The 72089-nt window shown below is 45.3% G+C and overlaps 2 protein-coding genes and 1 pseudogene across 25 annotated transcripts; 2 read left to right on the top strand and 1 right to left on the bottom strand.

Annotated features, from left to right (window-relative positions):
* Window positions 1–9029: 9029 nt before the first annotated feature.
* On the bottom strand, window positions 9030–11449 carry LOC123131663 (uncharacterized). 24 transcript variants are annotated; one of them, XR_006464310.1, is made up of 6 exons: window positions 11067–11449; window positions 10884–10984; window positions 10127–10270; window positions 9979–10036; window positions 9739–9886; window positions 9030–9297 (listed from the first exon to the last, which is right to left on the bottom strand). XR_006464310.1 is itself a non-coding variant. In XM_044551337.1 (4 exons), the coding sequence occupies exons 1-4, from the start codon at window positions 11148–11150 to the stop codon at window positions 9215–9217; spliced, it is 363 nt and encodes a 120-aa protein (XP_044407272.1). In that variant the 5' UTR covers window positions 11151–11444; the 3' UTR covers window positions 9030–9214. The 24 variants fall into 24 exon arrangements, 5 of the variants coding, with proteins under 5 accessions (XP_044407272.1, XP_044407288.1, XP_044407297.1 ...); XR_006464312.1 differs by having other exon boundaries at window positions 9792–9886; XR_006464317.1 differs by lacking the exon at window positions 9030–9297 and adding an exon at window positions 9444–9634 and having other exon boundaries at window positions 9792–9886.
* A 7509-nt stretch (window positions 11450–18958) lies between these two features.
* LOC123131656 (peptide-N4-(N-acetyl-beta-glucosaminyl)asparagine amidase A-like) lies at window positions 18959–24302 on the top strand. Its single transcript, XM_044551327.1, has 2 exons — window positions 18959–21128; window positions 24173–24302. Exon 1 carries the CDS (start codon window positions 19054–19056, stop codon window positions 20932–20934), a length of 1881 nt encoding a protein of 626 aa, XP_044407262.1. The 5' UTR covers window positions 18959–19053; the 3' UTR covers window positions 20935–21128; window positions 24173–24302.
* A 20616-nt stretch (window positions 24303–44918) lies between these two features.
* On the top strand, window positions 44919–49443 carry LOC123131646 (uncharacterized; annotated as a pseudogene).
* The last annotated feature ends 22646 nt before the right edge of the window (window positions 49444–72089 follow it).

Below are 72089 nucleotides of genomic sequence, written 5' to 3'. Positions count from 1 at the left end.
TATGACCATAGAAGGTTTTATTCATGTAAACAGAACAACAATTATTCTTTGTCTTAAATGAATAACCGTATTGCAATAAACATGATCCTATCTTGTTCATGCTCAATGAAAACACCAAATAACATTTATTTAGGTTCAACACTAATCTCGAAAGTATAGAGAGTGTGCGATGATGATCATATCAATCTTGGAACCACTTCCAACACACATCGTCACTTCACCCTCAACTAGTCTCCATTTATTCTGCAACTCCTATTTTGAGTTACAAATCTTAGTAACCAAATAGGTACCAAAATACCCAGGGGCTACTACGAGCACTAGTAAGGTACACATCAATAACATGTATATCAAATATACATTTGTTCACTTTGCCATCCTTCTTATCCGCCAAATATTTTGGGTAGTACCGCTTCCAGTGACCATTTCCTTTGCAGTAGAAGCACTCAGTTTCAGGCTTTGGTCCAGCTTTGGGATTCTTCATGGGAGTGAAAAATTGCTTGCCATTCTTCTTGAAGTTCCCTTTCTTTCCCTTGTCATTTTTCTTGAAACTAGTGGTCTTGTTAACCAGCAACACTTGATGCTCTTTCTTGATTTCTACCTTCGTTGATTTCAGCATCACAAAAAGCTCGGGAATCATTTTCGCCATCCCTTGCATATTATAGTTCATCACGAAGTTCTAGTAGCTTGGTGATAGTGACTAGAGAACATTGTCAATCACTACCTTATCTGGAAGATTAACTCCCACTTGATTCAAGCAATTGTAGTACCCAGACATTCTGAGCACATGCTCACTAGCTGATCTATTCTCATCCATCTTGTAGGCAAAGTACTTGTCAAAGGTCTCATACCTCTCGACATGGGCATGAGTCTGAAATACCAATTTCAGCTCTTGGAACATCTTATATGCTCTGTGGTGTTCAAAACATTTTTTAAGTACCGGTTCTAAGTTGTAAATCATGGTGCCCTAAACTATCAAGTAGTCATCATATCGAGTTTGCCAAATGTTCATAATGTCTGCATCTGCTCCTGCAATAGGTCTGTCACCTAGCGGTGCATTAAGGACATAATTCTTCCGTGCATCAATGAGGATAATCCTCAGATCATGGACCCAGTCCGCATCATTGCTACTATCATCTTTCAATTTTTCTCTAGGAACATATCGAAAAACATAGGGGAGTTGCAACGCGAGCTATTGATCTACAACATAATTTGCAAGTACTATCAGGACTAAGTTCATGATAAATTAAAGTTCAATTAATCAAATTACTTAAGAACTCCCACTTAAACTGACATCCCTTAAGTTATCTAAGTGTAATGTGATCCAAATCAACTAACCCATGTCCGATCATCACGTGAGATGGGGTAGTCATCAATGGTGAACATCTCTATGTTGATCATATCTATATGATTCACGTTCGACCTTTTGGTCTCCAGTGTTCCGAGGCCATGTCTGTACATGCTAGGCTCGTCAAGTTTAACCTGAGTACTCCACATGTGCAAAACTGTCTTGCACCCATTGTATGTGAACGTAGAGCTTATCACACCCGATCATCACGTGATGTCTCAGCATGAAGAGACTGTCGCAACGGTGCATACTCGGAGAGAACACTTATACCTTGAAATTTTAGTTAAGGGATCATCTTATAATGCTACCGCCGTACTAAGAAAAATAAGATGCATAAAAGATAAACATCACATGCAATCAAAATATGTGACATGATATGGCCATCATCATCTTGTGCTTTTGATCTCCATCTCCAAAGCATCATCATGATCTCCATCATCACTGGCTCGACACCTTTATCTCCATCGTAGCATTGTGGTCGTCTCACCAACTTTCTACAACTATCACTACCGCTTAGTGATAAAGTAAAGCAATTACATGGTGTTTGAATTTCATGCAATAAAGCGACAACCATAAGGCTCCTGCTAGTTGTCGATAACTTTTACAAAACATGATTATTTCATACAACAACGTATATCCCATCATGTCTTGACCATATCACATCACAACATGCCCTGCAAAAATAAGTTAGACGTCCTCTACTTTGTTGTTGCAAATTTTACGTGACTGTTACGGGCTTCTAGCAAGAACTGTTCTTACCGACGGCACAAAACCACAACGGTGATTTATCAAGTTTGTTGTTTTAACCTTCAACAAGGACCGGCCGCAGTCAAATTCAATTCAACTAAAGTTGGAGAAACAGACGCCCACCAGCCACCTTTATGCAAAACTAGTTGCATGTCTGTCGGTGGAACCGGTCTCATGAATGTGGCCGTGTAAGGTTGGTCCGGGCCGCTTCATCCAACAATACTGCCGAATCAAAATAATACATTGGTGGTAAGCAGTATGATGATCACCGCACACAACTCTTTGTGTTATACTCGTGCATATCATGTACGCATAGACCTGGCTCAGATGCCACCATTGGGGAACGTTGCATGGAATTTCAAAAAATTCCTATGCACACGCAATGATCTATCCATGGAGATGCATAGCAACGAGAAGGCGAGATTGTATGTCTACATACCCTCATAGACCGAAAGCGGAGGCATTTGCCAACGCGATTGATGTAGTCATACTATTCGCGATCCGATCACGATCCAACCGATCTAGGGCCAAACGTACGGCACCTCCGAGTTTAGCACACGTGCGGCTTGATGACGTCTCCTCCTTCTTGATCCAGCAAGCAGGAGAGGAGAAGTAGATGGATCACAATCAATACGATGGTGTGGTGGTGATGGTGGTGGTGGAGCACCGACAGCTTGGGTAATTTGATATGTGGGTGGACCGGTGCTTGTGTACCGCCCTGCCTTGGACAAGCATCCCACTTATGATTAACCCCCCTCGCAAGCATCCATGATACGTCTCCAACATATCTATAATTTTTTATTGTTCCATGCTATTATATTACCTGTTTTGGATGTTTAATGGGCTTTACTAAGCACTTCTATATTATTTTTAGTACTAACCTATTAACCGGAGGCCCAGCCCAAATTGTTAATTTTTGCCTATTTCAGTGTTTCGCAGAAAAGGAATATCAAACGGAGTGCAAATGGAATGAAACCTTCGAGAGAGTTATTTTTGGAACAAACGCAATCCATGAGACTTGGAGTGGACGTCAAGAAAAAAAAGAGGCGGGCACGAGGCAAGGAGGCGCGCCCCCACCCTCGTGGGCCCCTCGTGGCTCCCCTGACCGACTTCCTTCGCCTATATATACTCATATACCCTGAAAACATCCGGGAGCACCATGAAACCCTATTTCCACCGCCGCAACCTTCTGTACCTATGAGATCCCATCTTGGGGCCTTTTTCGGTGCTCCGTTGGAGGGAGAATCGATCATGGAGGGCTTCTACATCAACACCATAGCCTCTCCGATGAAGTGTTAGTAGTTTACCACAGACCTTCGGGTCCATAGTTATTAGCTAGATGACTTCTTCTCTCTCTTTGGATCTCAATACAAAGTTCTCCTCGATCTTCTTGGAGATCTATTCGATGTAATTCTTTTTGCGGTGTGTTTGTCGAGATCCGATGAATTGTGGGTTTATGATCAAGATTATCTATGAACAATATTTAAATCTCCTCTGAATTCTTTTATGTATGGTTGGTTATCTTTGCAAGTCTCTTCGAATTATCAGTTTGGTTTGGCCTACTAGATTGATCTTTCTTGCAATGGGAGAAGTGTTTAGCTTTGGGTTCAATCTTGCGGTGTCCTTTCCCAGTGACAGCAGGGGCAGCAAGGCACGTATTGTATTGTTGCCATCGAGGATAAAAAGATGGGGTTTATATCATATTGCTTGAGTTTATCCCTCTAAATCATGTCATCTTGCCTAATCCGTTACTCTGTCTTATGAACTTAATACTCTAGATGCATGCTGGATAGCGGTCGATGTGTGGAGTAATAGTAGTAGATGTAGAATTGTTTCGATCTACTTGTCACGGACGTGATGCCTATATACATGATCATGCCTAGATATTCTCATAACTATGCACTTTTCTATCAATTGCTCGATAGGAATTTGTTCACCCACCGTAATACTTATGCTATCTTGAGAGAAGCCACTAGTGAAACCTATGGCCCCCGGGTCTATTTTCCATCATATAAGTTTCCGATCTATTTTATTTTGCAATCTTTACTTTCCCATCTATATCATAAAAATACCAAAAAAATTATCTTATTATCTCTATCAGATCTCACTTTTGCAAGTGGCCGTGAAGGGATTGACAACCCCTTTATTGCATTGGTTGCAAGGTTCTTATTTGTTTGTGCAGGTACGAGGGATTTGCGTGTAGCCTCCTACTGGATTGATACCTTGGTTCTCAAAAACTAAGGGAAATACTTGCGCTACTTTACTGCATCACCCTTTCCCCTTCAAGGGAAAACCAACGCATGCTCAAGAGGTAGCAAGAAGGATTTCTGGCGCCGTTGCTGGGGAGTCTACGCACAAGTCAAGACATACCAAGTATCCATCACAAAATCTTATCCCTCGCATTACATTATTTGTCATTTGCCTCTCGTTTTCCTCTCCCCCACTTCACCCTTGCCGTTTTATTCGCCCTATTTTTCCCGGTTCACCTCTTTTCTGCTTGCCTCTTGTTTGCTTGTGTGTTGGATTGTTTGTCACGATGGCTCAAGATAATACTAAATTGTGTGATTTCTCCAATACCAACAACAATGATTTTCTTAGCACTCTGGTTGCTCCTCTTACCGATGCTGAGTCTTGTGAAATTAATGTTGCTTTGTTGAATCTTGTCATGAAAGATCAATTCTCTGGCCTTCCTAGTGAAGATGCCGCTACTCATCTAAACAACTTTGTTGATTTGTGTGATATGCAAAAGAAGAAAGACGTGGATAATGATATTGTTAAATTGAAGCTATTTCCGTTTTCACTTAGAGATCGTGCTAAAACTTGGTATTCGTCTTTGCCTAAAAATAGTATTGATTCATGGAATAAGTGCAAATATGCTCTCTAAGTATTTTCCTCCCGCTAAGATCATCTCTTAGAAATGATATTATCAATTTTAAGCAACTTGATCATGAGCATTTTGCACAATATTGGGAGAGGATGAAATTAATGATTCGCAATTGCCCTACACATGGACTGAATTTATAGATGATTATACAAAAATTTTATGTTGGATTGAATTTTGCTTCTAGAAATCTTTTCGATTCGGCCGCGGGAGGCACTTTTATGGAAATCACTTTAGGAGAAGCTACTAAACTCCTAGATAATATTATGGTTAATTATTCTCAATGGCACACCGAAAGATCTACTAGTAAAAAGGTTCATGCAATAGAAGAGATTAATGTTTTGAGTGGAAAGATGGATGAACTTATGAAATTGTTTGCTAATAAGAGTGCTCCTATTGATCCTAGTGATATGCCTTTGTCTACTTTGATTGAGAATAATAATGAATCTATGGATGTAAATTTGTTGGTAGGAATAATTTTGGTAACAATGCTTATAGAGGAAACTTCAATCCTAGGCCGTTCCCTAGTAATTCCTCTAATAATTATGGTAATTCCTGCAACAACTCTTATAGAAATTTTAATAAGATGCCCTCTGATTTTGAGATTAGTGTTAAAGAGTTTATGATTTCTCAAAAGAATTTCAATGCTTTGCTTGAAGAAAAATTGCCTAAGATTGATGAATTGGCTAGGAACGTGGATAGAATTTCTCTTGATGTTGATTCTTTGAAACTTAGATCTATTCCACCTAAGCATAATATCAATGAGTCTCTCAAATCTATGAGAATTTCCATTCATGAGTGCAAGGAAAGAACCGCAAGGATGCGTGCTAAGAAAGATTGCTTTGTAAAAGCGTGTTCTTCTAGTTTTCATGATAATAGGGATGAAGATCTAAACGTGATTGATGTGTATCCTATTAAATCTTTGTTTTGCAATATGAATCTTGATAATGATGGGACTGGAGATGAGTCAACTTTAGTTAAAAGGTGTCCCAAGGATTAAGAGTTTTTAGATCTTGATGCAAAAATTGGTAAAAGTGGGATTGAAGAGGTCAAAACTTTACATAGGAATGAACCCACTATTTTGGATTTCAAGGAATTTAATTATGATAATTGTTCTTTAATAGATTGATTTCCTTGTTGCAATCCGTGTTAAATTCTCCTCATGCTTATAGTCAAAATAAAGCCTTTACTAAACATATCGTTGATGCTCTAATGCAATCTTAGGAAGAAAAACTTGAATTAGAAGTTTCTATCCCTAGAAAACTTTATGATGAGTGGGAACCTACTATTAAATTAAAATTAAAGATCATGAATGTTATGCTTTGTGTGATTTGGCTGCTAGTGTTTTCACGATTCCAAAAACTTTGTGTGATGCGTTAGGTTTCCATGAATTTGATGATTGCTCTTTAAACTTGCACCTTGTAGATTCCACCATCAAAAAACCTATGGGAAGGATTAATGATGTTCTTATTGTTGCAAATAGGAATTATGTGCCCGTAGATTTTATTGTTCTTGATATAGATTGCAATCTTTCATGTCCTATTATTCTTGGTAGACCTTTCTTAGAACGATTGGTGCAATTATTGATATGAAAGAAGGAAATATTAGATTCTAATTTCCATTAAGGAAATAAGGAAAGGCATGGAACACTTTCCTAGGAAGAAAATTAAATTACCTTATGAATCTATTATGAGAGCCACCTATGAATTGAATACCAAAGATGCCAATACTTAGATCTATTCTCGCTTTTATGCCTAGCTATGGGCGTTAAACAATAGCGCTTGTTGGGAGGCAACCCAATTTTATTTTTGTTCCTTGCTTTTTGTTCCTGTTTAGTAATAAATAATTCATCTAGCCTCTGGTTAGATGTGGTTTTATGTTTTAATTAGTGTTTTTGTGCCAAGTAGAACCTATAGGATCATCTTGGGTGATAGTTAATTTGATCTTGCTGAAAAACAGAAACTTTTGCGCGCAAGAGAATAATTTTAATAAATCACATAAACGTGTTTTCAGTTGATTATTTTTGCAGAAGATTAATAGACAAATTTCCTAGGACTTCTTATTTTGGTAGAATTTTTAGGGTTCCAGAAGTATTCGAAAGTTACATATTACTACAGACTGTTTTGTTTTTGATAGATTCTGTTTTTCGTGTGTTGTTTGCTTATTTTGATGAATCTATGGCTAGTATCGGGGGGTATGAACCATAGAGAAGTTGGAATACAGTAGGTTTAACACCACTATAAATAAAGAATGAGTTCATTACAGTACCTTAAAGTGGTGGTTTGCTTTCTTGCACTAACGAAGCTCATGAGATTTTCTGTTGAGTTTTGTGTTGTGAAGTTTTTAAGTTTTGGGTAAAGATTTGATGGATTATGGAATATGGAGTGGCAAGAGCCTAAGCTTGGGGATGCCCAAGGCACCCCAAGGTAAAATTCAAATAAATATGATTCTAACCTGTTAAGTATTTTTAAATATTATTTTAGAAGATATTAAAGTCAAACAAATGTTTTTCTAAATTATCTGTATCTTTTAAAGCGTAACTTCGATTTTAACATGTTATATATGCAATTTGATTAGAAAAATGTGTGAAATCTGAATATGATGTTAATTTTACCTGTTGATTATTTTTTAAATATTATTTTGGAAGCAAACTTTTAATCTATAGCGCACAATCCATTTTCTTTCGTACCCGCGGTGATTCGAATTGCAAATAAACACCCACTATAACCATATAGGGAAAAGAAAACATAGACAACTACACATGCATACCTCTAAAAACGTCGTGGGAGAAAACAACAGATTTATCATGGCGAGTGTGTGTGTGTGTGTGTGTGTGTGTGTGTGTGTGTGTGTGAGAGAGAGAGAGAGGGGTGAGAGCGACGCCTTAGGATTAACCACATTCAAACATGTTTTGGTTTGTGTGAACACTGAGTCCACCGCCGGATAGGGTGAGAAGAAGGATAAGCGGCAACACAAATATGATGCCTAGCTAAAATAAAGGAGATGAATCTATGTGTGGTCTTGAGTGATGGTTGTTGGATTAAGAATGTGTTGTGCCTTTGCTCCCGTTGCAACTCACGGGCTCTTTTGCTAGTGTAATACTCATATTTTGCCCTAGTTTAATTTGGTAGCAAGATGTCTACAAAACAAGTTATGTAGCAAGATGTCTGCCTAACAGAATGTTCAACTTACAAGTTTGTCTTACTATGTATAATCTGGAAGCACGTACCCGTGAAGTTCTATAGGCAGTTGTTTTATAAGTTGTTAAAGTTGCAAAGATTGGATCTTTTTACCATCTCAGTTTGTATAACAAATCCTGTCCACCAAACAAGTTTTTTTTAGGGGACACAAAACAAGTTTTTATGAAAAGGGATTGGAGACTTAAGATGTGACGGGAATTGAAGGGGTTGGTGAAAAGAAGGGATTCACCAAATCCCATGAAATACCAAACAAATCATCCAGAGAGAGAATCCGGAGTGCCGACGAACACCGCTGACATCTGAAGTGCCGAGGAACAGCAGGTGAACTGGAAGGGAACATTATCTGGCGACATCCTGATGGAGACCTGATTGCCGTACATCTGTGTGTGTATGCTTCCAACCACAGCCACAGGCACGGCGCATGGGACATTTGGACGTTGTCCCTACTCCCTAGCCATGGAAGCTCCAAAAGGCTTCGGCCCCAGTCGTGCCCCGACGCTCCAAAGCTTTCGTTCTCCAGATCCCATCTCAGGCACATGAACCAGTGGCCTGCGCGGGAGCACGGATCCACTTCATCGTCAGAAACAAAAAAGAAAAAGAAAAAACACGGGGCCGAACGTCCTTAGGGCACCAACGCCACCAAGCGGCATGTAAGGAGGCGCCACCAACGCCTCAGTTATTATTTACACATGCCCCCTTTGTACATTTGCATGTGCCCCCCTCAAAAACAGCCCATCTTCGTGAAACAACAACAGAGCTATGCATGTGTTCCCTACATCCACATCGTCAGTTTCTACCAAGAAGGTACGAACACTATACCAGCTGATCTTATCTGAATCAAAACAAGACGCTTGAGTTAACCAAACTTAAAGCACATCATTTAGGCCTTGTTCTGTTACTTTACATGTGATCAATCAACACAATAGTGAATGTTGCCCAGCTGAACAAATAAAGCGTAGTACATGCTAAAATTCAGTACATTTAAAGTAAGCTCTCATCAGTACAGCAAGCAACAAGTTGAAACATTCATATCTTGCGCCTTCAGGTTGGCATCAATTTTATTTCATAATGATTATATTGGCATGTGATCAGCGTGAACCCATTTTCCATTCCTGTATTCACATCTGAAATTTTTGATGATCAAAATATTTAGCAGAAATCTTGACAAAAAATCCATCTCAATAAACAATAGTACAAGCTAGCAAATTGTGAGGGATGGCAAATTGCCAAAAATCATTCATAGCATCAAAAGATCGCTGATCAGAAGCAGTTCACCAAATAAAGGTGCATCATATGCTGCCATCTTGGTATAGGAATTAACATGACCTTAATATACATATATTTACAAGCGTATTATTTAGTTCACTAATTTATATAATTAAACCAAACAGCTTCACTACAGATCACTTGGTGACTTCATATTCTCCTTGTACGCCATCCTATGCTGGCAGAAATGCACATCTACATGATAACATCAAGAATTACAACAACCTAATAAACCCTCTCAAAAGATCGTACAACATTAAATATGTGAAACCATAAACACTTCTGTGATGCCAAATAACCTGCATGTCTGTTGCGCCATCTAATTCTCCTGATCATGTGTAGAACATCTCACCGTGTGTAGAACATCTCGCCAGTCTCCCATTTATCAACGACCATGCCAATAGCCGGCTCCAAGCTTTTGTCACACTCAGCCACGTATACTGAACCCTGCAAAATTACATTAGAACTATCATTTGTAAGTTAAATTTGGCACTTCTATACTGAAAATCAAACAATACTTGCACGGATCGGTATGCTACTTGTTTTCCTTGGTGTACTTTAACTATCTCCACCACATGAAGCCGACTGATTTGCATCCTTCCAAATAAGAAAAATAAATAGGAAGGATAAATAAATAAATGATATGGTAAAAAAAGACACAATTATTTGATTCACCAAATTATGTACCATGAAACTGCTATTGGCGTCATCTTCAAGTGCAATTGGAGTAGTCGATCCTACACTCTGACCAGTGCTCTCCGTCGGCTCCATTAATGACTTTTTGGTGCATATGAAATTGGTAAACATTTGTTTTGATTCCTAGTAACACTACTGGAACATGCAAAAAAGTGAAGCTTAACTATGCCGCCAATTGTCTATAACAAGCATCTGACGCTACATACAGCAGCGGCATACACATTTGAAATGGTAAGAACGTGCAACCAAGTGTTACACTTTTGCTATGTAGTTAATCAAGAAAGTAGCAGTCGACAATCGCACATGTACTGAGTTCAGAGTGCCGAGTACGAAAGGTCTGTTACTCGCCCTCCATGTCATTGTTCTCTTGTTAGAGAACTAAACAATGCTTACATCTTATTTTACCCATAATATTTGTGGATAGTCAAAGAAGACACTATTTTGATTAGCAGGCCAGTTTATTTGGCCAGCAAGTCAGCTTATTACACTGTGATAAAGTAATTTTGATCCATGAAACTTTCCTAATTCCAGCTGCTGCAAAGTGAGAACAAGTACATAGATTTTCAATACTGGGAGGTCCCAGCCTGACCTAGAGTTCTACTGGGATTTTCTGTTAGTCAAGCATTATTGAGCCTCATTTGGCATGAATTTTAGTCAATTACTCTAAATGCTCACTTATGCTAGGCTGTAGAGGTTTTCAACTACTGTATGTAGGAGACATTCTATGACACTTTGTAAGAAAGATTACGTGTATATGTCCATCTGAATTGAACAGATAATAAGGCCAGTTTCGACATCCAGTTCAATTAGAGAATTGATTTTCCTCTCCCGCAGCGCCGACATCCAGTTCTAAAACCAAAGAATCAAAATCGGGAAAGCGGGCACTAGAAAACGACCAGGTACTGAGACAAAAGGAGGCGCTGCCTCTTACCTGATCGTCGTTGAGTAGGGTCACCGACTCCCGCGACTTGGTCGGATCTAGCTGCGGCGACGAGAGGTTCGTCTCCGCTCCCATGGGGATGCCAACAGCTTCTGCCGGCTCTGAGCAAACTATTCGGCGCACGCGCAATAGCCCTCTAGGTTGCTCTTGATTGGGGCGTCCAGCAGCGGATGGGGCATGCTCCGTGGTGGCCGGCGGCGGTAGGATATGACCTAGGCGGCGGCGGTGGGGAAAATTTCGTATTGAAGAAGAGGAAAACAGAACAGAGCGGTGTGCACTTCAGCTGAATCACGGAATAACCCAGGGTGTCTTTTGCATAAATTGCAATGCAAACTGAGCCTGCCCATCCTGTGCCTTCACTCCAGATCGAACGGCCAACAAGGTCTCGTATCAGGGGATCATGCCACACACGGTATCACCAGATATGCACTCCCGGCTCACGGCCTCATCTGTTTTTCCACTGGACAGTTGACGCGGTATAAACGGAGTAGTAGTAGCACATGCGTACAGTGTGATTTCTTCTAGAGAGAGACGTGCCCTATATTGTGGGATCTGGCTTTGATTCAGGTGGCTGGCTGTTCGTGCTCGCTCGTGCGGATTCCTCACGCCGATGTCTTAACTTTTTTATCTTTATCTTTACCTCTTTACCTAATAATAAAGAGAATTAGATTTCTGCCGTCCGTCATAAGAATTACCCTCGTAGTTGCTAATAATTACCCCCTTGCCACCGGTAAGTGAAAAAAAATGATTTGTTTTTAGTTTATTAAAAGTGGAAGTCCCTTTTATGCTAGAAGTGTTTGTGTAGCATAATGACTTGTGCCTCACGGCTGCAATGGGGAGTTCCAGGTTCAATCCCTGGTTCTTACATTTATTTTTTTGTTTTTATTTCTTTTATCCTTTGCTTCGTTTGGGAGTCAACCTGCATCTCAGAAAAAGAGAGCCGAGAAAATTAGTTGCAACACGCTAGATGTTTGCAAATGCATAAATTGGCATCATTTTGTTAGCCATTTTGATTGATCTCACATTTAACTGATAGCTTCAGTTTAGTTTGTACACAACTGGAAAAAATCACAGTGCATGATGAACACAAAAGGTGGTATCATGCATCAAAAGAAGATTCACTTACTTTCTCAAGTGAAATCGAAAAACTGGCCCTGTAGTTAATCAAACAAGCAAGTAGTAGCAGTATTATGCTATTTTAAGAATAATACAAGTCAGCTAGCACCGTTATGGAATTGTGTTTTTAGTACTTATCTTCAATGTATATATTGTAATTTACGTTCTTTTGCATATTTTGGTTTCAACATTAGCATATTTCTTATCTAGATTATCAGATTAGCACATGTACTCTTAAAAAAGGGTGTTAAGGCAATCATGTAGTGCTGCATATAACATGGAATTCAAGTTCTGACCAAATCACTAGAAACATATAGCAGTCTTTCTTCCAGATGATCGATAGAAAAGTAAGATTAGGAGGAAATACTCAAATCACATAGCAATCGAATTTCAACCCTAATAACAGTTCGTCAATTATCATTCATTTGCAGAATTTTTGTTTTGCCACGTTGAGTAAAAATCGAGCACAATTCCATATATGTGTGTGTGTTAATTGATGGTGGTCTGATCTATTTTTATTGACGTTCGTATCAGATACCGGTAAAATATCCTTTGTTTTTATTTCGGTTGTTTTACTGAGATTATTTTCCTAGGAAACTACCATTGCATGTGTAGAAAACATAACATCATAAAATACAACATCTCGTCTTTATCATGGCGAGTTTGATTATGCATATATTATTTTGAGATTATATGACGAGCAATGGTAGCGCGAACAACTTTATTCGAACCATAATCTTACTTCTTACAGAAGATATATAGATGAAAGATATAGTGTACAATACTCCTAAGGCGGATATGATATTAGGCAATGGTATGTACACTTTCATGTCATTGTACACAATAGTAAAAAAAGGCATCAATCCAGATACGACGAGGAGGTAAAAACACATACTCTATCCGTCCCAAAATAAATGTCTCAACCTTAGTCTAATTTTGTATTAAATTTAGTATAAAGTTGAGACACTTATTTTGGAACGGAGGGAGTATAATCCTTTCATTTTTTTATGCATGTTTTCACACCATGACAATGTTTTAATAGCATGTTCCCCGTTGCAACGCACGGGCAATTTTCCTAGTATTAATAAGTCAGCTAAAACTTAGGCATTATACAATGAGAGGTGCTTAAAAAAATAAACCAAGTTTTTTTGAAGCACCGGTGTCTATTTCTATAGAAGAGACGCTTAGTTAAGCGTGTACCTGTACAAATAAGCATCGATGCTTAAGAAAAGTCTGGTTTATTTCTCTAAGCACCTGCCTTAAGCACCTCCCATTGTACAAGGCCTTAGAGCATCTAGAACTGGACCCCGTACCTGCTCCAAAAGCTACATGTTAAAAGGAATAAAGAGGGATTGGTTGAATCGATGTTTATTGTTTAAACATCATGGGCATATATATAGGAGTACAAGACAAAAACAAACCCTAGTATATCCTATATTTTCTAATAATTATAATATTCAACATCCCCCCGCAGTCACAATGGTAGCGACGCACACGGTGAGACTGAAGAAAAATCCGAAGGTAAGCCGATGGACACCCCCCCCCCCCACACACACACGCAGTCGTAACGGTCGACGCATCGCGGAAGTTGTGGTTGGAGTGGAAACTGACGAGGTTGCTCAAGCAAGGCGGTAGCCCTTTGTGCCATTGTCGAGGTAACCGAGAGCGTAGGGTAGTGGAGCTGTGATCGATGTCGAGTCGAGGTAGCCGGTGTCGAGGAAATCGCCGTGGAGCTGCGGGCGCAAGGAGGCGCCGAGTTAGTCATGGGCGCAGTGGTGTCGAAGTAGTGGTGCGGCGGGAAGAAAACATTGTTGATGAGATGTCGTGCCGGGTTTGCCAAGCCCGGGGATACGTCATAGACGAAGGCACGTGTTGTTGTTGCTAGCACCGGGCATGCGTAGATGGACGAAGACGAAGTTGGCGAAGCATCGCACCAGGCTTGCCAGGCCCAGGGACACGTTGTGGACGAAGGCACGGATTGGTGTTGCCAGCACCGGGCATGCGTAGACAAGGGAATTGCACGAGTTATACACCATGTTGGCGAGTCGGAAGAGCCCGCAGAGAAGGAAACTCAACGACGGTTGTGGCACCAATCGCGTGGGGCCGAAGTCACCAACGGTGGTAGGAGTAGACGAAGTGGTCGGGGAAGATGACGGCGACGCTGGCGACGAGTTGGTGCTGGACGAAGATGAAGGGGGTGGACGGGCGGCAGTGACGACTACGGGTATAGTGGTGGCGGCTAGGTTAGGAGCGCGACGGAGGTGCTCGAAGTAGGCGAGAAATCCGACAGCGTGAAGAAGACCGGCGCGGATGATGGCGTTCCTGCGCCAAGGGAGGCAATACGACGCATACCACGGGAAGTCAACGCGCGGGGACGACGGAGTGGGCCGCGGTGCTATGGCCCGAGGGGCGACGTAACGGCAGCATGCAGGCCGGGGTAGCGATGGGGACCATGGCGCTATGACCCGAAGGGGCGACGCAGCGCGGGCCGGTGCATCCGCAGGGACGGCCTCGGGGCGGCAGCATGGACCGCGTGTCGCGGCACTACGACCCGAAGGGGCGACGCAACGGTGACACATGAGTCGGTGCAGCAAACCACGGGTGGCGCCGCTGCGCCCCGACGGGGTGACGCGGCCGCAGCTTGTTGCTCGATCGGTGGAGGGACGCACTCAATTCGATGATGATCTTCACATGGCCTGTAGAGGCGTGCGCAAGCGACTAGCTAGGCCGTTCACGTAGCACGGATGGGGTGGAGCTGCGACCAGGTGATCAATCTGGCTGCTCGCAAGACCGGGGTCGCCGGTCGGTGATGAGGTGGCCGAGCCACCAAGGCCACACGCGAGGGACGCGCGAACAGCTGGGCATGCACGCAGCCCCCTCCCGAGAGGGGCGCAAGCTGCACATCACAACACAGCCGGTCCACACATCATGTGTGGCGCGACACCAGGGCCGGCGGACAGATGCATCCAAGTGGGGTGGAGGTGAGGTGATGCAGGATCTTGATCAGATGAGGGCAACGACAGTCGGCGTAGAGTGATGGGCGGGCAGATGTGCATATAATAGTCAGGGGGAGGGGGGAACGCCGCATCGCACGAGGCCGCCGGGCCGGGGAGGAGGCCGAGTGGTCGCGTCAGTGTCGGAGTAGAGGCGCACGGGTGTCGACGGCAGCGGCGGGCGACGCAAACCAATCTTAGATCGAAAAACCAAAAAGAAACACCGATCAAAACGATCGGTAAGAGAGAGAAAACCTGGATCATGAGATCAGGAAAAGAATCTCTAGGGAAGCCGACCAACACGGCCGGTGGACGAACCCTAGGTACGAGCGGCGCGGCATCTGGTGGCGGTCATGGAGGCCGACCGTCCCGAGGGCAGGGTGCAGGGTGGAAGCAGTGGGCGGCGGCTAGGGTTTGGATCGGTTAAGCTGATACCATGTTAAAGAAATAGAGAGGGATTGGTGGAATCGATGTTTATTGCTTGAGCCCGTGGGCATATATATAGAAATACAATGACCAACTTGATGTATAAGACAAGACAGAAACAAATCCCAGTCTATCCTATATTTCCTACTAATCAAATACTCAACACCACGGACGGGCTGTTCGGTCGGTGTCCGAACGCAAAAACCCCGCCCAACTGGACGCCTCATAGCCGTTCCAAAAGTCAGGAATGACTGGCACTCCCCATATCCAGCCCAAAGCCGGATATGGGGACTCCTGGACGCGTCCACACACACCCGCCACGTCAGTCAGACCGGGAGGACCAGTGGAAATTCACCCATATTTGTCCCCCCTCTCCTTGCCACCGAAGGTCAGCGTCATCGGGCGACGCCACCTGACTTAAAAAAAGTTATGGTCATCGATGTACCTTTTCAGGTTTGGACGAACATGTCAAAAATGACTTCTTTGTTATAAAGAGTGAAGATTCATAGTGACCGTCCACAACCTTCAGAAAAAGGTTATGTAGATGACCGAAGCTTACGCTATGGGAGGAGTCGGCTATTTAAGCCTATCATGTCGCTCCTCGGGCGGCGAGGTGGGACTAAACCCCTAATCAATCACGTGTGCCACATAGGATTTCTCAAGCCGGACCCACCCAAATCGTACAAAATTACTACCGGTTTAGTCCCACCTCGTCGGGCGAGGCACGCGCCGATCGCTTAAATAGCCGCTTCGACAAACGCCCGTAAGCTTCTCTTTTGTTGCATTAGGTCCATCAATTCTCGGTGTGTGAATAAGGCAGCTTGAAACTAGCTTGCATTTCATCAACCGATGATTGTTCATCGAGTGTCAAGTTCGTCTCACTCATATACGTTGATAGCCCTACTACAATGAAATATATTTTTATATTATTCAATGCCCGCGAAAACTGATTTTTATTTTGGCATGCACTAGCTTTGTATCGTTGAATTTGTGTTGTATGATCGCCGTGCATGGATTTGCATGGATTTGGGTATCAAGATTTGAGAATTATGATGTGGAGAGGGACGAATGCGGACCTGCCTGACGCTATCCGCAGGCGTATGGGGGCATGGATTAGGTATTCTTGGTTGTAGCTCTTAATGAAAGAAATCAATTTGATGGAACATCGGGAGTTTATTCTGATGATGATGGTAATAAGATCGCAAAATATGGTTTCACATTTTCTAGCTAATTATGTAATTATGCTCGAAAGGTGCTACACCGCCTGTTGATTGCAACGAGCTCCTTCCTTTTTTTATGAACTTGTGTTAGCAGATTGTAAACCTATTACCGTAGAACAAAAGTCAATATTTTCCCTGCAAAAAAAGGTTTATAATTCCAACTGTCCTTCCATGCTTCATAGTCACTGTAATCACTGGTGATGCGCACCGTATGATACATAGAATGAAGTGATTTACTATTCTTGAAATACAGAGTATTGCTTGTCTTTGTTTTGATATAAAATATATATGACTGTATGCATCAACCGATGAAGAGGACAACGATTATCTTCCTTTCAAAAGAAAATAACATAGACACGCTCACACACCCACACGTTGCATATCGAATAACGAAGTTGTGAAGTTCTAGGATTGGCAAAGTTATACATGTTCTTGCTATCGAGGAGAATGTGGCCATGAAATCCACTTATACGATATACACAAAGCATTTAATCTTCCTTTTGATCTTTGTTGGACTAGAGTTATGTTCATCCATGTAGCCAGCCGATCATTTGTTGGTTCTCATGAATAGTTGTTTGAAATCTCTAGAAAAAATGTTTATGTTCTTGCTCCCAATATCAGTAGCGCTTGGTCTCGAGCTCCAGGTGAAAAACCTATGTCTAACTTAATGGGTTGTATGGGCCGGCAATGACAATGCGTTCGCATTGTTTCTCTGTTGAAGATATTGCATGATTACTCAAACTTGAAAAGATTTTGCTGATTTCTTCAACTGTGTTGTTTGCCTCAGCTCTTTTAGGTTTACTCACATTCCTAGGGTCCAAAATCTTTTAGCCCATTCTCTTGCTAAAAGGGTGTTCTCGTGTAGATCTTCTACTTTTTTGTAAACCCAGGATTTTATTTATATAAGACATGTCACAGCTAAAACACTAACATCGTCCTTAACTAAATTACATAGAGCAGTCTTTGTTGGACAAGAGGCTGAAAAGTGAGCTGCACTACAACAAGTGTAAATGTAAATGCTTTCAGGAGTTGAATGGATAGCAGCTTGAGCTTCACCATGGGCATTTCTTTTGATTTCTCTTTTGATTTTTAACACCCTACTATCAACCCCTTGAGTGTTCAGTATAAAGCTCTCTAAACTTGGTTTGGTACTCCAATGTCCTGGCTTCTCTATCGGTTTTCTTGCCACTGCCGCCATAGCAATTGTAGATCTTCTACTAGCTGCTCTTATATCTTCAGCAAAGCTTCTCGATGCCAAGTTGGTTTTGGCCTTGTACAATGCTAGTTGCTTAGAAAAATAAACTGAAATTTTCTAAAGCATCAATGACTATTTCTATAGGACAGACACCTAATTAAGCGTCTATCCTGTACAAACAAGTACCGGTGCTTAACAAATGTCTGGTTTATTTTTTTAAGCACCTCCCCTAAGCATCTTGGATTGTACAAGGCCTTATGAAGCCATTGGCCCTGTTTGGATACCTAGGTTAGAGTTAGTTTTGGTTAGTTGAGGCTCAAATAACCCAAAAGTATCCAAACATGGTGGGTTAGTTTGGGTTAGTTGGATCTAACCCACCCCAAAAAACTAGCCCACACTAGAGGAGCTTATTTGGGTTAGTTCTCTTGGGCCCACTAAAAAATTAGTAAAAAAAGTTACCCCTCCCATCCAAACATGGTCTAAAGTAGTCAAATGATTGGAAAATAATATTTATTATCAATCTAACCCTATCATCCAAACAGCTCTTTGGTTAGAGTTAGTTTAGGGTTGGTTCAAGGTTAGAATCTAACTCTAACTTCTAACTGAGTTAGAGTATCCAAACAGGGCCATTGACTTTCCTGTGGGAGAGATCCTGTCTATACACTGTGTTGGGATGCTGAGTTAATAAAATAGTATATCCTTTTTTGAGGGCTTTAGTTTGCCAAAGAAAAAACCTTGTGAAACACATGATCCAACTTTGGGACCAAGAACAAATTCACGTCCATACCATTAATACGTGTCAGTTGATCGCCTGGTCAGTGATCAAATGCTCAATTTTATTCACTACCCTGCACGATCTCACGACTCACGAGCACCACCGATGACCAATCTGAAGTACGACAGCATTGCGAAAAAATTAATCCAAAAGAGATCCAGAAAACACTACTCAACACGAGTTAAGCCGGCCCGGCCCTCAGCAGTCAGCACTCATCAGCGAGCCAGCGACCTTTCCCCCGTCGCAGCGCAAGATGCCGCCGCTGGCTTTCCTCCTCCTCCTCCCGCTCCTCCACCTCCTCGGCCCGGCTCTTGCCGAGTCCCCCGACCGCTACGCCGTCCGCTACGCGCCGCTGGCCACGGGCGCCAACGGCAATGCGGCGGCCCAGGAGTACGTCGACCCCACCTACCCGCTCCCGGGCCCGCCCCCCGCCGCGCCGACCTGCACCGTGCCGGTGCTCTCCTACTCCTTCGCCAACACCTACGGCGCGCCCCCGGCCAAGGCCGCCTACGCGCCCCCGCCCGGGTGCCCCGCGCCCTGGTCCCAGGTCGTGCTCTCCTTCTCCGCCGCCTGCGCCGGCGACCAGTACGACCGCGTCGCCGCCGTCTGGCTCGACGGTTCCGAGCTCCTCCGCACCACCACCGCCGAGCCCACCCCGGAGGGCGTCAGCTGGACCGTGCGCAAGGAGGTCACCCGCTACTCCGCCCTCCTCCGCTCCCCGCCCGACGGCGTCCTCTCGGTCATGCTCGAGAACCTCGTCAACGACCAGTACACCGGCGTCTACAACGTCACTATCTCCCTCGAGTTTCACGGGACTCCGGCTTACCTCTCCGGGGTAAATTCCCCATCCCCCGATGTCGGTGTCGCCGACCCCAGCCCCGCGACGCCGACGCTGCCGGAGTCGTACTTCCAGCCGGCCGACCTGATCCTGCCGATCTCGGAGGCCACCCGCGACAACGGCTACTGGTTCCGCATCCAGAACTCGTCCGACTCGCGGTCCAAGCTCGTGACCATTCCGTCGAGCACCTACCGTGCGGTCCTGGAGGTGTTCGTGTCCCCTCACTCCAACGACGAGTTCTGGTACTCCAACCCGCCGGACCTCTACATCCAGGAGAACAACCTCACCACGCAGAGGGGCAACGCCGCGTACCGCGAGGTCGTCGTCAGCGTGGACCACCACTTCGCCGGCTCGTTCGTGCCGTTCCCCGTCATTTACACGGGAGGCATTAACCCGCTCTACTGGCAGCCCGTGTCCGCGCTCGGCGCGTTCGACCTGCCCACCTACGACATCGAGCTCACCCCGTTCCTCGGCCTCCTCGTCGACGGCAAGGCCCACGAGTTCGGCATCAGCGTGGTGGACGGCATCGCCGAGTGGCTCGTGGACGCCAACCTGCACCTCTGGCTGGACCCCAGCGCATCGGCCGTGCAAGCGTCGCTCGGCCGGTACCGGACGCCGCGCCTGTCCATCTCCCGCCGGTACACGACGCAGCTGCTGAACGGCAGCTTCAGCATCCATGCCAAGAGGAAGTCCTTCTTCAGCGGCTGGGTCAAGTCGTCGCTTGGCAACTTCACGACCGAGGTTGAGACGGAGCTGGAGGCACGCAGCCTGGTCGAGTTCACCAGCGACGGCAGGAACAAGACCATCCAGATGAAGGCGGAGCAGGAGACGGAGGTGCTGGTTCGGTCGGAGGCGAGGAAGGTGATCGGCAAGCTCAAGACCGAGTCCGAGTACCCTCTGTCGTTCTACATGGACACCGAGGACGGCGAGGACGGCATGTCCGTCGTCAAGGGGAGCCTGTCCCACGCACTCAAGCTCGAGACGGAGGTGAAGTCCGACGGGTTCGAGAACGAGGCGAAGCTCGTGGACGAGCAGACCGCGGAGGGCTGGATGGTCGTCAAGGACCACGACGTGATCAACGGGTCGGCGGCGACGAGCCAGATGTACCGTTACAGCGACGACCGGTGGCGCTACCAGCGGATGATCAACGCGGTGGACGGGCTGGTGCTGGGCGACAACGTGAGCGAGAGCTACCGCGTGCAGGACGCGGCGAAGGCGAAGGCTTGCCTCCCCGGAAGGAGCTGCGACGGGACGGCGTCGGCGGCCGAGCGCTGGGTCGACATTGCTGCAATGTAAGCATGATGATGCGTTTTTTTTTTTTGGAATCCCAGATCCGTCGGAAGTTTCGAGCAGGTTCAAATTGTTTTTGGTAGTTGGATTAATCCAGTGCACCACATTATGTCCGGTGCATTCTTGTTGTTCTTGTATACTGTACTTTACGTGAAGTGATGATGTAGTACACGTTCGTGTCAACGCTTAGCGGCCGCAATTTTTTTTTTTTTTGAACAACTGAAAGGCGCATAGCGCGCCAAATCATTCATTATAACAACAGCTTACATGATTAATGGCATAACCCTTTTGTGATACATCTTGAATAACCTGCTTCAGGGAATGATGCCAGCGTTGATGTTCAGCAATAGTACAAGTAGTTACACAGTGTTGATTTGGATTAAATTCCTGCGAATAAGCTAGCTTTGCTGCATCATGAGCTACCGAGTTTTGGTTCCTTCTTACATGGAATACCTGGACATGGCTTGAGCTTGTGAGGGCACAGAAATCTGCTAATATACTTCTAATCATCCAGTGTCCAGGCTGCTTGGTTGGTTCCCTTGCCGCTGCTGCTTTTGCTAAAGTTAAATTATCCGTTAGAATGGCAGCCTCATGTATTCCTGTCATGTTTATGATGATGGCTGCTAACTTGATCGCCAAGGCTTCGGCATGTATCGCTGATTGAGCTTGCATTGCTGTTGCGGAAATCTTGATCTGCCATTTTGTTCGTCTTTCTTGTCCTTCTATGGATATCCCTATACCTGTTTTCCCTGTTCCGTTCACACTTGATTGTTCCTGTTTATTCCAAGCTGCATCCGTGAATATTTTCGTTGAGGTTGAAATTTCAGTCAGATTAACTGTATTCCCTTGAACATATTTGTCTTCCTTATGCTTGCAATCCTTTCCTGTTTCAGAAGTAGCTGTTTCCTGCATATTTATATTTTGTTCCAAAGACAAACTGTTTATGATTGCTTGAGCCGCATGGAAGACCTGTATTGGAGATGCATCTTTTCTTTGAAAAACTTTGTCATTCCTGAACTTCCAAAGGCACCACAAAAAAGTGAAAATATTACTTAAGGTTGCATTTGGATGATTTGAATTAGCTAAGTTTAAGATGGTAGTAACTAAAGAATCTAAATTCTGACACAACAAATCAGTTCTAATGTACCAGGGGTTTGCAAACCATGCAGCTCTAGCATAAACACAGTTGAAAAATATGTGCATCTCATCCTCTTCTAAGCCACATCTTGAGCAGAACTTACTAATGTGCTTAGAATACTTACCTGCTCTCTTCCCTGTAGGTAAAGCTTTTCTTACCAGTCTCCATGCAAATGTTTGGATTCTAGGAGCCATATTTCTGTCCTTCCATACCTGCTTTAAGAGTTCTTTTAAATTATTGTTTAGAGTTCTAGGTTGTGGCTCTCCTTCCTCTTGCAAGACCTGGAAACAAGTTTTATATGCACTTTTTGTAGTGAATTTCCCTGTTGGTGTGTGTTTCCAACATAAAATATCTTCACCTTCTTCCTGTATGATTGGCACCTGCTTGATGGAATTAGCTGTATCAGAATCAAATAAAAGATCTATGAGATTAGCATTCCATTTTTTCTGCCCTGGAATCCAAAGATCTCTAATAAGAGCCGGATAGATAAAATCATTATCTTGAATTATGAGATGATCATAAATACTTTCCCAAGTGTTAAACCACGGAGAGCTCCAAAGAGAGATATTGCCAGCCCTGATTTGGAAAAAAGAATTTCTAATAAGAATTGGCCTAACTTTAAGAATGGAGGCCCAAAAGGCAGATTTGGGAACATTATAATTGGCTCTCCAAAGAGAGGAGTCAGGAAAGTATTTAGATTTTAAGATTTTTGATAGATGGCTGTCAGGCTTTTCAACAATTCTCCAAGCAGCTGCAAGAATGAGACACCTGTTGGTAGCTTGAATATTCTTGATTCCTAGTCCCCCTTCATTTTTTGGAGCACAAATGTCCTTCCAAGCTCTAAGACAAAGAGATTTGGCATTAGCTTCTTCCCTAACTCCTGTCCACCAGAAGTTCCTAATGATAGCAGTAAGTTTGGCCAAGAATTTTTTGGGGAAGAGAATATTTGACATATAATAAATGGGAATAGAAGCAAAAACTGAATTAATAAGAGTGAGTCTACCAGCATGTGAAAGTTTATTGGCTTTATAGGTTGGGAGCTTGGATTTGAATTTGTCAATAACAAAATTATAAGCTGAGGACCTATCTTTAGCTGGGAGAATGAGAGGGTGACCTAAATGAGTGAAATGATTATCAATGATGGGAACTGGAAAGATATTTCTGATTGCAAGTTGTATACTAGGATCCACACCTTTACTAAACAGAATACCTGATTTGGTCCAGTTGGGGGTTTGACCAGAGATAATACAAAAAGAACGTATAATCTCATTTATAGTATTAGCTTCCTCTATCGTGGCCAGACCACAAACAAGGAGATCATCAGCAAACATGAGAGAATGGATTGGGGGGCAATAAGGTCCAAGAGATATACCTGACAAGTGGTTGGCTGTCATGGCTTCTTGCAAGGATATTGAGAGCTCATTTATGGCAAGGACAAACAAATAAGGTGAAAGAGGGCATCCTTGTACCAACACTATCCCAGATAAACAGGAGGTTTGGAGCATTTTGAAGGAAATGAAGGTCAATGCATCCCCAGGACCAGATGGATTCAATGTGGCGTTCTACCTGGCGGCTTGGGATTGGATAGGAGAGGATATCACCAATCTGGTAAGAAGATTTTATGAAACAGGGGTAATGCCTAATCATATAAATAACACAAACATTGTTCTAATTCCTAAAAAACTTGTTTGTACTACTCCTGCTGATTTTAGACCTATCAGTCTCTGCAATGTTGTTTATAAAATTATTGCTAAATCCTTGGCCAATAGACTTAAACCACACCTCCCTAATTTTATTCATCCTTCTCAACAAGCTTTTATTGAAGGTAGGAGAATTAGTAATAATATCATTATTGCCCAAGAAATCACTCATTCCTTTACTCTTAATTCTTGGAACACTCCTGCCTTTATGCTTAAAATTGATCTGGCAAAAGCTTTTGATCGTCTTGAGTGGAATTTCATTATATCGGCTTTAACGCGAAAAGGGTTGCATAGTCATTTCATTCATCTCATCCATGCATGCATAGCTACTCCTGTTTTCTCTGTTGTCATTAATGGTCAATCTTATGCGAGATTCAGAAGTAGTAGAGGTATAAGCGGCCGCAATTTAGGGATCTCGATCTTTTGCTGTGTGTAGCGATTTGTGTGAGTACCTCTTTGTATATTTTCTTTAAAATATATAAAACGTGGAGACGCTATTATGATGCTTGTTATTAATAAAGCTGGGGGTTGCGATATGTATGTCTTGTTGGTCAGTAAGTTGGTGAGTGTGGTACTCTCAGCTAAATGTGACCTGTCTACAGAACCTTCTTTATGCAAGCAAATGCTGCTGCATCACAGGGAGGGGATATCACAAAGAGGGGGCTGGTCTATTACTCCATCCGTTCCTAAATATAAGTCTTCGTAGAAATTTTATTATGAACTACATACGGAGTAAAATGGATGAATCTATGCTCTAAAATGTATCTACATATATCCGTATGTGGTCCATAGTGAAATATCTACAAAGACTTATATTTAGGAACGGAGGGAGTACTTTGCATGAAATACCTATTCTGGATCAGGTTTGGCGCCAAAAAGCCATTGCTCTGAGTGTGAAAACATTTGCTTGGAGGCTGCTTCGACACGCCCTTCATTTTCTCCATGCTACAAAGGCTTTGCTTAAAGGCAGCGCTCTGCGCCGGGGCGCCGGCCCAGTTTTTCGGCCCGTCACATTTGACACGTCAGATTCTATTATTACGCACAATTAGATCAGGCCCTTTGCATCTTTTTTTTCTCAAACAAAACGGCATCCAATCCAGAAAAGCACCGCTGGACATTGGGGACGCTCGAGGCCGGACCTTCAAGCCCCCGCCGCCGGTCGCTGCTAGTCATTGCCCCTGCCGCTGGTCGCCGCCCTCGCCGCCGGTCGGCGTCCCCTTGAAGCATCACCAGCTCGCCGCTGGTCACCGTCCCCGCCGCCGGTTGTCATCCTTGCAGCACCGATGCTCACCAGTTCCAGCAGGACTTCGACGCAACACCCTGCCGTCGTTCTGTAGCAATTTGCCGCCACCATCGTAGCACTGCCATGCCGTCGGCCGTAGCTCCCGGTGTTGCCGCTCACACCATCATCACCATGCCGGCACCCCGTAGAAGCTTTTTTCCTTGACGATTGAAGCTTTTTCCTTGCCGGTTGAAACTTTTTCCACGGTTTAAAATTTTTCTTCCATGCCCATTTGAAGCTTCTCCATGGTTGAAGCTTACTCCTTTGCCGGTTGAAGCTTCTCTGCTGCCGATTGTAACATTTTCTTCCACGGGATGCATCTTCCTGGTTGTCGATAGTAGTCGTCTGCCTCGCCGGCCAAAAAATACACCGTCGCTGATGCAACAAAATTTGCTGTTGGTTGTAGCTTTTTCGCGGGCGGTTGCAGCTCTCGCACATGACGTTGCAACTTCCATGCCTCGCCGCCCTTCCTCGCAGCCCCGATGCTTACCGTCGTCGTCCACAACTTCACCTTTGCCGCTTGCAGCAAAATAGTCAACGAGTTGTAGCTTTTTCGTTTGCCGGTTGTAGCTTTTTTCTTCTACGGGATGCATCTTCATGGTCGCATGTAGCAAAACTCAACGCCGGTTGTAGCCGGACGAGAAGCCGGTTGTAGCAATTTATGATGCCGGTTATAGCTCACAGCTCCGGTGATGTCCCCTCCCATCCCATCCCATGTCAGGTGCACCCCCGTTGTCGCAGCTTCTCGTGCGTTGGGTGTGCCTCTCCGTCGCAGTTTTGCAGCTTGTCCATCGGAGCTGCAGATGGTGTGCTGTGAGAATAGCATAAGTTGCGGATAAGAGGTGGTCGTCTGCGTGGAGAAATCGCCGGCCGTGCGGTCGACGACCTCACCGGTGAGATTGGGATGCAGCAGCGGGGTAGGGATTGATGTGGGGGTAGGCGGCGGCCTCGCCGGCGAGATTGGGCTGTAGCAGGTAGGGCGATGAGGGGCTCATGGATCCACGGCTGGAGGTTGAAGAAAGAGGAAAGGAGAAGAGCAGTTTCACGCGTGGGCCCTGCCATCTACACAGGTCTCGTGCGAAACGGATGTTTCGTGCGTGAGCCAGCGTGGCGTTGGAGCCGGCTCCAAACGTTTCCCTTTGCTTAATGTAGGAGTTGATGTTTCTCTAGACAAACAAAGTATTCAATGAGCATACTTTACCCTCGTCTAATAAATATGATCATCCGATGATCATCCCTCTAATCAATTTCATATTGCAGGTTCTAACGTTTTTGTTGTTGCAACATTTAGTCCAGGAATATAGCAACAATTGGAGTGTTCTTAATAAACCCTATCTCTGATCATTCTATCCTTATCCAGGCAATTTCTTCAGACACAAAATCTATTTTGTAGGATGAAGCTCCACGCCTTGTTTCGTTAGTAGATAAAGAACTTGGATGAAGAGATCTCAACCTCCTTACATATTGCAAAACACTGGTGATTGCAGATGAAGCCAAGAACATTCTTTCTGATCCCGGGCATTGGAGCATCAGACCCACTCAACAGATTTCTTTCTTACTTCTTCAGCCTTGTCGGGCTTTAAAGTTATCCATATCCTAGAACTCTTAATCTAATTGCCCACTCTCTTGCTAAATGGGCATAAAAAATAGAGCGGTTACCAGTTGTGTTTATCCCTGCAACAAAAAATCAAGATGTAACTCTAAAAAGGCTTATGAAGCCGTCAACCTCCCTAAGGGGAGGCTGTTATCTGTATACTGTCTGGGGTTGTTAACAAAATGTGCTAGCCCTCCTTGGAGGGATCCAGTTTGACAAAAAGCTAAATGTGGCCAAGTCCAATAATCAATCCGTGTTCGGTTACTTCCTGTACTTGCAAATTTTGTTGACTGATGGAGAACTGTAAAAACAATCAAAAGAAAAAACATGAAAGCGTGTATAGGACGAGAAAGGAAGCATCGTGCCACAAGGTGATATGCTAATCACCTTTAACCGTGTCGTCAAGGGTTTGCTCCTAGCCTGGATCTGTCAATGAGGGTTGCATGAACTCGATGCAGGAATTTCTCTACCGTCATTCCTCCCTTCTCTGGCTTGCAGAAGAGGTCAACATCACCTGTCGATTGTCCGCCGTCGCCAACTCCATCTCACGCGCCGGCCATGCACATCTCACCCGTCCGATCTTAACGTGTTCGACAACTTGCCCCAATGTTTACCAAAGTTTGTTCATGTTTACTAGCCCAGCTCCTCATAGATTCATGTATATGACTATGACATAGGATTTATAATTTGTGTAGATGTCATCATTGGTAGAAAAGTTTTTTGATGATTCATCACTATCTTCGGACGACTATGATAATGATTTCTTGGATGATGAATAGTACACGATTTCATTGATAGTTGTTCAATGAATAATGAGAAGCAGGACAAAGAAGAAGTGTGCAGGATCGCAAGCTTGTCGTTCGACGTATCGTCAAAATACAGTAAACCCTGCAGAATCTTCTTAGCTAGGACCACTTATTGGGGTGACGCTTCATCTTGTCACAACAACTATTTCGTTGCATTGCTAATAACATGCAAGCCAATGAACCATTCTTCATGCAACATATGAATATCATCGATCTATTAGGTTTTCATTGTTTTCATAAGGTAACCGCGACACTTTGGATGATCACATATGACATTCACGCAAATATAATGACAGCCAAGAATATTCGAATGGCAAAAGATACAATCTTAGAACGCATGAAGGATTTGCCGATGTTGTGATCGAGATTTATGGAGCTCAACATCTGTGGACATCCAACATCGAGGACACATTGAGGCTTTTGATGCAAGAGGTTGTCCGAGGATACTTGAGAGTGTTGACTGTATGCATTATAGGTGCAATAATTGCCATGCAGCATGGAACATCCAATTCACTAGGTATTCCCATGATTCAACTATATTTTGGAAGCGATTGCTTTAAAGGATGTGAGGATTTGGAATTGTTACCTTGTCCTGTCCATCTCTCGTAATGACATCAATTTCTCGCAAATATTTCATCTTTTCATTAGGCTACCAGGTGATGATGTTCCGGGATGCAACTTCAAGGTGTACGTCCATGAGTATGGCCAAGGCTACTATCTAGCCGATGTCATCTATCCATCTGGGTCAAGCATTTGCGAAAGACAAATTCTAATCCTCAAGAATAAACAAATTGCAAAGTATCAAAATAAGCAGCAAAGAAGGACATTGAGAGTGCATTTGGAATGCTGCAAGCTCGATTTGCAATTGTCTAGGGTCCTGGCCGTTTTGGGGACAATGATGCCTTCACAAATATCATGATTTGTTGTGTGATCCCATGCAACATGAGCATTGAGAATGAGATGAATACGGTGATGGACTACAAGTGTGCACATGTTTATTCAAAACGACAAGTATGTCTGTCACGCCCAATATGCGATCCTATCCAAAAGAAACTCGAAGGTCCCACCAAGGATAGACCCACATATTGAAACGCTTTTGCAAGGTGGATATCATTACATCAACATTACTTAATAGATGGGGATACAAACAAGAGGCATACAATGCCACACAAATACAACATCACAATACATCAGAGCATCATCCGACTACGGATGAAACACAAACAGAAAATCAAACGACATCCACCCTGCTAGCCTAGGCTGCCGACCTGGAACCTATCCCCTGATCGAAGAAGAAGCAGAAGAAGAACTCAATGCAAGCAAGCATCGCTCTCGCGTCATGATCATCGCACAACCTGTACCTGCAACTGTTGTTGTAGTAATCTGTGAGCCACAAGGACTCAGCAATCCCATTACCATGGGTATCAAGACTAGCAAAGCTTAATAGGAAAGGAAGGGGTAAAATGGTGAGGTTGCAGCAGCGACTAAGCATATATGGTGGCTAACATACGCAAATAAGAGCGAGAAGAGAGCAAAAGGAATGGTCGTGAAACTAGCAATGATCAAGAAGTGATCCTGAACTCCTACTTACGTCAAGCAGAACACAGAAACCATGTTCACTTCCCGGACTCCGCCGAAAAGAGACCATCATGGCTACACACACGGTTGATGCGTTTTAATACGGGTCTGGTGTCAAGTTATCTACAACCGGACATTCACAAATTCCCATCTGCCTATAACCGCAGGCACGGCTTTCGAAAGATTATACCCTGCAGGGGTGTCCCAACTTAGCCCATGACAAGCTCTCGCGATCAACGAAGGAATAGACCTTCTCCCAGGAAGACCCGATCAAACTCGGAATCCCGGTTTACAAGACATTTCGACAATGGTAAAGTAAGACCAGCAAAGCCGCCCGATGCGCCGACAATCCCGATAGGAGCTACACATATCTCGTTCTTAGGGCAACACCGGATGGGTCAGCCTACGAGTAAAACCAGACCTCGAGTTGCCCCGAGGTGGCCCCGCAGTCTGCCCGGTTTGGACCAACACTTAGACAAGCACTGGCCCGGGGGGGGGGGCTAAAATAAAGATGACCCTCGGGTTGGCCGACCCAAGGGAAAGGGATAGGTGGTGGTGAGGCAAATGGTAAAACCAAGGTTGGGCCTTGCTGGAGGAGTTTTATTCAAAGCGAACTGTCAAGGGGGTCCCATAAATCACCCGACCGCGTAAGGAACGCAAAATCCAGGAACATAACACCGGTATGACGGAAACTACGGCGGCAAGAGTGGGACAAAACACTAGGCAAAAGGCCGAGTCTTCCACCCTTTACCAAATATATAGATGCATTAATAATATAAGAGATATTGTGATATCCCAACAAAATCCTGTCCGCCATGGAGCAATCTTCAACTTCACCTGCAACTAGCAACGCTGTAAGAGGGGCTGAGCAAAAGCGGTAACATAGCCAAACAATGGTTTGCATAGGAAAGGTGTCAAAGGTTAGAGGTTCATGGCAATTTGGGATGGCTTGATAAACAGGTAATAGGTAGCACAACAAAGCGATAGAACGAAGCAACTAGCATAGCAATGATAGTAGTGAGATCCAGGGTAGCGGTCATCTTGCCTGAAATCCCGCAAGGAAGAAGAACGAGTCCATGAAGAAGACGAATGGATGAAGCCGAACCAAGCGTATACGAACGAATCCTCACGATCGCAACGGAAACAGGAACTATTAAAAAGAAGCACACAACATAGGTAAACACACCACACATGAACAAGGCATGATGCACAACAAGAATGATGCACGACAAATCTACATGAAGCTACTCATGGCAAGAGATGATGCAAAGAAGAGCAACACATCAAGGCAAATTTAAAATGAGTCCGGGAACAACATATAACAATTCCGGTAAGTCCTCATATGCATATTTCAAAATTGGTCCATATCTGAATAAACCTTATGTTCAAGTTGTTAAACAGCAAGTTAAGATGCACAAGAATGATCTACACGAGATTCTAGTCAAGTTACATATAGAGTTCATTTAGTTTGGAGCTACGGCCTAGAAGATATGAGCAAAACAAGTTAAACATGGCATTGATGCAAAATGCACCCAAACATCAAGCAAACACCTCAAAACAAGGATGCAACATGATAATATGAAACTACATGCAATTCTAAGCCAGTTTCATATAGAGCACACTCAAAACGGAGCAACGGTTCAACACATGCACAATATACAAGTTTAAAGGACAATCTGTCCAAAACAGCAACTAGGCATATTGCAAGCACCAAAACAACATGCTACAACATCCCAACATGAAAACAAAAGACATGGGCATGATGTACAGGTAAAGCACAACAAAACATGAACACTGAGCTATCTTCAGAAATCCTTAGGACATGCTCAAACACACATGGTAAGATTGCAAGTAATAACAATTTCAGACTTTGCAGACAATAACATCATGATGCAATGTTTAGAGCTATCAAACAACATGTTACTGGAACTTATCATGGCAAACAAAGGCATGGAATGATACTACTAAATGCATAGATCAAAAGTCCCTTAGTGACCATAAGCCAAAAGGGATCAGAAAATATGATGGCACCCACGTAAACATGACAAGTTATATTACAGATTCATACATGGCAGAAACAGAATTATGAAGGCATGTAGATGAGCTTGTGCAACTCACTATAGAGCATTACATGGCATGGAAAGGCAACCAACAGTAAGAAGGCATGTTTGTGAAGATAAGCATGGCAATAGCAAGGTCATAGGGTGCATGGATCACTAGGAAAACATATGACAACAACTGAACTTATTGTTAACAGGCTGACAGCAACATTATGAAGCAACTTTGGAGCAAGATATGAACAAGCTACAATAGACTATAAATGCAAACAGGGGCATGGATGGATAGAGCATGACATGTAGATCAAAACATATTTAGTGATCATCTCCAGATTTTGCATATAATGATTAGTAGCAACATGTTTATATAGCATCACGAAATAACAGATTCAGCCTAGCAAAACAGCAACATCATGTACCCTACTTAACAAGCTTGAATCACTCACCACAAGTCATTGCATGACAAGATAAGCATAGCATCATCAAGAAGACATATTTGTGTAACCAACCAAGGCAAGAACAAGTTCATAGCATGCAAGGATCAACTACAACAAGCTTGGCCAAATTGAATAACACGTAAACAATCTGCCAGGAAACATTTTGAAGCAAAAGTAGAGCACGAAAATGATATGCTAGACTACTCCATAATTGCAATCAGAGGCATGAATGGATAGACAATAACCACATGTTCAAAACACCCTTACTGAAGTATCTCAAAATATGCATGGATCTCTCTGTAGCATCAAGTTTACATGGCATCAAAATAACAGCAGAACAGGGACTAAAATCAGCAACATCACGATGCCTAGTTTGCATGCTTGTGCTAGTCACCACATTGATCACAAAAATACATGGTAAGCACATCTGTAAAGAAGGCATAGCATAGTTCATAACACATGTAGACATCAAGCTCATAGGATACACACATCAATCATGGAAAAAATGACAAAAGAGCTCGTTCTGTTAAGAAACAGGAACTAACATTATGAAGCACTCTTACAACGATGATTCGGGCATCTAGATAAACTCAAATGAACATGATGCAATGTAATGAAATGGTGTACTCTTCGAGACGAACAATTTAACATATTACACGCACAAAACGAAGCTACGGATGCAGAGATATGATGCGTTGAACATGTGAACAGAATGCAAAAATACATGACTTAGAGAAAATCCGGGGGGAAAGTCAACCTGCGGATTTTGGATCTATATCTGGGCCGCGCCGAGCCCGAGGTTCGCCGGACCAGGGGAGCTCGCCGGAGCGGCGGGAGGACAGGGCCGCCGCGGGGAGGCTCGGGGAGAGGCCGAGGAAGCTCGAGGAGGACGCCGGCGCCGGCGGGGAGCGGCGGGGCCGGCCATGGCGCGAGGCGGGGCAGGGAGCCGCGGACAGCGCGCGGGGCTCCCGCGGCCGGGGCGGCGGCGGCTCGATTCCCGCGGGGACGGCGGCCGGGAGACGAGGGCGCGGGGCGCGGCGCTCGTGGGCGGTGCCGGCCGGCGCCAAGCGCTGCGGCAGCAGGGCGGAGGGCGGCGGCCGACTGCGACGGCGGTGGCCGGCTGCGGGCGCGGGGCACGGGCCTGCGGCGGCGGCGGTTCGGGCCCGCGCGGGCCCCGGATGGGCTTCACGGGCCGGTGGCGCGGGGACGGCGGCGGAGGACACGTGGCGCTGCGCGATTCGCGGAGGGGGCGGTGGCTGGACATGTCTAGCACCGGGCGGACGTGTCCGGCGGCGCGAGGACGAAAAATGGCTAGGGTTAGGGGGATTCATCCACGAATTTCGGGGGAGAGGGCATATTTATAGGTAGAGGGAGCTAGGAGAGTCCAAATGAGGAGCGGTTTTCGGCCACGCGATCGTGATCGAAGGACCGAGAGCATGGAGGGGAGTTAGATGGGTTTTGGGCCACTTTGTAAGGGGTGTTGGGCTGCAAAGAGAGAGGGGCTTTACGATTACCCGGTTAACCATTGGAGTATCAAACGACCTCCAAATGGCACGAAACTTGACAGGCGGTCTACCGGTGCTATACCAAGGCCGCTTGGCAAGACTCGGTCCATTCCGAGAAAGTTTAATACTCGCACACGAAGAGAGGCAAGAAGGGGAACGCCGGAGGACATAGGAGTGCCGGATTGCGAAACGGACAACGGGGAAAAGGCTCGGATGCATGAGACGAACACGTATGCAAAATGAAATGCACATGATGACAAGATAAAATGCAACACGCAAGCAAATGACATGGCAACTACGGCGAACAACTGGCAGACACCTGGCGCATCGAATCCGGGGCGTTACAACACTCCTCCACTAACAAGAGATCTCGTCCCGAGATCTTAGTGAAGGAAATATGCCCTAGAGGCAATAATAAAGTTATTATTTATTTCCTCATGTCATGATAAATGTTTATTATTCATGCTAGAATTGTATTAACCGGAAACATGATACATGTGTGAATACATAGACAAACATATAGTCACTAGTATGCCTCTACTTGACTAGCTCATTAATCAAAGATGGTTATGTTTCCTAACCATTGACATGTGTTGTCATTTGATTAATGGGATCACATCATTAGGAGAATGAGGTGATTGACATGACCCATCCTGTTAGCTTAGCACTTGATCGTTTAGTATTCTGCTATTGCTTCCTTCATGACTTATACATGTTCCTGTAACTATGAGAATTGTGTAACTCCCGTTTACCGGAGGAACACTTTGGGTACTACCAAACGTCACAACGTAACTGGGTGATTATAAAGGAGTACTACAGGTGTCTCCGAAGGTACATGCTGAGTTAGCATAATTCGAGATTAGGTTTTGTCACTCCGATTGTCGGAGAGGTATCTCTGGGCCCTCTCGGCAATGCTCATCACCTAAGCCTTGCAAGCATGTAACTAATGAGTTAGTTATAAGATGAAGTATTACAGAACGAGTAAAGAGACTTGTCGATAACGAGATTGAACTAGGTATTGGATACCGACGATCGAATCTCGGACAAGTAACATACCGATGACAAAGGGAACAACGTATGTTGTTATGCGGTTTGACCGATAAAGATCTTCGTAGAATATGTAGGAACCAATATGGGCATCCAGGTCCCGCTATTGGTTATTGACCAGAGATGTGTCTCAGTCATGTCTACATCGTTCTCGAACCGTAGGGTCCGCACGCTTAAGGTTTCGATGACAGTTATATTATGAGTTTATGTATTTTGATGTACCGAAGGTTGTTCGGAGTCCCGTATATGATTACGGACATGACGAGGAGTCTCGAAATGGTCGAGACATAAAGATTGATATATTGGACGGATATATTTGGACACCGGAAAGGTTCCGGAGAAGTTTGGAGCCCCGGAAGGTTACCGGAACCCCCCGGGAGGTATATGGGCCTTATTGGGCCCATGTAGGAGGAAGAGAGAAGGAGCAAGAGAAGGGGGCGCGCCCCCCAAGCCCAATCCGAATTGGGGAGGGGGGCCGGCCCCCCTTTCCTTTCTCCTTCCCCCTCTTCCTATTACTACTACTAGTACTACTTCCTAATACTAGTACTCTTTCCTTCCCCCTCCAAATAAGATAAGGAAAAGAGAGGGAAACCTACTTGGAGTAGGTTTCCCCCTCCTCATGGCGCCCCCCCTAGGGCCGGCCACCTCCTCCCTCCCTCCTTTATATACGGGGGTAGGGGGGCACCATAGGACACACAAGTTGATCATTGATCGTTCCTTAGCCGTGTGCGGTGCCCCCCTCCACGATATTACACCTCGGTCATATTGTAGCGGTGCTTAGGCGAAGCCCTGCAACAGGAGAACATCAAGATCGTCACCACGCTGTCGTGGTGACGGAACTCCCCCTCGGCGCCTCTACTGGATCGGAGATCGAGGGTGCGTCATCGAGCTGTACGCGTGTCAAGAACTCGGAGGTGCCGGAGTAATGGTACTTGGATCGGTTGAACCGAAGGACGTACGACTACTTCCTCTACGTTGCGTCAACGCTTCCGCTTTGGTCTACGAGGGTACGTAGACAACACTCTCCCCTTGTTGCTATATCATCACCATGATCTTGCGTGTGCGTAGGAATTTTTTTGAAATTACTACGTTCCCCAACACTTAGGACCGAGACGGAAGGGAAAAATGGATGAGGTGACACAAGAACTCAAGATAAGAAGCAAGGAATCGAGAGCACTCAAGAAGAAGAGAGGAATGGCAAGAATGACAAGAATAGAAAGCTCACGGAATCAGATAGACTATGAAACAACTCCGGTTAGAATGAGATAAGAAACGAATAAGACTGAAAGGATTTAAGCAGCACACTGACTGAACAAGGAAAGAATAGAACACGAAGTTGAGAGGATGGAACGATACTTGACTTGAGGAACAATACATAACCTCCGGAAGAATTGAAATAGTGGAATGAAAAGAACTTATAAGGAAGGATTGAATGGAGTTGTTGAGAAAATCAACAACGAAAGAATAAGCTTGTCGTGGACTTATGGATAACATCTCAGAAAAATATGCGGTGATAACCGACCACAAGCAGAAATGATTGGATAGCTGAGAGGAACAAAGAAATGCAAATCTCCACTTCAAAAGGATATGGAGGATTAATTGCACTTTGAGATGCAAGAAGGAAGATGCTTGAACTCCTCCAACAAAATCTCGATGAACTCTTGACGAATGAATTAAATCATGAAGAACCACCATGAAGAACTCCGGTAACAAAAAAAATGACGAGATAAAATTGGATGAAAGAATAAGATGAGCCTTGCGATGATTTAGATGGAGGTACCGACGAAATGACCGAGGAAATTTGAACTCCGGAAAAAGAAAGATGAAAACACTTGGAACTAGAATTTATTCATCAAGAACAAACTCCAAAGGAAAGGATTAATCACTTGGATGAAATAAGAATAAGATTTATTGTATGCTTATCCTTCATCAAATTAAATTGATGACATGGATTTTGCATATTACTTATTCTTCTTGAAAAAGGATTGAGAAGTGACATATCGCAGACTTGAGAAGGTCTTCATGAACCACCGGTTGGATTGGAAAGAACGAATGGATTAAAATGATAAACAAGGAAAAAGAATCTTGAACGAACCACCATAAGAATTCGGAAATGGCTGACGAAAGAGAATGAATCACCGGGAAGAATTAGAAGAACCAATATGCTTGAGGGGGATTTAGAAGCAAAAGGACAAAGAGATAATGAGCTGATTAAAGGACACTTGAACGAAACACCGGGATAATTAGAGAACGATAGCTGGAATGATGGCCTCCGGTGAAAAGAAATAGAAAACAACTCCCGAAATACTCCGGATGGGTGAGAAAAGGAATATCTGACAAATGGAATAATTCGAGAGGATAGCATGAAGCTAGAACCGCAAATCTTCGAGAGAACGGACAAGATTTAGAGGAAAAACTCTTCTGCGATCTTCCAATGATGACGAGAAACAACACCAAAATTACTGAGATACTCTGGGAGAATGAAAAGAGAAGAGGTTGAGGCAACAAAGGAAAATGATTGAAACCGATCTTGAAAGGCATGTGACTGATGGAAACCATTCTTACGTCACACCTGAAAAGAATTGAGATTAACTCCGGGGGAATTAGAAGAGTCAGGTAAGATCCTGGAAAAAGACCTGTGGGTTAGGGCCCACTGAAGAGATAACACCATTGAAAAGGATTGATGAATAGATAGAAGATGCACCGGAACAATTGAAATACAACCTCGAATTGATTGGAGGCCAGGCGAATCTCATGAGATGTCTTGAGCACTCCGGGAGGATAAACTGGCGAGAGACGAACGGGCAGGGAAAACACTTGAGCTGAGGAAAAGAATATGATCAACCCGAAAAACTTGAATTGAGTCCATCGGAGAAAGAAATGGGGTGAAGAATGACAAATGAGACGAGAATTCACCGGTTGAAATGATTGACGAAAGACTGAAGAGGCTCCACACGAATGAAATAGATGGTCGAGAGAGAGTCAGACTCCGGGAAGAAAAAGGGTGGGAGGGCGGGAAAACAAAATCATCTTGGAAGGGGAAATCGACGAATATCTTGAAGAGAAAACACCGGTTGAAAACATTGAAGAAAGAAGGCAAGGACTTCGCACGAGTAGGATGGATACTCGATTACGGACACCGGCTTGGAGAAGAAGAAGGGGAGGGCGGGTGGGAAAAGAAAACAACTGAGGATTGAACTTAAAGATGAAGAGGCTCGAGTCGATTTGACGAGAAATGCACCGGATGAAAAGAGCTGAGAACCAACGATTGGAAAACCAACTGCGTGATCCTAAAGAAAATTTGAAAGGGGAAGAGAAGTTATTCAAAACACCTACGTCAAGATTCCTTACCAGAGCGACGAAGGGGCTGAGGAGTAAAAATAATTCCTACTCTCTGATATAACTAGACTCCGAAAACAGTTTTTTTCTAGACTCAACAACGGCCAAACTACACGATCAATCAAGGGGGCTCCTAGGGTCGGTCGAGGTTCTGATACCAACTTGTCACGCCCAATATGCGACCCTATCCAAAAGGAACTCGAAGGTCCCACCAAGGATAGACCCGCATATTGAAACGCTTTTGCAAGGTGGATATCATTACATCAACATTACATAATAGATGGGTATACAAACAAGAGGCATACAATGCCACACGAATACAACATCACAATACATCAGAGCATCATCCGACTAAGGATGAAACACAAACAGAAACTCAAACGACATCCACCCTGCTCACCCAGGCTGCCGACCTGGAACCTATCCCCTGATCGAAGAAGAAGCAGAAGAAGAACTCAATGCAAGCAAGCATCGCTCTCGCGTCATGATCATCGCACAACCTGTAACTGCAACTGTTGTTGTAGTAATCTGTGAGCCACGAGGACTCAGCAATCCCATTACCATGGGTATCAAGACTAGCAAAGCTTAATAGGAAAGGAAGGGGTAAAATGATGAGGTTGCAGCAGCGACTAAGCATATATGGTGGCTAATATATGTAAATAAGAGCGAGAAGAGAGCAAAAGGAATGGTCGTGAAACTAGCAATGATCAAGAAGTGATCCTGAACTCCTACTTACGTCAAGCAGAACACAGAAACCATGTTCACTTCCCGGACTCCGCCGAAAAGAGACCATCATGGCTACACACACGGTTGATGCGTTTTAATACGGGTCTGGTGTCAAGTTATCTACAACCGGACATTCACAAATTCCCATCTGCCTATAATCGCAGGCACGGCTTTCGAAAGATTATACCCTGCAGGGGTGTCCCAACTTAGCCCATGACAAGCTCTCGCGATCAACGAAGGAATAGACCTTCTCCCAGGAAGACCCGATCAAACTCGGAATCCCGGTTTACAAGACATTTCGACAATGGTAAAGTAAGACCAGCAAAGCCGCCCGATGCGCCGACAATCCCGATAGGAGCTGCACATATCTCGTTCTTAGGGCAACACCGGATGGGTCAGCCTACGAGTAAAACCAGACCTCGAGTTGCCCCGAGGTGGCCCCGCAGTCTGCCCGGTTTGGACCAACACTTAGACAAGCACTGGCCCGGGGGGGGGGGGGCTAAAATAAAGATGACCCTCGGGTTGGCCGACCCAAGGGAAAGGGATAGGTGGTGGTGAGGCAAATGGTAAAACCAAGGTTGGGCCTTGCTGGAGGAGTTTTATTCAAAGCGAACTGTCAAGGGGGTCCCATAAATCACCCGACCGCGTAAGGAACGCAAAATCCAGGAACATAACACCGGTATGACGGAAACTACGGCGGCAAGAGTGGGACAAAACACTAGGCAAAAGGCCGAGTCTTCCACCCTTTACCAAATATATAGATGCATTAATAATATAAGAGATATTGTGATATCCCAACAAAATCCTGTCCGCCATGGAGCAATCTTCAACTTCACCTGCAACTAGCAACGCTATAAGAGGGGCTGAGCAAAAGTGGTAACATAGACAAACAATGGTTTGCATAGGAAAGGTGTCAAAGGTTAGAGGTTCATGGCAATTTGGGATGGCTTGATAAACAGGTAATAGGTAGCGCAGCAAAGCGATAGAACGAAGCAACTAGCATAGCAATGATAGTAGTGAGATCCAGGGTAGCGGTTATCTTGCCTGAAATCCCGCAAGGAAGAAGAACGAGTCCATGAAGAAGACGAACGGATGAAGCTGAACCAAGCGTATACGAACGAATTCTCACGATCGCAACGGAAACAGGAACTATCGAAAAGAAGCACACAACATAGGTAAACACACCACACATGAACAAGGCATGATGCACAACAAGCATGATGCACGAAAAATCTACATGAAGCTACTCATGGCAAGAGATGATGCAAACAAGAGCAACACATCAAGGCAAATTTAAATGAGTCCGGGAACAACATATAACAATTCTGGTAAGTCCTCATATGCATATTTCAAAATTGGTCCAGATCTGAATAAACCTTATGTTCAAGTTGTTAAACAACAAGTTAAGATGCACAAGGATGATCTACACGAGATTTTAGTCAAGTTACATATAGAGTTCATTTAGTTTGGAGCTACGACCTAGAAGATATGAGCAAAACAAGTTAAACATGGCATTGATGCAAAATGCACCCAAACATCAAGCAAACACCTCAAAACAAGGACGCAACATGATAATATGAAACTACATGCAATTCTAAGCAAGTTTCATATAGAGCACACTCAAAACGGAGCAACGGTTCAACACATGCACACTATACAAGTTTAAAGGACAAGCTGTCCAAAACAGCAACTAGGCATATTGCAAGCACCAAAACAACATGCTACAGCACCCCAACATGAAAACAAAATACATGGGCATGATGTACAGGTAAAGCACAACAAAACATGAACACTGAGCTATCTCCAGAAATCACTAGAACATGCTCAAACACACATGGTAAGATTGCAAGTAATAACAATTTCAGACGTTGCAGACAATAACATCACGATGCAATGTTTAGAGCTATCAAACAACATGTTACAGGAACTTATCATGGCAAACAAAGGCATGGCATGATACTACTAAATGCATAGGTCAAAAGTCCCTTAGTGACCATAAGCCAAAAGGGATCAGAAAATATGATGGCACCCACGTAAACATGGCAAGTTATATTACAGATTCATACATGGCAGAAACAGAATTATGAAGGCATGTAGATGAGCTTGTGCAACCCACTATAGCGCATTACATGGCATGGAAAGGCAACCAACAGTAAGAAGGCATGTTTGTGAAGATAAGCATGGCAATAGCAAGGTCATAGGGTGCATGGATCACTAGGAAAACATATGACAACAACTGAACTTATTGTTAACAGGCTGACAGCAACATTATGAAGCAACTTTGGAGCAAGATATGAACAAGCTACAACAGGCTATAAATGCAAACAGGGGCATGGATGGATATAGCATGATATGTAGATCAAAACATATTTAGTGATCATCTCCAGATTTTGCATAGAATGATTAGTAGCAACATGTTTATATAGCATCACGAAATAACAGATTCAGCCTAGCAAAACAGCAACATCATGTACCCTACTTAACAAGCTTGAATCACTCACCACAAGTCATTGCATGACAAGATAAGCATAGCATCATCAAGAAGACATGTTTGTGTAACCAACCAAGGCAAGAACAAGTTCATAGCATGCAAGGATCAACTACAACAAGCTTGGCCAAATTGAATAACACGTAAACAATCTGCCAGGAAACATTTTGAAGCAAAAGTAGAGCACGAAAATGACATGCTAGACTACTCCATAATTGCAACCAGAGGCATGAATGGATAGACAATAACCACATGTTCAAAACACCCTTACTGAAGTATCTCAAAATATGCATGGATCTCTCTGTAGCATCAAGTTTACATGGCATCAAAATAATAGCAGAACAGGGACTAAAATCAGCAACATCACGATGCCTAGTTTGCATGCTTGTGCTAGTCACCACATTGATCACAAAAATACATGGTAAGCACCTCTGTAAAGAAGGCATAGCATAGTTCATAACACATGTAGACATCAACCTCATAGGATACACACATCAATCATGGCAAAAATGACAAAAGAGCTCGTTCTGTTAAGAAACGAGAACTAACATTATGAAGCACTCTTACAATAATGATTCGGACATCTAGATGGACTCAAATGAACATGATGCAATGTAGTGAAATGATGTACTCTTCGAGACGAACAATTTGACATATTACACGCACAAAACGGAGCTACGGATGCAGAGATATGATGCGTTGAACATGTGACCAGAATGCAAAAATACATGACTTAGAGAAAATCGGGGGGGGGGGGAGTCACCCTGCGGATTTTGGATCTAGATCTGGGCCGCGCCGAGCTCGAGGTTCGCTGGACCAGGGGAGCTCGCCGGAGTGGCGGGAGGACAGGGCCGCCGCGGGGAGGCTCGGGGAGAGGCCGGGGAAGCTCGGGGAGGACGCCGGCGCCGGCGGGGAGCGGCGGGGCCGGCCATGGCGCGAGGCGGGGCAGGAAGCCGCGTGCGGCGCGCGGGGCTCCTGTGGTCGGGGCGGCGGCGGCTCGGTTCCCGTGGGGACGGCGGCCGGGAGAGGGCGCGGGGCGCGGCGCTCGTGGGCGGCACCGGCGAAGGCGGCGGCCGGCGCCAAGCGCGGTGACAGCGGGGCGGAGGGCGGTGGCCGACGGCGGCGGCGGTGGCCGGCTGCGGGCGCGGGCGCGGGCCGGCGGCGGTGGCGGTTCGGGCCCGCGCGGGCCCCTGATGGGCTCAGCGGGCCGGCGGCGCGGGGACGGCGGCGAAGGACACGTGGCACTGCGCGATTCGCGGAGGGGGCGGCGGCTGGACATGTCCGGCACCGGGCGGACGTGTCCGGCGGCGTGAGGACGAAAAATGGCTAGGGTTAGGGGGATTCATCCGCGAATTTCGGGGGAGAGGGCATATTTATAGGTAGAGGGAGCTAGGAGAGTCCAAATGAGGAGCGGTTTTCGGCCACGTGATCGTGATCGAACGACCAAGAGCATGGAGGGGAGTTAGATGGGTTTTGGGCCACTTTGGAAGGGGTGTTGGGCTGCAAAGAGAGAGGGGCTTTACGGTTACCCGGTTAACCGTTGGAGTATCAAACGACCTCCAAATGGCACGAAACTTGACAGGCGGTCTACTGGTGCTATACCAAGGCCGTTTGGCAAGACTCGGTCCATTCCGAGAAAGTTTAATACCCGCACACGAAGAGAGGCAAGAAGGGGAACGCCGGAGGACATAGGAGTGCCGGATTGCGAAACGGACAACGAGGAAAAGGCTCGGATGCATGAGACGAACACGTATGCAAAATGAAATGCACATGATGACAAGATAAAATACAACACGCAAACAAATGACATGGCAACTACGGCGAACAACTGACAGACACCTGGCGCATCGAATCCGGGGCGTTACAATGTCTTTGTTGACTGAGGTGGTGTTTGTTTCTCTAGTCTTAGGACTTTTTCTAGTCCTTATAGCAAAAAGTCCCTAGAAACAAACACCCCTTAAACTATCAGGATTTGTAGGAACACATGCCACATTCATGCATTTATTGAGGCGTATGGGAAGGTTGGAGACTGGCCTCCCATGATCAGATGGGTGAAGATCATATTGAGCATTAGTAGGAACTACACGGGCATGCTTGTATTTAGTTAATTCATGATCATTTGTCTACTTGGACTATTTTGTTCTATTTGATTATTATTACATTCAGTTTATTTGTTTCATTCAAAATAATTATTTGTTCAAATAAGCTAAATCAACTTTATTTTATGTTGGAATGTTTAAATTACATTGATGCTAAATTGGACTTAGAATAGAGTTTATATCAAAGATAGAAAAGATGGGGGAATACGAAGGCAGTCCTTTTTATGACTTTAGAACTACAGAACACACTTCAATAATATTTTGGAGGCAGCGCACATGACGATTTTACTAGAATTGCTTTGACATATCATGTCAATATAAATTCTTGTCTACGACTATACAACTCTCAGCTAAGTGACAGCTAGGGTTGTTGTCTTTGTTAATTTAGCAAGCGTTCCTTTCCCTAAGCGACGGCTAGAGTTACACCTCCCCTCCAAGCAACACCGCCGAGCCCATGGATTTGCCTCCTTTATGCCTGCCGCTCTGGCAACCAGTGGTGGGGGCGAGAATTCCGGTGGCTCTGCTTCGGGTAGTAGTTTAAGTTAGAGTTATTAGACCTCACAATAGCGGCATTCAGTTGGGTGGCGCTACTTCTTCTTTGAGTTGGTCTTCAGGGCTCCGATCCTCCTCGAGTTCGTCCGTCCGGACGGATTCTATAGAGCTCCGACGTAGATTCATGTTGTCCCCTTGGGGCGGTGAGGCCAAGGTTTCTCGTTGTGCGTGTGCGATGACGAGATCTGGTGTGAGGCACTTCTGATCGATTCAAGGGTTCAACAACGAGATTGCGACTCCAGTGAGTTGGTCCTTAGAGGAACGTGCACGGACACTTCCTAACTCACATCAAGAAAGTCAAGCCTGCTCCGATAGGGGAATGGCGACATCAGTGTGTTGGCGCTCGTTTAGCGACCGTAGTGGTCTTGAAACGTCAATGTAATTTTTGTTATGTTTAGGGTACTTTTCACAGACCCGGATGCTTTTTCAAAGAAAAGAAAAAACTCTCAACTATATTTTTTTGGGAAAAAAAACTTTCAACCAAGTGATGACTAACTCCAAACGAGCAGGACGAGAAGGGTATTAAGAGCATCTCCAATAGGCGCGCCAAAAGACGCACGCGCGGTAAACCCAGCTTTTAGCGTGCGCGGAACGTTTTGCCACGCTCCAGCGATGGCGGGAAACTCGCGCGCGCGCGGAAAGGCGGCAGCTCGCGCGCCATTTTTGGCGCACCGCTTCCGGTGCGCCTATAAAATGCGGCGCTCGCCACGCGCCTTCTCCACGACTCCGATTCCACTTCCTCTGCCACGCGCCTCTTCCTCCTCCTCTGCCACGCGCGCCTCCACCGCTCCAACGCCCCGCCACCGACGCGCCACCATGCCGCCGCGCCGCCGAGGAGCGTCGGGCTTCCGCAGCGTCCGCCTGTGCCCCAACGGCGGGTACTACTCCGAGATACTCTCCGGCGATCTCCGGCTCGGCCTTGGCACCTACGGGACGGTGCACGAGGCCGCCCGCGCGTACGACGCGGTGGCATGGCGCCTAGGCAGGCCGCGTGGGCAGATGAATTTCCAGGACGTCTACACGCTCCAGCAGGCGCTGGACGTCGCCCCGCCGCCTCGTCTTAACACGGCAGAAGACCGTGCGGAGCACGCTGAGCCATGGGGCCAGCGCTGCGCGCCGCGCCAAACCAGGCGATGGGCACGCGGCAAACCAGTTTTTTGCGAGCGGCGCGTTCGGCGCCTGTTGGAGATGGTCTAAGCGCCGTGCCGCGACACGCGAGGGGACTAGTCACCTTTCACTGTGCCGGGAAATGAGTGTAGGATTGGCCCCACCAACGGCCACGCTGGAATCTGGATCACTTTTTTTTTGAACTTAATCTGGATCTCACCTTTGCAATCTGGAGGCTGTGCCGTTCCATCGTTCGATCTCCAATCCAAAGAGATATCTGTTCCGTTCGGGTCAGAGTAGTACTACTAGTAGTAGTTATCCTTCCACAAAACTGAAAACCGCTCTGGTCAGAGCTGGCTTTGCTTTCGCCCGGGACAGCCGCACCGGCCAACAACGCATCCCCACCGTCCGCTCAGGATCCTGGCGCCGAACGCGACCCAAGAGCCCAGATCCAACGGCCCCCGCCCCCGCGCGCGCGCCTCGTCGTCTGCAGCAGCCCGCGTCGCGTGCCACACCCCCGAACCACATCGCGGCAAAACAGAACCGAACAGGAATCGCTCTCCTGCTCGGATTAAAGCCGGACCCCTCTCCCAAGATCGCCCGCCCCATCAAATCCTCTTCCCAAAGCCCTCCCAGCAGAGCAGCCAGCGCCCGCCCCTAGACCCCAGCTAACCAATCCAGCCACCACGGGCGCCTCTCCGTCTTTCCCCGCCGGCAACGGCATGGACCCAAGCCGCAAGCACGGCGCCACGAGCGCCTCCTCCTCCTCCTCGTCCGCCGGCGACACGCACCCTAGCTGCAAGTTCGAGGTCCGCCCGCCGCTCCCTCGTGACCTAGCGTGTTCGATCGCTTTTGCATGTTCGGTCTGGATACCAGTTCGATCCTAACGAGTTCGATGGTCCTACGCGCGCGTGCGTGTGCGGTTGCAGGAGGAGGCGAGGATGACGGGGGACGCACTCCTCGTCCTGGACGGCCTCGTGCAGGTGTTCCCGCAGGTGAGTCCGTGACTGCCAACGCGCGATTGATCTTTTCTTTTCTGCAAGAAACTTCGTAATCGACGCCCGTTCGATTGGTTGTACAGCCGATGATTTTATTTACAGTAAAAAAAAAGTGCCGACGAGTTCGTCGGTTTAGTTTCACACATTGCTGATCTGTCGAACAAATCGTGACGGGTTCGTCAGTTTTGTTTTACTGAACTGCGTAGGTGTACGCTGTTGATCGCGCGCGCGCGCGCGCGTGCGCGCCTGCGTTTGTCGTGAATAAACGAAGGGCTGCTCTGCGTTGACACACAGATGCTTAATAATTATAGCAATGCAAAACGTATGGTGTTCTTTTCTTAATTTGCAGGACATATGTATGTGAACCACTGGCTTTGGTTGATCTGCTTTCACCTTAGTTTCATGCCATCTGCATGACACGAAGAAGTGATCTGTTTTTCTCAAGCACTAGAGAATTTGATTGAAGTACACATGCATTTCAATTCTTTCTGCAATATTGTTCTCTAGTCTTGGTGAGAGTTTTTCTGGGTCCGTGATTTTTGTAGTAAAGCCTAGGCAACACTATTTTTCATTAACCAATTAACAAAACCCAAGTAATGAATGGAATAGTTGTAGATCTTACCACATTTTTTCTATAGAATTGATCAAACTTAAGCAAGTTTGACTTAGGACAAACCTAGAACGGGTGGAGTTACTGTATGAAATTGTGAATGCATTTCTTGTTGTTAAAATTATTATAGACCTGGCACGCCACTTACTAACACACACTGCCACATCCCCACTCTTTAACTATGCAGGTTAACTTCTCAACACTTATAGAAGTTTCCATCTCATTCAATGGAGATGCTGATGCAGCAGCAGATTATGTTATCCATAATGTCCTTCCAAATAGTACCGCAGATGACAATAATGTAAGCACGAATGACGATTCAGATATTCATGGTAAGATTTCTTCCTCCCTCGTTACTTCTTGTTTTCATCTCAAAACACTTCTTTGTGTTGAAAAAATCCTTTCTCAGGGCAACATCAGGTATTTAGTGACACAAACACTAGTTTCACGATCCCGCCAGTGGATGATGGTACCATTCCAAAATCTGTACAGTTTGACGCTATCAATGAATATTCAGCTGAACATGGACAAAACTCCATGGGAGAACAATTGATGCAGTCACCTGCTGCAGCATCAACATCTGGTCAGGACGGTCTACCTGAAGAAATTGATTCTGATTCTGTGCTAGCTGGAGCGCAGAACTCAGTTGTCGATCATGAAGTAGCTCATTCTGAAAACGAGCAGAAAGAAATGAATTATCCGGACCCCGCTACTGAAGATCACTGTGATGAACAAATACAATGCTCATCTTCTGAGGAAAACCAGGCCGAGCCAACTTCTGAAGATATTTCTACGCTGCATGGTGATGATTCACCTGATATGAACGTGTGATCAAACTATTCCGTTAGCCCTGAGTCTATTGATGACGCAATCTCTGCTGAAAACTGCAAGAAGGTAAAAGTGTTTCCTTTTCATTTAAATTCATGAAACATCACATTTACTTGTCAAAAGTACTAGTAACAACTCAAAATAATTGTGATAGTAGCTGTACAAACTTTCATATGAAAAATTGAGGATTAAAATATGCCCACCTTCCTCCTGCAAATCTCAATATTCCCTCACCAAATTACTAATCATTTTGACTAATCTGAGCGTCACATTTGGGTTACATAGTGTGCTTCTTAGGTTGGACTCATTGAAAACTTCCTAATACATTGTTCTCCCAAGAATTTACTCCCTCTATAAAGAAATATAAATGCTTTTTTAGTTATCTAAACACTCTTATATTTCTTTAAGGAGGGAGTACATGTTTCCGATTTCTCTTAATATATGAATGTGTGTTGCAGAATGCTTTGCTGTCAAATGTGGCAGCGATAAGTGAAATGCTAGAGGAGGTTGAGGTTAGTGAGGCAGAAACAAAACATGTTGTATCCCAAGCAAGTCAAGCTGGCAATGATATTCTTGTAAAGGCGGCGAAGCTAAAAGAAATGTCTACACTAGCAGTGGAAGAGAACAACAAGGTTTTACTCAAAGAATTTACTTTTCGTACTTTGTTTTCTGCCAATTGACTTGCAGCAAGACCCTTTAAGAACTTTCGAAAAAACGAACGAGATCCTTAATAATGGAAATTGTGTAGGTTGCAGCAGAGGTTTTTGCTGAGAAATCTATTCTAGCCTCAGAAGCTCAGGGGCTCCAGTCCTGGTTGTTTGACATTTCTGAAGAACGAAAACACTTCGTGTCGGTCATTGACGAGGTAAGTTATAACCTTATACTGTTGCACTCTTTTGTTGTCTATTGAAATATAAGTACGATTCGGGCTTACAGTGTAGTGTACACTAACCAGCATCAAGTACAGGTTCAATACTCACGGCCAAATAAAGTGTGTGTTGCCTTTTTTTAGGGAAAAATAAATTCGTGTTACAGTTGCACTTTGCTTTGTGGTGCACAGTTGTTAGTTGCTCCTATGTCTGGCTGCTCTGCTGTAAATCCTTGATTCTTACAGGCAGCTTACTGTATTTCTAGGACATTTAGCCTATTTTGAGTAGATGTTTGCAATGTGTCAGAAAGTTCTGTTGCTGTTTTTATTTTGTACTATATGTTGATAATACTAATTTTTATGCTGCATTGGTTATTACTATTTCAACATGAAATATAATTTAGTTTCTTACAACTTTCGTCATGTACATTATGAAGATGCACCGGACTCTTCAAAGAAGACTTGATTTAGCAGAAGCAGAAAGAGCAGCTGCTGAGATGGAAATGATTGAAAGGGAAAAAATGGCTCAAGAAATGCTGAAAGAACAGGAAGTCCTACTTGATGCTGCCAAGGAAGAGTCTAAGAAGCTGGAGCAACAGGCAGAGGAGAATGCAAAGGTAACAAATGAGCTACTGTACTTGGATGACATACCGATATTATTCCTAGCCGTGATTCTAAGAAAGGAGGGCTAACATGCAATCTCTTGATACAGCTGCGGGAGCTACTGATGGACAGGGGCCATGTTGTTGATGAATTGCAGTAAGTATACTAAGTGTTTGAAATCGTTCGAACTGACATTTGAAAAATATTTAACTCATGAATCTACATCCATGCTCGTTTATTATTTCAGTGGAGAAATGCTTGGAATCTTCGGCAACATTACGCAGCTCCAACGTAGAGTTGATATGCGAGTCCCTGCCGAGCAACTAGCTTCGTCGATACTGTCCAGCTCAGTCGAGTCAGCAGCTGGCCAATCCCCTGCTGAAGAACCACTGCAGCTCGCTCCAATGAGCTTTCCCAGCCCGGTCCAATCAGCACATTCCGGGCTAATTTATGTTGATGAGCCACTGGAACTAGCTTCATCGAGCTTAGCAGGCTCGGTCGTATCAGCGCCTTCAAAACTACTTCCTACTGGTGAATCGCTGGAGCTAAGTTCATCGAGCTTGGTCGGCTCCGTCGTATCGGCACCTTCCAAACTGTTCTCTGTCTGTGAGCCACTTCAGCTAGCTTCATCGAGCTTGTCTAGCTCTGTCAGATCGGTGATTTCGGAGAGCAGCTGGTCTTCTGCCACGGAGTCGAATTCAGGTTTCAATGATGAGGAGGAGATCGCTGTTGCTTCTCCCCGTGACAATTTTGCTCTGGACGACACCTGGGATGTAGTCGAAGAAGACGAGGAATGCGTGTGCTAACCTTCTGGGCATGATGCTCGTGATGTTCTAATCCATCCTTCATTTTTTTCCGGCAAGAGTTATTAGCATCTGTCCGTACGTGCCGGAACTTGTTGCAGATTTACGCATGTTTTTTTGTTGAGTTTCAGAGATTTGCGCATGGTGATAACGTGCTTTCATGTTGGTAGTTTTCCTCTGTAGCTGGAACCTGCTCACATGAGGGTCATCAGAAAAGGTGACAAAATTTGTTTAATAGTGATATTATTTGACAGTCACTCCAGGTTCGGCACAACCTTCGGTGAAATATTTGCTCGTTGCTGATGGCTTAGTTTTTTCTAATCAAAATTTTGTTTTCCGTTCAAGTCCAATCACTTGTGCTTTAGTCATATATATATATTACTCATGTGGTCCTACATCATTCGGTCTGCAGCTCTATGTGCCCTGTAGCTCAAATCTCGAAACAGGCTTTCACCCTGCTTTGTAAGCAAAACAACCATCACATCCATACAATGAGTTCCAAGTGCACCGAGATAAAATAAGAGGAAAATAGAAAAAATTCCACCAAGTTTAAGAACGCAAGAAATTCGAAGGTGTCCTGTGTAAGGAAGATCCGGTTTAACGCTCTAGTGTCTCCTTAATATATATGAATTATTTGGCGTTAGCAAAGTATTTTCTATGTATTTCAAGAATACTGCAGTTTTTTAGATTACCATAATTTTATTTACAATGAGCTATTTGGTTGCCCCTAAAAATTGTGATTTTAATACTACAGTATTTGCCAAAACACTGTTTTTTCTCTGTTTTATAAAAAGAATCCAAGACCTGTTTTTTTAAAACAGAGCAGACGTCAACTTCTTCCCTGCTGACTCGCCTCCCTCTACAGAAATTATTCGCGGCCGCCGCCCTGTGCTCTTTGTAGATGCCACCGCACGTCGTTCAGCTACGCTCGTGTTGGGATGGACAACTCGCTGCTGCTGCATGTAGGCCTCTCTCCATGGCTTGTCGTTGTCCCATCTGCTACACGTGTAGCTCCGCCGCAGATGCGGAAGAAGGCCAAGCAGCCAGTCGTCGTGCAGCTCTGCCGCTTGGTGCTGCCGAGCGATTTGTTTGGTCATGGCCGTTCAGCGGAGTTCACTTAGTGCAAGCTTTCTTTCTTATGCATGCTGATGGTAACACGCTGCTCTATCGCCATGTGCATGGCCATTCTTTGGCCAATCACTTTGCTGCATGCAACGGCTAGCTTCGCTGGAAAACCAGACGTGTTTGCACCGTTAATGCTGCAACTAATTTTACGTCGCTGCGCCAAACAGGTTATGTGTATTGTCAATACTACAAAACACTCTGTTTTGTCACAACCACGGTATGTTATACCTACTTGCTAAATTAGTGTGGTTTGTTGATACTTCAGTTTTTACAATACTTTACTATCAAACATATAGCCTATTGATATGCAATCTTGAAGTTCCGTGCCTACATTATACTCGGTGTTTCTCAAAAAATAAAATGAATCCAAAACCAAAATTAGACAGGAAAGAAGAAAGTTGAGCTTAAAATGGTGATCGCAGAGGACGATGATATGGTCTCCCAAATCTGCCATGTCCCGCATGCCAAATCTGCCATGCCCCAATTTGGGGGAAAGTTTCAGGTGATACGGGCATCCAATGCTCCCATGATACAGGCTCGCGAGAGCCCTTGTATTTGGGATCCAACGACCACAGGCCAAGATTCTAGACTTGTGCGTAAATAACAAATCCTTGAGTGTTTTTTTGCAAACTTACAGAAGCTCAACATGCGACCATTGGATCTCAGATCCAAGGGCTCTCGAAAACCTATATCATGGGAGCACACTATGCCCCGTATCACTTGATATTCTCCCCCCAATTTGGTATGTTGAAGTGTTTGTGGATCCCGACTTGGAGGGCTTGACAGCGAAGATGATGGCTCAGTGGACATGAACAAAGAGAAGAGATTATTGCACTATACAAAACCTAAGCATAGTGTCATTGTCTACAGACATGTTTTTTTTCATTTGCATGGGCATATTGTTGTATCATACTGTAGGAATACTTAAGGCCGCAAGTGCGTGTTGTTGGTGATCTAGAATGGCCTACCTCCATTTGGGAAACTCACAGGCTTCCATTGATTTGCCATTAGGCTTTTTAGTCACTCGTTACCGTGTTAGTTCTATTTTCTTGGATCCACATCCTTGGTAAATAAAAAGTAAGTCTGCAAAGGTTGGACTCTGGGAGTTGTGGAAGCATCGAAATGCAGTTGTTTATGATGGAGTGGTGCCTTCAACTGTGGAGGTTGTTCGGCATGTGGAGAGCGAGGGATGAGCATGGAGGTCAGCTGGCCTGATAAAATGAGAGATGGATAGGTTTCTCGGAGAGTTGAATAGGTGGGTCAATAGAGAGTAGACACATAGTTTGATCTTTGTGTGGCGGAGGTGGATGAGGGTGTTGTATAATGGTGTAAACGGTGGAGGGTTCTTTTCCTTTCTCCTTCTCTAATATACGATACACATGCTATGTGTATTCCAGCAAAATAGTAAGTCTACGAAGAAGGAAAACGAAAGAACCTATGGCTTGATTTAGTATACAATTGCATGATGCACCCTATCTTGGGGCGTCCTTCTTCAACTTCAATCCACGATGGCACTTAGGTGAAGGTTATTCATATTTCCTAACATAGCATCCCGCAACACTCCAAGAAGTTAAAACACTTTGTTGTGGCATTATTACCAAGGTTATCATAAATATAGGCGCTACTTGAAACAATTTCAATGAAAAGGATGGAATATGAACTCTAGGGCCAATTCTTCAAGGTAATATTTCATAAATAGATCTTTGCATACATGTATAAAGGCTGCATATTACGACTCCCACTGCTTCAAAACAAACATAAAGGTTACAAACTATTTATGATTTTTGATGCCAATCAACAGAACTCTGCTTAGACTAGACTATGCATGTGACGAACGGAACACACACCACCGCAGTCAGCACAATGATTGCATGGTAGAGACCGACGCGGGGTGGCACGTTAGTATGAGTTGGTGGTAGTGGCGTGCCTAAGTGAAATGATTTTTGAGCGGCGCCAACTGCCAGAGAGCTGAGTAGGTAAGGAGGAGAAGGAGGAGGGAAGGGCAAGTAACATGTCACCGCCTGCTAGGGATGCCAAGGATGTAGGGGCACGGTAGCCCCCTCCCCCTAGTGGTATGGATCAATTTTAACCTAGGTCAACACTGCTATATATATATAAGGTGGGTATATTCTACTAACACCCGTTAAGTCCTTATTCTACTAACAAAAACCTTATTCTACTAACACTACCAATTAGTCCATTTAGTGATCCCGTAAAGGAGCAGAAATGATTGGCGCATTTTTCCCAGGAGGTGATCCTGAGTTATCGAACTCAAGAGAGGAAGGCACCTTTAAAGTCAGAGGTTTACCAATTTTTTGCAAGAGCATTGCTACTTCTTGAGCTTGCATTGATTTTTCCCTTGAAGAGGAAAGGGTGATGCAGCAAAGAAGAGATAAGTATTTCCCTCAATTAGAGAATCAAGGTATCAATCCATTAGGAGACAACGCACAAATCACCAAGACCTGCACAAACAATCAAACAACTGTTGGGGAACGTTGCAGAAAATAAATTTTTTTCTACGGTTTCACCAAGATCCATCTATGAGTTCATCTAAGAAACGAGTGATAGAAGTGCATCTACATACCTTTGTAGATCGTGAGTGGAAGCGTTCAAGAGAACGGGGTTGAGGGAGTCGTACTCGTCGTGATCCAAATCACCGATGCCCAAGTGTCGAACGGACAGCACCTCCGCGTTCAACACACGTACGAAGCGGATGACGTCTCCTCCTTCTTGATCCAGCAAGGGGGAAGGAGAGGTTGATGAAGATCCAGCAGCACGACGGCGTGGTGGTGGATGCAGCAGAGTTCCGGCAGGGCTTCGCCAAGCAACTACGGGAGGAGGAGGTGTAGCAAGGGGAGAGGGAGGCGCCAAAACTTCAGGTGCAGCTGCCCTACCTCCCCCCTCCTTTATATAGGCCCCCAGGGGGGGGGGGGCGCCGGCCCTAGAGATGGGATCTCTAGGGGGGGCGGCGGCCAAGGGGGGTGGAGTGCCCCCCAAGGCAAGTGGAGGCGCCCCCTCCCCTAGGGTTCCCAACCCTAGGCGCAGAGGGGGGCCCGGGGGGGGGGGGGGGCGCACCAGCCCACCAGGGGCTGGTTCCCCTCCCACTTCAGCCCATGGGGCCCTTCGGGATAGGTGGCCCCACCCGGTGGACCCCCGGGACCCTTCCGGTGGTCCCGGTACAATACCGGTGACCCCCGAAACTTTCCCGGTGGCCGAAACTGCACTTCCTATATATAATTCTTTACCTCCGGACCATTCCGGAACTCCTCGTGACATCCGGGATCTCATCCGGGACTCCGAACAACTTTCGGTTTGCTGCATACTCATATTCATACAACCCTAGCGTCACCGAACCTTAAGTGTGTAGACCCTACGGGTTCGGAAGACACACAGACATGACCGAGACGGCTCTCCGGTCAATAACCAATAGCGGGATCTGGATACCCATGTTGGCTCCCACATGATCCTCGATGATCTCATCAGATGAACCACGATGTCGAGGATTCAATCAACCCCGTATACAATTCCCTTTGTCAAACGATACGTTACTTGCCCGAGACTCGATCGTCGGTATCCCAATACCTCGTCCAGTCTCGTTACCGGCAAGTCACTTTACTCGTACCGTAATGCATGATCCCGTGACCAAACACTTGGTCACTTTGAGCTCATTATGATGATGCATTACCGAGTGGGCCCAGAGATACCTCTCCGTCATACGGAGTGACAAATCTCAGTCTCGATCCGTGTCAACCCAACAGACACTTTCGGAGATACCTGTAGTGCACCTTTATAGTCACCCAGTTACGTTGTGACGTTTGGTACACCCAAAGCACTCCTACGGTATCCGGGAGTTACACGATCTCATGGTCTAAGGAAAAGATACTTGACATTGGAAAAGCTCTAGCAAAACGAACTACACGATCTTGTGCTATGCTTAGGATTGGGTCTTGTCCATCACATCATTCTCCTAATGATGTGATCCCGTTATCAACGACATCTAATGTCCATAGTCAGGAAACCATGACTATCTGTTGATCAACAAGCTAGTCAACTAGAGGCTTACTAGGGACATATTATGGTCTATGTATTCACACGTGTATTACGATTTCCGGATAATACAATTATAGCATGAATAAAGACAATTATCATGAACAAGGAAATATAATAATAATCTTTTATTATTGCCTCTAGGGCATAATTCCAACAGTCTCCCACTTGCACTAGAGTCAATAATATAGTTACATTGTGATGAATCGAACACCCATAGAGTTCTGGTGTCGATCATGTTTTGCTGGCGAAAGAGGTTTAGTCAACGGATCTGCGACATTCAGATCCGTATGTACTTTGCAAATATCTATGTCTCCATCTTGAACATTTTCACGGATGGAGTTGAAACGATGCTTGATGTGCCTGGTCTTCTTGTGAAACCTGGGCTCCTTGGCAAGGGCAATAGCTCCAGTGTTGTCACAGAAGAGTTTGATCGGCCCCGACGCATTGGGTATGACTCCTAGGTCGGTGATGAACTCCTTCACCCAAATTGCTTCATGCGCTACCTCCGAGACTGCCATGTACTCCGCTCCACATGTAGATCCCGCCACGACGCTCTGCTTGCAGCTCCACCAGCTTACTGCTCCACCATTCAACATATACACGTATCCGGTTTGTGACTTAGAGTCATCCAGATCTGTGTCGAAGCTAGCGTCGACGTATCCCTTTACGATGAGCTCTTCGTCACCTCCATAAACGAGAAACATGTCCTTTGTCCTTTTCAGGTACTTCAGGATATTCTTGACCGATGTCCAGTGTTCCTTGCCGGGATTACTTTGGTACCTTCCTACCAAACTTACGGCAAGTTTTACATCAGGTCTGGTACACAACATGGCATACATAATAGATCCTATGGCTGAAGCATAGGGGATGACACTCATCTCTTCTTTATCTTTTGCCGTGCTCGGGCATTGAGCCGAGCTCAATCTCACACCTTGCAATACATGCAAGAACCCTTTTTTGGACTGATCCATTTTGAACTTCTTCAAAATCTTATCAAGGTATGTGCTTTGTGAAAGACCTATGAGGCGTCTCGATCTATCCCTATAGATCTTGATGCCTAATATGTAAGCAGCTTCTCCAAGGTCCTTCATTGAAAAACACTTATTCAAGTAGGCCTTAATGCTGTCCAAAAGTTCTATATCATTTCCAGTATGTCATCTACATATAATATGAGAAATGCTACAGAGCTCCCACTCACTTTCTTATACACGCAGGCTTCTCCACAAGTCTGCATAAACCCAAACGCTTTGATCATCTCATCAAAGCGAATGTTCCAACTCCGAGATGCTTGCACCATCCCATAAATGGATCGCTGGAGCTTGCACACCTTGTTAGCATTCTTAGGATCGACAAAACCTTCCGGCTACATCATATACAGTTCTTCCTTAAGATGTCCGTTAAGGAATGCCGTTTTGACGTCCATCTGCCATATCTCATAATCATACTATGCGACAATTGCTAACATGATTCGGATGGACTTCAGCTTAGCTACGGGAGAGAAAGTCGTAGTCAACCCCTTGAACTTGCCGATAACCCTTAGCGACAAGTCGAGCTTTATAGATGGTAATATTACCATCCACGTCCGTCTTCTTCTTAAAGATCCATTTGTTTTCTATCGCTCGCCGATCATCGGGCAAGTCTGTCAAAGTCCATATTTTGTTTTCATACATGGATTCTATCTCGGATTGCATGGCTTCAAGCCATTTGTTGGAATCTGGGCCCGCCATCGCTTCTTCATAGTTCGAAGGTTCACCGTTGTCTAACAACATGATTTCCAGGACAGGGTTGCCATACCACTCTGGTGTGGAACGTGTCCTTGTGGACCTACAAAGTTCAGTAGCAACTTGATCCGAAGTACCTTGATCATCATCATTAATTTCCTCTCCAGTCGGCGTAGGTACCACAGGAACATTTTCCTAAGCTGCACTACTTTCCGGTTCAGGAGGTAGTACTTCATCGAGTTCTACTTTCCTCCCACTTACTCCTTTCGAGAGAAACTCATTTTCCAGAAAGGATCCGTTCTTGGCAACAAAGATCTTGCCCTCGGATCTTAAGTAGAAGGTATACCCAATGGTTTCCTTAGGGTATCCTATGAAGACACATTTTTCCGACTTGGGTTCGAGCTTTTCAGGTTGTAGTTTCTTGACATAAGCATCGCATCCCCAAACTTTTAGAAACGACAGCTTAGGTTTCTTCCCAAACCATAATTCATACGGTGTCATCTCAACGTATTTAGACGGAACCCTATTTAAAGTGAATGTAGCTGTCTCTAGAGCGTATCCCCAAAATGATAGCGGTAAATCGGTAAGAGACATCATAGATCGCACCATATCCAATAGGGTGCGATTACGACGTTCGAACACACCGTTACGCTGAGGTGTTCCAGGCGGTGTGAGTTGTGAAACGATTCCACATTTCCTTAAGTGTGTACCAAATTCGTGACTTAAATATTCTCCTCCACGATCTGATCGTAGGAACTTTATCTTTCGGTCACGTTGATTCTCTACCTCATTCTGAAATTCCTTGAACTTTTCAAAGGTCTCAGACTTGTGTTTCATCAAGTAGACATACCCATATCTACTCAAGTCATCAGTGAGAGTGAGAACATAACGATATCCTCCGCGAGCCTCAACGCTCATTGCACCTCACACATCGGTATGTATGATTTCCAATAAGTTGGTTGCTCGCTCCATTGTTTCGGAGAATGGAGTCTTGGTCATTTTGCCCATGAGGCATGGTTCGCATGTGTCAAATGATTCATAATCGAGAGACTCTAAAAGTCCATTAGCATGGAGCTTCTTCATGCGCTTGACACCAATGTGACCAAGGCGACAGTGCCACAAGTATGTGGGACTATCGTTATCAACTTTACATCTTTTGGTATTCACACTATGAATATGTGTAACATTACGTTCGAGATTCATTAAGAATAAACCATTTACCATCGGGACATGACCATAAAACATATCTCTCATATAAATAGAACAACCATTATTCTCGGATTTAAATGAGTAGCCATCTCGTATCAGACGAGATCCAGATACAATGTTCATGCTCAAACTTGGCACTAAATAACAATTATTGAGGTTTAAAACTAATCTCGTGGGTAAATGTAGAGGCAGCGTGCCAACGGCGATCACATCGACCTTGGAACCATTCCTGACGTGCATCGTCACCTCGTCCTTCGCCAGTCTCCACTTATTCCGCAGCTCCTGCTGTGAGTTACAAATATGAGCAACGACACCGGTATCAAATACCCAGGAGTTACTACGAGTACTGGTAAGGTACACATCAATTACATGTATATCAAATATACCTTTAGTGTTGCCGACCTTCTTGTCCGCTAAGTATTTGGGGCAGTTCCGCTTCCAGTGACCCTTCCCTTTGCAATAAAAGCACTCAGTCTCAGGCTTGGGTCCATTCTTTGACTTCTTCCCGGCAATTGGCTTACCGGGCGCGGCAACATCCTTGCCGTCCTTCTTGAAGTTCTTCTTACCCTTGCCCTTCTTGAACTTAGTGGTTTTATTGACCATCAACACTTGATGTTCCTTCTTGATTTCTACCTCTGCTGACTTCAGCATTGAAAATACTTCAGGAATAGTTTTCACCATCCCCTACATATTGTAGTTCATCACAAAGCTCTTGTAGCTCGGTGGGAGCGACTGAAGGATTCTATCAATGACCTCCTCGTCCGGGAGGTTAATGTCCAGCTGGGACAGGCGGTTGTGCAACCCAGACATTTTGAGTATGTGCTCATTGACAAAACTATTTTCCTCCATCTTACAACTATAGAACTTGTCGGAGACTTCATATCTCTGGACCCGGGCATGAGCTTGGAAAACCATTTTCAGCTCCTCGAACATCTCATATGCTCCGTGTTGCTCAAAACGCTTTTGGAGCCCTAATTCTAAGCTGTAAAGCATGCCGCACTGAACGAGGGAGTAATCATCAGCACGTGACTGCCAAGCATTCATAATGTCTTGGTTCTCTGGGATGGGTGCTTCACCTAGCGGTCCTTCTAGGACATATGCTTTCTTGGCAGCTATGAGGATGATCCTCAGGTTCCGGACCCAGTCCGTATAGTTGCTGCCATCATCTTTCAACTTGGTTTTCTCTAGGAACGCGTTGAAGTTCATGTTGACATGAGCGTTGGCCATTTGATCTACAAGACATATTTGCAAAGGTTTTAGACTAAGTTCATGATAATTAAGTTCATCTAATCAAATTATTTAATGAACTCCCACTCAGATTAGACATCCCTCTAGTCATCTAAGTGTTACACGATCCGAGTCGACTAGGCCGTGTCCGATCATCACGTGAGACGGACTAGTCATCATCGGTGAACATCTCCATGTTGATCGTATCTTCCATACGACTCATGTTCGACCTTTCGGTCTCAGTGTTCCGAGGCCATGTCTGTACATTCTAGGCTCGTCAAGTTAACCCTAAGTGTTTTTGCATGTGTAAAACTGTCTTACACCCGTTGTATGTGAACGTAAGAATCTATCACACCCGATCATCACGTGGTGCTTCGAAACGACGAACTTTAGCAACGGCGCACAGTTAGGGGGAACACTTTCTTGAAATTATTTTAAGGGATCATCTTATTTACTACCGTCGTTCTAAGTAAACAAGATGCATAAACATAATAAACATCACATGCAATTATATAATAGTGACATGATATGGCCAATATCATATAGCTCCTTTGATCTCCATCTTCGGGGCTCCATGATCATATTCGTCATCGGCATGACACCATGATCTCCATCATCATGATCTCCATCATCGTGTCTTCATAAAGTTGTCACGCCAACGACTACTTCTACTTCTATGGCTAATGCGTTTAGCAATAAAGTAGATTAATATACATGGTGTTCTTCAATGACATGCAGGTCATACAAAAATAAAGACAACTCCTATGGCTCCTGCCGGTTGTCATACTCATCGACATGCAAGTCGTGATTCCTATTACAAGAACATGATCTCATACATCACAATATATCATTCATCATTCATCACAACTTTTTGGCCATATCATATCACAAGACAATTGCTGCAAAAACAAGTTAGACGTCCTCTAATTGTTGTTGCATCTTTTACGTGGCTGCAATTGAGTTCTAGCAAGAACGTTTTATTACCTACGAATAACCACAACGTGATTTTTTCAACTTTTATTTACCCTTCATAAGGACCCTTTTCATCGAATCTGCTCCAACTAAAGTGGGAGAGACAGACACCCGCTAGCCACCTTATGCAACTAGTGCATGTTAGTCGGTGGAACCTGTCTCACGTAAGCGTACGTGTAAGGTCGGTCCGGGCCGCTTCATCCCACAATACCGCTGAAGCAAAATAAGACTAGTAGCGGCAAGCAAGTTGACAAGATCTACGCCCACAACAGATTTGTGTTCTACTTGTGCAATAGAGAACTACGCATAGACCTAGCTCATGATGCCACTGTTGGGGAACGTTGCAGAAAATAAAAAAAATTCTATGGTTTCATCAAGATCCATCTATGAGTTAATCTAAGCAACGAGTGATAGAAGTGCATCTACATACCTTTGTAGATCGTGAGCGGAAGCGTTCAAGAGAACGGGGTTGAGGGAGTCATACTCGTCGTGATCCAAATCACCGACGACCAAGTGCCGAACGGACATCACCTCCGCGTTCAACACACATACGGAGCGGATGACATCTCCTCCTTCTTGATCCAGCAAGGGGGAAGGAGAGGTTGATGAAGATCCAGCAGCACGACGGCGTGGTGGTGGATGCAGCAGAGTTCTAGCAGGGCCTCGCCAAGCAACTACGGGAGGAGGAGGTGTAGCAAGGGGAGAGGGAGGCGCCAAAACTTCAGGTGCGGCTGCCCTCCCTCCCCCCTCCTTTATATAGGCCCCCAGGAGGGCGCCGGCCCTAGAGATGGGATCTCTAGGGGGGGTGGGCGGCGGCCAAGGGGGGTGGAGTGCCCCCCAAGGCAAGTGGAGGCGCCCCCTCCCCTAGGGTTCCCAACCCTAGGCGCAGAGGGGGGCCCAGGGGGGGGGGGGGGCGCACCAGCCCACCAAGGGCTGGTTCCCCTCCCACTTCAGCCCATGGGGCCCTCCGGTATAGGTGGCCCCACACGGTGGATCCCCGGGACCCTTCCGGTGGTCCCGGTACAATACCGGTGACCCCCAAAACTTTCCCGGTGGCCGAAACTGCACTTCCTATATATAATTCTTTACCTCCAGACCATTCCGGAACTCCTCATGACGTCAGGGATCTCATCCGGGACTCCGAACAACTTTTGGTTTGCTGCATACTCATATTCATACAACCCTAGCATCACCGAACCTTAAGTGTGTAGACCCTACGGGTTCGGGAGACACGCAGACATGACCGAGACGGTTCTCCGGTTAATAACCAACAGTGGGATCTGGATACCCATGTTGGCTCCCACATGCTCCTCGATGATCTCATCGGATGAACCACGATGTCGAGGATTCAATCAACCCCGTATACAATTCCCTTTGTCAAACGGTACGTTACTTGCCCGAGACTCGATCGTCGGTATCCCAATACCTCATTCAGTCTCGTTACCGGCAAGTCACTTTACTCGTACCTTAATGCATGATCCCGTGACCAAACACTTGGTCACTTTGAGCTCATTATGATGATGCATTACCGAGTGGGCCCAGAGATACCTCTCCGTCATACGGAGTGACAAATCCCAGTCTTGATCCGTGTCAACCCAACAGACACTTTCGGAGATACCTGTAGTGCACCTTTATAGTCACCCAGTTACGTTGTGACGTTTGGTACACCCAAAGCACTCCTACGGTATCCGGGAGTTACAAGATCTCATGGTCTAAGGAAAAGATACTCGACATTGGAAAAGCTCTAGCAAAACGAACTACACGATCTTGTGCTATGCTTAGGATTGGGTCTTGTCCATCACATCATTCTCCTAATGATGTGATCCCGTTATCAACGACATCTAATGTCCATAGTCAGGAAACCATGACTATCTATTGATCAACGAGCTAGTCAACTAGAGGCTTACTAGGGACATATTATGGTCTTTGTATTCACACGTGTATTACGATTTCTGGATAATACAATTATAGCATGAATAAAGACAATTATCATGAACAAGGAAATATAATAATAATCTTTTATTATTGCCTCTAGGGCATAATTCCAACAACAACTTGCACCCAACGTGATAAAGGGGTTTTCAATCCCTTCAAGGTTACTTGCAAAAGTGATATCTGATAGAGATAGAATAAACTAAACAAAAGATAAAGTAAATATTTTTGGTATCTTTGGTTTATAGATCGAAAAGTAAAAGATTGCAAAGAAGTAGATCGGAAACTTATATGTTGGAAAATAGACCTGGGGGCCATAGGTTTCACTAGCGACTTCTCTCAAGATGGCAAATAATACAGTGGGTGAACAAATTACTGTCGAGCAATTGATAGAAAAGCACAAAGTTATGACGATATCTAAGGCAATGATTATGAACTATAGGCATCGCATCCGTGTCAAGTAGACCGACTCCTGCCTGCATCTACTACTATTACTCCACACGTCGACCGACTCCTGCGTGCATCTAGAGTATTAAGTTCAAGAAGAACAAAGTAACACATTAAGTAAGATGACATGATGTAGAGGAATAAACTCAAACAATATCATGTAAACCCCATCTTTTTATCCTCGATGGCAACAATACAATACGGGCCTTGCTGCCCCTACTATCACTCGGAAAGGACACCACAAGATTGAACCCAAAGTTAAGCACTTCTCCCATTGCAAGAAAAACCAATCTAGTTGGCCAAACTAAACCGATAGTTCAAAGAGAATTACAAAGATACCAAATCATGCATATAAGAATTCAGAGAATATTCAAATAATATTCATAGATAAGCTGATCATAAATCCACAATTCATCGGATCTCGACAAACACACCGCAAAAGAAGATTACATCGGATAGATCTCCAAGAACCTCGAGGAGAACATGGTATTGAGAATCAAAGAGAGAGAAGAAGCCATCTAGCTACTAGCTATGGACCCGTAGGTCTGAGGTAAACTACTCACGCTTCATCGGAAGGGCAATAGAGTTGATGTAGAAGCCCTCCTAATCGAATCCCCCTCCGCCAGGACGCCGAAAAAGGCCCCTAGATGGGATCTCACGGGTACAGAAAGTTGCGGTAGTGGAAAAATGTTTGGATGCTTCTGGTGGTTTGGGAATATTTGGGAATATACAGGACAAATAATTAGGCCAGGGAGTAACGAGGGGCCCACAAGGCAGGGGGCGTGCCCTCCCCCCTTGTGGCCGCCTCGTGGTTCTTCCGACTTGATCTCCAAGTCTCTTGGGTGTCTTCTGGTCCAAGAAAAATCATCGTGAAGGTTTTAATCCGTTTGGACTCCGTTTGGTATTCCTTCTCTGCGAAGCTCAAAAACAAGGAAAAAATAGAAACTGACACTGGGATCTAGGTTAATAGGTTAGTCCCAAAAATAATATAAAATAGCATATTAATTCATATTAAACATCCAAAACAGATAATATAATAGCATGGAACAATAAAAAAATTATAGATACGTTGGAGACGTATCAAGCATCCCCAAGCTTAATTCCTGCTCGTCCTCAAGTAGGTAAATGATAAAAACAATTTTTTTGATGTGGAATGCTACCTAACATATTTATGCATGTAATTTTCTTTATTGTGGCATGAATGTTCAGATCCATAAAATTTAAAACAAAAGATTAATATTTACATAAAAAAAATAATACTTCAAGCATACTAACAAGGCAATCATGTCTTCTCAAAATAACATGGCCAAAGAAAGTTATCCCTACAAAATCATATAGTCTGGATATGCTCCATCTTCATCACACAGAATATTCAAATCATGCACAACCCCGATGACAAGACAAGCAACTGTTTCATACTTTTGGTGTTCTCAAACCTTTTCAACTTTCATGCAATACATGAGCGTGAGCCATGGATATAGCACTATAGGTGGAATAGAATATGGTGGTTGTGGAGAAGACAAAAAGTGGGAGATTGTCTCACATCAACTAGGCGTATCAACAGGTTATGAAGATGCCCATCAATAGATATCAATGTGAGTGAGTAGGAATTGCCATGCAACGGATGCACTAGAGCTATAAGTTTATTAAAGCTCAAAAAGAAAAACTAAGTGGGTGTGCATCCAACTTGCTTGCTCATGGACACCTAGGGTGATCTGAGGAAGCCCATCGTTGGAATATAAAAGCCAAGTTCTATAATGAAAAATTCCCACTAGTATATGAAAGTGACAAAATAGGACACTCTTTGTCATGAAGATCATGGTGCTACTTTGAAGCACAAGTGTGGAAAAAGGATAGTAGCATTGCCCCTTATCTCTTTTTCTCTCATTTTTTCATTTATTCTTTTTTTGTTTGGCTTCTTTGGCTTCCCTTTTCTTTATTTCCTCACATGGTACAATGCTCTAATAATAATGATCATCACACTTCTATTTACTTACAACTCAAGAATTACAACTCAGTACTTAGAACGAAAATATGACTCTATATGAATGCCTCCGGCGGTGTATTGGGATGTGCAATGCCTCAAGAGTGACATGTATGAAATAATTATGAAAGGTGGCTTTGCCACAAATACGATGTCAACTACATGTGTCGGGGAACGTAGCATGCAATTTCAAACAATTTCCTATGATCACGCAAAATCTATCTGGGAGATGCATAGCAACGAGATGGGAGAGTGTGTCCATGTACCCTCGTAGACCGAAAGCGGAAATGTTATGTTAACGTGGTTGATGTAGTCGAACGTCTTGACAATCCAACCAATCCAAGTATCGAATGTACGGCACCTCCGTGTTTAGCACACGTTCAGCACGATGACGTCCCTCGAACTATTGATCTAGTAGAGTGTCGAGGGAGAGTTCCGTAAGCATGACGGCGTGGAGAAGGTGTTGATGATGTCACTGGCGCAGGGCTTCGCCTAAGCACTACGACGATATGACCGAGGTGTTAAACTATGGAGGGGGCACCGCACACGGTTAAGAAATTGTCTATTGTGCTTTGGGTGCCCCTGGCCACGTATATAAAGGAGGGAGAGGAGGAGGCTGGCGGCCAGGAGGGGCGCGCCATAGGGGGAGTCCAACTAGGATTCCTAATCCTAGTTGGACTCCCCTTCCTTTTCCAAGAAGGGGAGAGAGGGAAGGGGTAGGAGAGGGAGAAGGAAAGACGGGGGGCGCCGCCCCCTCCCTAGTCCAATTCGGACTTGCCATGATGGGTGGGGTGGGGGGGGGCACCCTTGCGGCCCTCCTCTCCTTTCCACTAAGGCCCATGAAGGCCCACTACTTCCCTGGGGTGGTTCCGGTAACCTCCCGGTACTCAAAAAAACCCGAATCACTCCGAAACCATTCTGGTGTCCGAATACAACCTTCCAATATATCAATATTTATGTCCCAACCATTTTGAGACTCCTAGTCATGTCCGTGGTCTCATCCGGGACTCTGAACAAACTTCAGCCATAAAAAGCACACAACTCTTAATACAAATCCTCATCGAACGTTAAGCGTGCGGACCCTACGGGTTCGAGAAATATGTAGACATGATCTAGACACATCTCCGATCAATAACCAATAGGGGAACCTGGATGCTCATATTGGATCCTACATATTCTACGAAGATCTTTATCGGTCAAACCGCACAACAACATATGTTGTTCCCTTTGTCATCGGTATGTTACTTGCCCGAGATTCGATCGCCGGTATCATCATACCTAGTTCAATCTCATTACCTTCAAGTCTCTTTACTTGTCCCGTAATGCTTCATCTCATACCTAACTCATTAGTCACATTGCTTGCAAGGCTTATAGTGATGAGCATTACCGAGAGGGCCTAGAGATACCTCTCTGATACACTGAGTGAAAAATCCTAATCTTGATCTATGCCAACCCAACAAACACCATCGGAGACACCTGTAGAGCATATTTATAATCACCCAGTTACATTGTGAAATTTGATAGCATACAAGGTGTTCCTCCGGTATTCGGGAGTTGCATAATCTCATAGTCAGAGGAACATGTATAAGTCATGAAGAAAGCAATAACAACAAAACTTAATGATCATTATGCTAAGCTGACGGGTTGGTCTTGTCCATCACATCATTATCTAATGATGTGATTCCGTTCATCAAATGACAACACATGTCTATGGTCAGGAAATATAACCATCTTTGATCAACGAGCTAGTCAAGTAGAAGCATACGAGGGACACTTTGTTTTGTCTATGTATTCACACATGTACTAAGTTTCCAGTTAATACAATTCTAGCATGAATAATAAACATTTATCACGATATAAGGAAATATAAATAACAACTTTATTATTGTCTCTAGGGCATATTACCTCCAGTCTCCCACTTGCACTAGAGTCAATAATCTAGTTCACATCATCATGTGATTTAACACCAATAGTTCACATATGTATGTGATTAACACCCAGTGTTCACATCGCCATGTGACTAACACCCAAAGGGTTTACTAGAGTCAATAATCTAGTTCACATTGCTATGTGATTAACACCCAAAGAGTACTAAGGTGTGATCATGTTTTGTTCATGAGAGAAGTTTAGTCAACGGGTCTGTCACATTTAGAGCCGTATATATTTTGCAAATATTCTATGTCTACAAATGCTCTGCATGGAGCTACTCTAGCTAATTGCTTCCACTTTAAATATGTATCCAACTTGATACTTAGAGTCCTCTGGATCGGTGTAAAAGCTTGCATCGACGTAACTCTTTATGATGAAGTCTTTATCACTTCCATAACCAAGAAATATTTCCTTAGTCCTCTTAGGTAACTAAGGATAACTTTGACCGTTGTCTAGTGATTCACTCCTGGATCACTATTGTACCCGCTTGCCAAACTCATGATAAGGTACACAATAAGTCTGGTACACAACATAGCATACTTTATAGAACCTATGACTGAGGCATAGGGAATGACTTTCATTCTCTTTCTATCTTCTTCCGTGGTCGGGCTTGGAGTCTTACTCAACTTTACACCTTGTAATACAGACAAGAACTCCTTCTTTGACTGATCCATTTTGAACTCTTTCAAAAATTTGTCAAGGTATGTACTCACTGAAAAATCTTATCAAGCGTCTTGATCTATCTCTATAGATTTTGATGCCCAATATGTAAGCAGTTTCACCGAGGTCTTTCTTTGAAAATCTCCTCTCAAACTCTCCTTTATGCTTTCCAGAAAATTCTACATCATTTCCGGTCAACAATATGTCATTCACATATACTTATAAGAAAGGCTATAGTTCTCCCACTCACTTTCTTGTAAATACAGGCTTCTCCAAAAGTCTATATAAAACCATATGCTTCTCCAATTCCGAGATGCTTGCACCAGTCCACAGATGGATCGCTGGAGCTTGCACACTTTGTTAGCACCTTTAGGATTGACAAAAACCTTCTTGTTGCATCATATACAACTCTCCTTAGATATATTCATTTAAGGAATACAGTTTTGACATCCATTTACCAGATTTCATAAAATATGGCAGTTGCTAACATGATTCAGACAGACTTAAGCATCGCTACGGTCGAGAAAATCTCATTGTAGTCAACACCTTGAACTTGTAGAAACCCTTTTGCGACTAGTCGAGCTTTGTAGATAGTAACACTACCGAGGGAGTCCTGGACTAGGGGGTGTCTGGATAGCCGAACTATCATCATCGGCCGGACTCCAAGACTATGAAGATACAAGATTGAAGACTTCGTCCCGTGTCCGGATGGGACTTTCCTTGGCATGGAAGGCAAGCTTGGCGATACGGATATGTAGATCTCCTACCATTGTAACCGACTCTGTGTAACCCTAGCCCTCCCCGGTGCCTATATAAATCGGATGGTTTTAGTCCGTGGAACAACAACAATAACAACAATCATACCATAGGCTAGCTTCTAGGGTTTAGCCTCCTTGATCTCGTGGTAGATCTACTCTTGTAATACCCACATCATCAATATCAATCAAGCAGGACGTAGGGTTTTACCTCCATCAAGAGGGCCCGAACCTGGGCAAAACATCGTGTCCCTTGTCTCCTGTTACCATCCGCCTAGACGCACAGTTCGGGACCCCCTACCCGAGATCCGCCGGTTTTGACACCGACATTGGTGCTTTCATTGAGAGTTCCTCTGTGTCGTCACCGATAGGCTCGATGGCTCCTTCGATCATCAACAACGATGCGGTCCAGGGTGAGACTTTTCTCCCCGGACAGATCTTCGTATTCGGCGGCTTTGCACTGCGGGCCAATTCGTTTGGCCATCTGGAGCAGATCGAAAGCTACGCCCCTGGCCGTCAGGTCAGATTTGGAAGTCTTAACTTCACGGCTGACATCCGCGGAGACTTGATCTTCAATGGATTCGAGCCACAGCCGAGCGCGCCGCACTGTCACGATGGGCATGATTTAGCTCTGCTGCCGGACAGTGCCCTGGAGGCCGCACACGAGTCCGCTCCGACCCTCGATTCGGAGCCGGCTGTGCAGATCGAGGACGGGTGGTTAGACACCGCCTCGGGGGCTGCAACCTCTACGGCGATAGAGCCGAATACTGACTTTGTCCCTTCTGAAGCTCGTGACTCCAAGGTGCCGGACTCCTTGCCGGACTCCGAACCTCCCGCGCCCCCTCCAATCGAATCCGATTGGGCGCCGATTATGGAGTTCACCGCTGCGGACATCTTTCAGCACTCACCTTTCGGCGACATCCTGAGTTCGCTAAAGTATCTCTCGTTATCAGGAGAGCCCTGGCCGGACTGCGGTCAGGACGGTTGGGATGCGGACGACGAAGAAATTCAAGACCCACCCACCACCCACTTAGTAGCCGCTGTCGACGATCTAACCGACATGCTAGACTTCGACTCCGAAGACATCGACGGTATGGACGACGATGCCGGAGACGACCAAGAACCAGCGCCTACTGGGCACTGGAAAGCCACCTCGTCATACGACATATACATGGTGGATATCCCAAAGGATGGGAATGGCGAAGGAACAGCGGAGGAAGACCCCTCCAAGAAACAGCCCAAGCGCCGGCGTCAGCGGCGCCGCTCTAAATCCCGCCACAGCAAGAATGGCGATTCCGGCACCGGAGATAATAATACCCCAGACAGTGCCGAAGACAACCCCCTCCAGCAAGATTCAGCGCAGGAGGACGGAGATGCCAGCCCTCATGAGAGAGCGGCAGACGAAGAGGTAGAGGATGATAATTACATGCCTCCCTCCGGAGACGAGGCAAGCCTCGACGACGACGAATTTGTCGTGCCTGAGGATCCCGTCGAACAAGAGCGTTTTAAACGCAGGCTTATGGCCACGGCAAACAGCCTCAAGAAAAAGCAGCAACAGCTTAGAGCTGATCAGGATCTGCTAGCCGACAGATGGACTGAAGTCCTTGCGGCCGAAGAGCATGAGCTCGAACGCCCCTCCAAAAGCTACCCCAAACGCAAGTTGCTCCCCCGATTAGAGGAGGAGGCATATAAACCTGCATCACCAGAGCACAATACGGCTGACCGGCCACCTCGTGGCCGCGACAGAGAGGCCTCTAGGCCCTCCACTAGAACCGTACCCCGGCATCGCTCGAAAAGCGCAAGGCCACAGGGGAACGCTCCGGACTTGCGAGATATATTGGAGGATAAGGCAAGACAATCAAGATCGATCTACGGATCGCGTGGGCGCCCCATGATACGTGACGACAACCGTCGCGCCGGACACAGTAAGTCCGGCCGGGCCGAACACAATAGACAAAGCTCGTTGGAGCTCCGTCGCGATATAGCCCAATACAGAGGCGCCGCACACCCACTATGCTTCACAGATGAAGTAATGGATCATCAAATCCCCGAAGGGTTTAAACCCGTGAATATTGAATCCTATGATGGCACAACAGACCCCGCGGTTTGGATCGAAGACTATCTCCTTCATATCCACATGGCCCGCGGTGACGATCTTCACGCCATCAAATACCTCCCACTCAAGCTTAAAGGACCAGCTCGGCATTGGCTTAACAGCTTGCCAGCAGAATCAATTGGGTGTTGGGAGGACCTGGAAGCCGCATTCCTTGATAACTTCCAGGGCACGTATGTGCGACCACCAGACGCTGACGACCTAAGCCACATAATTCAGCAGCCAGACGAATCGGCCAGACAATTCTGGACACGGTTCTTAACTAAGAAAAATCAAATCGTCGACTGTCCGGATGCGGAGGCCCTCGCGGCCTTCAAACATAACATCCGCGACGAGTGGCTTGCCCGGCACCTGGGACAGGAAAAGCCGAAATCCATGGCAGCCCTCACATCACTCATGACCCGCTTTTGCGCGGGAGAGGACAGCTGGCTAGCCCGCAGCAACAACCTCAGCAAAAATTCTGGCAGTCCGGATACAAAGGACCGCAATGGCAGGTCGCGTCGCAACAAGAACAAACGCCGCATTAACGGCGACAATAATGAGGATACGGCAGTCAATGCCGGATTCAGAGGCTCCAAACCCGGTCAGCGGAAAAAGCCATTCAAAAGAACTACTACGGGTCCGTCCAATTTGGACCGAATACTCGATCGCTCGTGCCAGATACACGGCACCCCCGAAAAGCCAGCCAACCACACCAACAGGGACTGTTGGGTATTCAAGCAGGCAGGCAAGCTACTTGCTGAAAACAATGGCAAGGGGCTACATAGCGACGGCGAAGAAGAGACCCGACCGCCGAACAATAGAGGACAGAAGGGTTTCCCCCACAAGTGCGGACGGTGAATATGATATACGCAACCCACATACCCAAGAGGGAGCGGAAGCGTGCACTCAGGGACGTATACGCGATGGAGCCAGTCGCCCCGAAGTTCAACCCATGGTCCTCCTGCCCGATCACTTTTGATCGAAGGGACCACCCCACCAGCATCCGCCACGGCGGATTCGCCGCATTGGTTTTAGACCCAATCGTCGATGGATTTCACCTCACCAGAGTCCTGATGGACGGCGGCAGCAGCCTGAACCTGCTTTATCAGGACACAGTGCGCAAAATGGGCATAGACCCCTCAAGGATTAAACCCACAAAGACGACCTTCAAAGGCGTCATACCAGGTGTAGAGGCCAATTGTATGGGCTCAGTCACACTGGAAGTGGTCTTCGGATCCCCGGATAACTTCCGAAGCGAGGAGTTAATCTTCGACATAGTTCCGTTCCGCAGCGGCTATCATGCTCTGCTCGGACGGACCGCGTTTGCAAAGTTCAACGCGGTGCCGCACTACGCATACCTCAAGCTCAAGATGCCAGGCCCTCGAGGAGTCATCACGGTCAACCGAAACACCGAACGCTCCCTCCGAACGGAGGAACATACAGCGGCTCTCGCGGCAGAAGTACAATGCAGCCTCTTAAGGCAATTCTCGAGTCCGGCCGTTAAGCGACCGGACACGGCTAAACGCGCCCGAAGTAACCTACAACAAGACCACCTGGCACGTTCCGAGCACGCATAGCAATGCGGCCCCAACCCCAGCCCTCGCAAGATCGCAAGACTGGTCCTTCGCGTACACCATTACGCTCTGGAGATACCATGGGCATAGGGGAAGGGGCACGACCACGACAGGCCCAGAATGCGCCTCAACCACATCAGGGGCTCCCAAGTGTGTCATTCCTTTTTTTTCTTTTTTCTTTCTTACGCACAGGACTCCGTTCACCAGAGGCCCTGTCCGGCAGTAGACCGGCCGAACTCACGATGCAACAGCCAGGGAAGGAGAAAGGCTACGACGAATATCCAGGTGGTCTCCATTACGAGCACTAAATCTATTTTATACACCATTCCACAGCCTACCCCTGGAGGGGGACATGTTTAATAGTCCCATCCCTTGCTTATCGCACCATTTGTATCGTCCTGCATTCATGGCAGTATTTCTTGAATAAACAATGCATCACCTTTTTGCTTCTAATCGCATTCCTTTCTTATGCATATGTTCATTTATGACATGTTGCATCCGTACACTTTGGTATGGTTAAATACACTAGGGGCTTAAGTTCCCCACATTATGGTGTGATAAGTCCGAACACTTTCACAAGTGCGGCACCCCGAACTTATAGCATTATATGCATCGGCTCCGAATCATGTCTTGGGTCAATAGTTGGGTTTGCCCGGCTCCCATGTTTTGGTACCTTACGTTCCGTTCTATCGGCTAAGGTAGCACTAGGAGAACCACTGCGATTGCGCCCCGGTTGAGCTAGGCGAGCGCCTCAGTGGAGAAAGCTAAAACTGACCATCATGATGAGGCGAGAGCCGGTCGCTGTTCGAGAGTTTTTTTCGAGTCCCTAAAGACTTATGCCGCTTAGAGCGAGGAACCGGCTTTCTCCGGCCCAGTCGTGGATAGCGCCCCAAATTCGGCCTTCCGAACACTAGGGTCTTCGCCGAAATTTAAAATTATAGAATTCTATGGCTAAGTGAGAGTGTTCAAGCATTATAAGTCCAGTTGCCTAGTTCGTTGTGTTGAGCGCCTCCCTAGATGGACCCAAATATAGGAACAAGAGTGCTCAAATTTATCCTGAACACCCCAGCACTCGTGGCATGGGGGCTGAAGCCGACGACTTGCCATCTCTCAGATTTGATAAACAGCCGCACAGAAGGTAATATTTTAAATCAACAAGCGTTGCTTAGCGCATATGAACAAAGTTTTCAGCGCACAGGATAACAAAATGCGAGTCTACTCAAATATTACATTATTGGAGCACTCACCCGCAATAGTGCGGGCACCCTTCAGGACACTCTTGTAATACATCTCGGGCGTGCGATACTCCTTGCCCG

The sequence above is a fragment of the Triticum aestivum genome, chromosome 1B, assembly GCF_018294505.1.
Source record: "Triticum aestivum cultivar Chinese Spring chromosome 1B, IWGSC CS RefSeq v2.1, whole genome shotgun sequence".
NCBI classification, from domain to species: Eukaryota; Viridiplantae; Streptophyta; class Magnoliopsida; order Poales; family Poaceae; genus Triticum; species Triticum aestivum.
The sequence above is the reverse complement of the archived record's forward strand: the minus strand, read 5'-3'. Positions and strand labels throughout refer to the sequence as shown.

Excerpts from the sequence above, each read along its gene's own strand:
- LOC123131663 (XM_044551337.1), bottom strand. The coding sequence starts at position 11,150 with ATGGGAGCGGAGACGAACCTCTCGTCGCCGCAGCTAGATCCGACCAAG. Across the intron at positions 9,887-10,883 it reads ATTCAGATGGACATATACAC|GGTTCAGTATACGTGGCTGA; the intron begins GTAATCTTTCTT and ends GTAATTTTGCAG. Across the intron at positions 9,298-9,791 it reads GGCGAGATGTTCTACACACG|ATGTGAATACAGGAATGGAA; the intron begins GTGAGATGTTCT and ends CAAAAATTTCAG.
- LOC123131656 (XM_044551327.1), top strand. The coding sequence starts at position 19,054 with ATGCCGCCGCTGGCTTTCCTCCTCCTCCTCCCGCTCCTCCACCTCCTC.